A 69,670-nucleotide genomic window follows, 5' to 3' on the forward strand; every position below is an offset into this window, starting at 1 on the left:
TCTAAAAATGCCCACACTCCCCCAGTGCTGTCCCAAATACACAGAATCTGCCCCCAGACTTACCGAAGCACACAGATATCCAGCCTGTGTCCCACCCATCCTCATGGGGACCCCAGGTTCCCTGTTCCCTCCAGCAAGCCTAGGCCATCTCTGAAAGTTTTGGAGATAGCTTTAACATCGCCACACACAGGCTGTGCACCTCCACCCTCTCCATAAGCCCCTCATCCACACACCTGCTTACCAGGCCCTCTCCAATAGGACCCTCCCTGGACCCAGCGATGACTTTCATAGGCCCAAGGCACTTTTGCCTGATGGGCCCCTTCCTCCATTAAGAATATTTTTTTTAAATTACACTTTATGACTGCATTGCTGTAAAGACAATAAATATATTAATATACATTCAACCATTTTCTTCAACCTAAAATGTTCTCCTTTCTTCTGATTTTAAAAGAAATTAGAACATTATCATGAGCCCTGGGTCCTTCTACTTTGGGCATGTTTGTCTGCCTGTCATTTCCACACACACACACACACACACACACACACACACCTTGGACCACCTCCCTCCACAAACACCCAATAGGCAAATTCCCCTCCTTCTCTGTCGCACCTGAGCCCACCTTCCACCCACAGCCAGAGAGACAGACAGACTGAAGGATCCTGGGGACTCTACAGATAGACACCCTCCTCCCACTCTTTCCTTCAGAGACACTGGGGGTTTATCTGGGCTGAGGGAGGGATCCACAGGAGGAGGAACAGAGGGGTCTGTGTGAGTGTGTGTGTGTGTGTGTGTATGTGTTGGGTAACAACAAAGAATGAGAGAGAGAGAGAGAGAGAGGGAGAGAGAGGGAGAGAGAGGAACGAAAGAGCTCAAGAGCATGTTTTGCCTGGAAGGCAAGACTTGCAGCCAATCAGAGCGCTGGGGCCTCCCTCTGCGACTCCACTATTGAGTCTATAACCCGCTGGCCGGGCGGAGCTGGCAGCATTTGACTGTGGCTTGGGACGCGACGAGAAACGCGCCGCGACCGCCGGAAGACCGGCGATGGTCTAAGCGCCCCTCGGCCGACCCTCCCCAGAGACGCTGCCGGGCCCTCCCCTCGCCCTCCGGACACGCACCCCCGCCTCGTCTACTCCGCCTCCCCCGCGCTCCTGCCCGTTCCGGCGCTCCGGCCGAGGCCAGCCCGGGGGGTGGCGCGGCGCCCGCCAGGATGAGTGGCTCCTTCGATCGCAAGCTCAGCAGCATCCTCACCGATATCTCCAGCTCGCTCAGCTGCCATGCGGGTTCCAAGGACTCGCCCACCCTGCCGGAGTCTTCCGTCACTGACCTGGGCTACTACAGCGCTCCCCAGCACGACTACTACTCGGGCCAGCCCTATGGCCAGACCGTGAACCCCTACACCTACCACCACCAGTTCAACCTCAACGGGCTTGCAGGCACGGGCGCGTATTCGCCCAAGTCCGAGTATACCTACGGAACCTCCTACCGGCAATACGGAGCCTACCGGGAACAGCCACTGCCCGCGCAGGACCCAGGTGAGGACCACGGGGTCGCGGGAGAGTGGGGGACACGCGGAGGTTCCCGAGCGAGCGAGAGAAAGGCGAGGAATTGGAGCCGAAATCTAGGGACGCGCCCCGGGTAAGAAATGTACTCTCCGAAGTTAGAGAAGGTGGGCTAGATGACCCCCAGAGGGGACAGACGACCTTCCAGTCCCGAGACTGCGCGCCTTCGGGGCGTGGTGCGTGCGGGGCGCCGTGGTCCTGGGTGAGGATCCGCGTGAGCGAGGCGAGGACGCAGGGGCTGTGGATGTCAGAGAACCTCCTGCTCCAGGTGCTTTCCGGGCACTTCAGCAGGCGGTCCTCCATCGGGCTGTAGAGGGCTGGCGGGTAGGCAGCGGGCGCTGGAAGCTCTGCGACCCCTCTTTGGATCTGGGCTGGGGGGTGGGGAGAGGAAGGTGAGGGGGACACGGAGAGAGACCCCTCAGAATTACCAGAACAGGGAAGGAAGCAGCAGCGGAGAGTGGAGAAACTGAAAAAGAGAAAAGTAGAGTCAGCGTAAAAGTGGAGAGACAAAGTGAGAGAAAGGACACAAGAAAGGAACAGAGGAAAGGGTGAAGGAAGGAAGGAAGAAGGGAGTCTGATGTGTCTGCAACTTTTCTGAAAATCTAAAACTATTCTAAAATAAAAAGTTTAAAGAACAATAAAGGAAGGGAGGACGGAAGGGAAAGAGGGAGAGAAGCGACCGACGGCGTGGTGCGGGTGACAGGGCGGCGGGCAGACGGTGGCGGGAGCTGCGGAGAGCGAGGCGGCGGCCGTGCGCGTCCGGTGGTAGCTTGGCGCCGGGACCGCGCTCTGGGGGCGCGGAGCTGGGAGCGGGGGAGCGCCGCGTCGCGGGCGGCCGCCGGCCCGGCGCTGTGGCCGCAGCTCCCAGCCGGGGCGCCGGCGGCGGAGCGAGCAACCGGGAAGTCCCGGGGTGAGTAGGTGGGCCGGAGGGTGGCGTGTCCCGCGGGGCCCATGAGGGCCCCGGGGTCGCAGGCCGAGGCTGAGCCGCCCACTGCCCCGTGCGTTGCCCGCAGTGTCCGTGAAGGAGGAACCGGAAGCCGAGGTGCGCATGGTGAACGGGAAGCCCAAGAAGGTCCGAAAGCCGCGCACGATCTACTCCAGCTACCAGCTGGCCGCCCTGCAGCGCCGCTTCCAGAAGGCCCAGTACCTGGCGCTGCCCGAGCGCGCCGAGCTGGCCGCGCAGCTGGGCCTCACGCAGACGCAGGTCAGTGGTGGGCGGTCGAGGGCCGCGAGGACTCGGTGGGGCCCCGCGGGACCCCGGGACTCCCCAGGCGCTGCTGAGCCTAGATGGCCTCTTAAGTTCCCCGCAGGGCCTTGAAACCCTTGCCTGTGGGTGGAGGGGCCCCCAGATCTCAACCTCTGTTGGAAGTTTGTGCATTAGCACGTGTACAGGCGTGCATATTTGTGAACCTGTGCGATGGAGTCTCTCACAAGGAGAGGTGTCCTCCCTGTACCCCAGAATCGCCAGCTCCCACAGGCCCCCAACAGTGTGGGTCACTCACAGGGTTGGTCACTGATAGGAGTCTACACCGTGTCTCCCCCCAGGCCAGGCATGTGTGTGTAAGAGGTGTACATATACGTGTATGCATGTATATTTGCACACAGGCTAATGGATCTGTGTACATGCGGGAAAGCACACTTAAGGAGTGAGACCTTTCAAGGGTCACTGTGCTTATAGATGGCAAGGCAGATGTACTTGACTGGGCACAGGGGTGAGTGCATGTACAAAAATGTGTGCTTGTATCAAAAGACTGCATTCCTGCTCAGCACCCAAATGCTCCACCCCTTTGTGTGTGCCGGGAGCCAGGAACAGAGATTCCCCACAAAGGGGGACAGGAACTCAGAGGTGGGACTCCCCCCACCCCCAGCCTGTCCCTAAAGCCCCCAGCAGCCTGTCACTGCTCAGGGGAGGAGTGGCGGACGCCTGGCTCCCTACAGGTGTTGACAGGCGGGCCTGGGTTGCGGCTGCGTGGGGCCTGGTCCGCCGGGAATCTGGGTCACCCGGTGAGGAGCTGATTCATTGTTTGTACCAGTCATGGGGTGGAGAGCAGCAGGGGGAGGGGGAGAAACCCCAAGGGAAATTTGGGGACTCATGGCTCACCTGCTCCTGAGTCCCCAGGTCACCCCCATTAGCCAGCCCTGGAGGGCTCCTGAGTGTGTGACCGTGGGTACTCATGTTTGCAGGGTGTTTATCTGGCTGTATCTGTGCATGTGTGTATCTTTATAGCCTGGTGTCTCGTGTGTGAAGCTGTGAGTGTGTACATTGCCGCGCATGGAGATGCTTATGTGGATGTGCATTTGTCTCTGTGTATCTGTGCACCTCTGCTTATGGGTTTCCAATGTGAACAAAATACCACAAACCGCCCATCTCCCGCCTGGGCTGCCTTTTATTCAGTGCTTACTATGTCAGTAGTATGGCTGGCTGTTCTGAGTTCTTTATTTGTCTTAACTTATTTGAGCATCATAATAACCCTATGAGGTAGGTAATAGTGCTGCCATCATCCCCATTTTGTAGATGAGGAAAGCAAGAACCAGAGAGGTTAAGTAACTTGCCCAAGGTCCCACGCTTAGTAAGTGGCAGAGCAAAATTTGGACCTAGGCAGTCAGAAGTTCCTGGCCGAAGTTCCGTCCCCGACAGAATAAAGATGCTGGCCTGGGGGTTCGGGTGCCTGGGTTTTGCCTGGGTCTTGTGTGACGGTGGGTGCTGGCCTTGCCCGCTCTAGGCTGGGTTCCCTGAGGGGTTTTCACTCAGCGTTCTGCGAGGCTAACTAGCTCCCCCTTTCTTCTCTGGGGCAGGTGAAAATCTGGTTCCAGAACCGCCGCTCCAAATTCAAGAAGCTGTACAAGAACGGGGAGGCGCCCCTGGAGCACAGCCCCAATAACAGTGACTCCATGGCCTGCAACTCACCACCGTCACCCGCCCTCTGGGACACGTCTTCCCACTCTACTCCAGCCCCTGCCCGCAGCCAGCTGCCCCCGCCGCTCCCGTACAGTGCTTCCCCCAGCTACCTGGACGACCCCACCAACTCCTGGTACCATGCACAGAACCTGAGTGGACCCCACTTACAGCAGCAGCCGCCTCAACCAGCCACCCTGCACCATGCCTCCCCCGGGCCCCCGCCCAACCCTGGGGCTGTGTACTGAGCAGCCCCCGGCCTGAACCTCTCACGAAGGAACCCCAGGACCAAGCAGAAGGCGCCTCCGTCCCAGCCGACACTCAGGAATCATCGGGGAGCACAGGGGAAAGGACACCCCTTTTCCCCCTTCCCTTGCCCCTTCCTCCAGGGACCCAAGAGCTTCCAGATGAAATTTGCATGGGCCAAGGATGCCCCCTGAATTTCCCTTCCCCTGCCTAGACACTGGGGTGCCCCTCCAGATGTCTGGGAACTTCACTCCGGCTGGGACAGCTGTTTCCCTTCTGCTCCAAGAGCCTGGATTGGCTTTAAATGGCTCATCACCTTCCAGATTCTAAAACTTAGTACCGAGTCCCTAGACTGGAGTCCTTGGGCACTGGGGACACCGTGGAGCGTCTTCAGGTCAGGCCTGGGCTGGGGCACCAGGCAGTGTGGATTCTGGGACCTGCCAGGCCTAAGCTCCTGCCACGGGGACCTGGGCTGCCCCTTAACTGAGCATTCCCTCTGCCAAAAAGACATTGAACCTTGAGACTGGGACTCAGGGTGGGGACCTCAACGAGCCCTGCCCTGAACTTTTAGCCCTCATTTAGGGTTTGAGGGTTAAACCAAAGAAAAGCCCCCAAGTAAGGGAAGTTTTTAATATTTGTGGCTTTAGAGAGAACTCAAGGAGCACCTCCCCTCCCCCGCTTTGGTCGGAGAGGAGGGGTGGATCCCAGGCATCCTTCCCGAGGACCCATTTCTTCTTCCATGTACAGGACTTTGCACAACTTTGGTTTCAAAAGCTGTTGAAAAATAGGAAGACAAAGGGCATTGTTAACAGATAGGACCAATCTCCCCTGCGTGGGTGCCTCTGCTCGCCCGCACCCCACCTATTCCTCTCCTCCAGTGAGTTGGCAGTTTTGGCGCCAAACCCCAAATCTCCAAGGCAAGACAAACCCCAAAACACCCCCTTTCCGGTGGCCTTGGAAACAGATAATTCCCGCCAAGACGGCGGAGAATGTCGGGTGACGTGCATGGGGCACAAGGGAAGGGTTATAACTCGGTGCCTTTAGGGGTGAGGGGGTGGCTGTCTGAAGGGTCAGTGGCACTGCCCCTTCCTGGCCCGGACGCCCCCCAGAGCTAACCGTCCTCCACCCCTGATGTGGTCGAACATGGAAGAAAAGGAGAGGTAGAAGACTGTAGCTATATATATAGTATGTATTTTTTTTAAAGCAACAGAGAGAAGCAGCCTCCTCCCTACTGTGGTTTCCTATTTATGTGGCCCTTTCCTCCTGGATGTACCTGCCTGTGCGTCGTGAGCTGAGAGAAACAGATGTGGGCTCCGGCTGGATTTGGGTTTGTGGGAGGCACAGGCGAGAGGAGAGACGTGGTGGATCTCGAAGAGTCCCACCCCAGGGGTAGAGGAATGAAGCCAAGTCCCACCCCCTCCCAGCCTTCTCATTTCTGCTTTCTTATTGGACCCATCTTTATATATAACATTAATAAAAAAGAAGAAAATAACCACTGAGCTCTTTGAACTGGAGGCTAGAGGCAGGCAGCTCTCGGCGGAGGGCCGGGAGTTGGGGAAGGTGTTTGGTGGGGAAGGCCCTCTGAGCCTCCAGGGTCTCCTGGGGGAGTCAGAGCCCTGGGGACCTACTGCTGGCGCTCTGGGCTCAAGGACTGGGCTGAGCCTGGCCCTGGGTAGTAGGTGCTCCTGACCCCATGGCTGCCCCCACGGTCTGGGGAGTGGAGGCTCCCAGCCCTTGGCCCCCCTGACTCCACTCTGCTTGGTGGCTTGGCATCCCCTGCCAGCCAGCAGCCATCCGCCACTGCCGCCGGGTCACCTCAGGACTGCTCTTTGATCTTGGGCTCACATGCAGACACGCTTGCACACGCGTGTAAACCCCCTGCCTCCACGCCCTGGCCCCTCACTCTCCTGTCTATCCCTTTCAGCTGGGGGTGAGGGTGAGGCCTCAGGCAGGGGGAACACCACTGCTTCCACAGCTGGCAGGGACCCCAGGCCACTGGGATCCAGGCTGGACCATGGAAACAGACAAGGGGTTTCCATGTTGACCTTCCCTGGGAGTGCTCGGGCCCTGACTCAGAGCCCTTTTGCTGCCACGGCTGCCGGCCTGGGCCAGCAGTGCTGCCACCCTCCTCTTCCAGCTGCCAGACTCCGAGACTCTGGGGACAGAGAGCTGGAGGTGGCAGTAGGAACGGAGTGGGGTGTGTGTGAACAAACATCTTGGCACAGATGGGAGACAGCGTGAATGCACGCACACGCTTGTGAAGCCACCTCTCTCGCTTATACACACACACACATACCAAGAAACGCATCTCTACCATCACACATACACGGACTCCCACCTCAGGCAAACGTGTTGCCCTCTGAGGCCAGTACACAGATCCAAACGCACACCTGAGACATGCTAGCATCACACAAATATACAAATCGTGCATTCCAAGGGGTACACAGATGCACACACGCATCGCTCAAGTCACCCGAGCATCACACACACACACACACACACACACACACAGGCATAGGCAGCTCCCTGTACTGGAAAAAGTCTAGGATGGGGAGTCAGCAACACCACCCAGCAGCCAAGGTGACCCAGCTTAGCCTGGAACCTCTCTGTCAGAATCTCAGTTTCCTCATCTGTCAAATGGGAACAACAATCCCCACCCTTTTGGCCTCTGTGGCTACGGTGAGGCACAAAGCAGAATAAGGATGAGAAGGCAGAAGACAGAAGGGCCTTGTGGAACAGCAGGGCTCCAGAACATGGGGGCCCTCCAACCCTCACCTCACCCTTCTGCCTCTCAGAAAATAGGCCTCCCCTCCCACCACGCCCGAGGGTGGTGGAAGGGAGGAGGGCCTCCAGCCCACGGACGCCAGCCAGGCTGGCAAGGGTTAAGTGGCAGCTGCCAGGCGGGGCTGAGCTGAGCAGTTTGGGTTGAGGGCTGCGTGCAGGCAGGAGCAGCGAGGCGGCAGCCGGGCAGACTTGCTGGAGACACTGCATTTTATTAGGACTGGGCTGCCAGCAAAGGGAGGGAGAGGGAAAAAAAGGACAGAAAGAGAGAGGAAGGAAGGAGGGAGGCTGGGCGGGCAGGCTGGCGGGCAGGCTGCTTCGGGATGAAAGGATGTTGTAAGCTCCCTAATTCCTCCCTGCTCATCCCTGCTCTGTCAGGCTGGATTAACTGCCCGGGTGACCTCCCTCAGGGTCAGCCCCGCCCCTCACCTCCCCTTCCTCCTCTCCTCACCTCCAGGCCAGGCAGGTGGCCCTCTTCACCAGCCCTGGTGGGTAGGAGAGCCACAAGGACAGGGACTTGGGTGGGGGACCTGGCAGAGTGCCTAGGTGGGGCAGCTGAGCCCATCTTCTGCCAGGTGCTTCTTGACTACACTCGTTGCCTCGTGACAACCTTCAGGGAAGAAGAGGGGGGCGAGGGAACCCCAGTCTTCCCTGAGGATCACTGTTCTCCAAACCTTAATAAGGGCTGGATTTGCTAAACTCCTACTCTGTGCCAGGCACTTTGCATGTTATCCTCGCAACAGCCAGGGAGGGGGGTGGTATAGTACTCAATTTTCAGATGGGGAAGCTGAGGCTCAGAGAGGTCCAGTCTCTCTCTGTCAAGTTCACATAACTAATACATGGCAATGCTGGGATTTGAACCCTGGTCTGTCTGGAGAATGGGTGCTCTTCATGGGCTTTTCTGCAGCTCAGGTTACTAAGATGCCAGGGCAGAGTGTCAGAGAGCTGGGCAGCTGTGCCCACCCCAACCCGCCAGCCCTCCTCCCTGAGTCCTTCCCTGGGAGAAGTGGAGGCGGGCAGGGCTGGGCTTCTTCCCCAGGGCTGATCCTTGGAAAAGCTTAATGCTGTAGTCAGGAATGTGCACGCTGGTGTCAGCTGACCTGGAGTGAATCCTGCCTCCACTACTTTACTGACTGTGTGATCTTGGGCAAGTCACTTAACCTTTCTAAGCCTCAGTTTTCTCATCTGTAACATAGGAATAATGCTACCTGCCTGGCAGGTAGTTGTTGCAAGGACTAAATGGATAATATGTGTAAAACGCTTCACAAGGCATCCAGCACATGGTACGTACTGCTCGGTGTATCAAAGTTGCTGTTGACGATGGTGACAGGGGAGATGGGGCTTACTGCCCACCTAGCCTCCTGCCCCATCCCACCCTCAATGTGCCTCATTCAGACCCAGGCCCCTGGCTGCACTTACCACATTGGTTGATCCACCGATCTCTAGGTGCACTCCAAAAAGGATTCAACCAATATTTACTGAGCACCTGCTCTATTCCACGCACTGTTCTAGGAGCTGGTACCACAGATGACTGAAGCCTGGGGAAGGGAGGCACAGACCTGGGCTACGAGCTCCATGGCCAGAAGCAGGGCCCACCCCGGACAGGCCCCCAGCTGGACAAACCTGACGCAGTCAGAGAGACTGGATGGGTTGTCAGAGGAAAGGGCAGGGCCAGTTGCTGGTGGGTGGGAAGGACACGTAGAAAGGCTTCATGGGGGAGGTGGGATTTGAATTATGCCTTGAAAGAAGGATGGCAGCATGACAGGCAGAGATGGGGGTCTGGGAACATACTCCCTGGAGACCCCACCTGCAGAATAACTCCTCTCCTAGGACTCATGGGGTGCAGAGGAAGGAGGCTTGTGGGGGAGCCTGAGAGCAGGAGCCTCGAGGGCCCTCGCGCGTTGGCTAGAGCTGATGCTGAAGGGAGGGGAGGCACGGACCCAGTGGGTCCTTAAAACCTTCCCCGGATGCAAGGCTCAGGGTCTGGCACTTCCCAGCCCCTCAGATGCGCTGGGAGCCACCCTGACTCTGAGAGCCTGGAGAAAGGAAACTCCTGCCCCTCGACTGGAAGGAGACGGCCCCTGCCCTTCTCACTTGCGGAAGTGGACGAGAAGGATGGTTTCTACCCCTGTCCTTGAGGCCCCTCCCTTTAAGGGGTCCCAGGCACTAGTGGATCTTAGAGACCTCACCCCAAATCAGCCTCTGCACACCACCGCCTCAGCAGCACACCATCACTACCACTTACTCCCCAGGCCAGCAGGGCCCCCAACCTCCGCAGGGAAGGGATTCTGGGCAGCTGAGACCAACTGGACACTCGATGTGCAGCCTCCCAGCCTAGGGGAGGGCTCTGGTTCGCCAAGTCAGGCTGAGTTGCGTCAACCAAGCCCGGAGGGGATGGAAGAGGAGGGCAGGGGGAGAACAGAGAGGGGGAGGAGAAGGGAGAGCCTTCAGCCAGCACCCTGGCCTCGGTTTTTCCAGCTTTAATTGCAGCGTTAATCACCTTAACAAGCTGTTTACCAGCCACCCAGCAGCCTGAGGCTGGGAGGCTCAGAAGCCAAAAAGTGCTTGGAGATGAGTTTCCTTGGCCCCAGGGAAGGGGGGGCGGGAGGACAGTGTTTATGGGGGCCCTGGTGGGGCTTGGGCCAGAGGGAGCAGGTTGGGGGGATGGCAGAGAAGGCTGGAGCCAGGGAGTCAGGAAGGCCATCCTCCAGCTCTTTTCAGGGGCCCAGTCCCCCTCCCCCAGAAGCCAGTTCCTCAGGGTAACCTTCTTGGACCTCCAGTCCCTGTCTTTCTCCTTTGTCACTCAGCCATGCTGGTCACTGCTAGCTGAGTGATTCCTTCCAGGCCCCCAGTCCTAGCTCTGTGGAGGCAGAGCCTCTGCCTCACCTTTACTGTCTCGCCTCCCGCTTATAGCACTGGGCATGGACCACGTGGAGTATTTTTGTTCACCCTGGGGAGGGTTGCTGGACTGCAAAGCAAGGGGCCTGGGGAAGTCTTTTATACCAAGGTCCCGGGGTGGGGGCAGAGCTGGGCAGGGTTTGAACTGGGACATCAAGCATGAGGGCGGGGGCTTTGGTGTGTCCACCCCATGCGCGTAGCGCTGACTGGAGGGCAGGATGCTCAGTGGACATCAACTGCCCAGATGAGTCAGTGAAAAGAGCTCTTGGGACCTCTCACACGATCCCTCCCACTCCCATCAGATGAGGGAGTGTGGGGCTGAGGGGGGAGTGATAACTGCCCCCCTCTCTCGGCTGTTGGGGGTGAACCAAGACAATGCGCGGAGCACCCAGCACCCAATCACCAATCGCTGCTTCTGAGCAGCTGCAGGAACTAACAGTGACCGCACCCTCACTAGGCATCATCTCTTCGGGAAGTGGCCCCAGAGCGACTGTGTTACTTGCCCAAGGTCACACAGCAAAGGAGGGGCAGTGAATTTAGGAGACCTCCTGGCAGAGGAGAGAGTGTGGAATTGGCCTGTTGAGCCCCGAGGCGGGCTGTCTGAGAGAATGAGTGACTTAGGGACCCAGGGCAGCTGGGATAGACACCCTGGTAGGAGGCAAAGCTGGGGAGGGGACTGAGAGGGGGCGGGGCCTCAAGGCCCAAATTCCTGGATTGTCTCCTGGCGCAAATGGGAGCAGGACTGGCAATGTCTGCTGAGTAGGCAGGGACCAGAGACTCCACACCTTGGAGGATTAGGTGGGGCGGCGGAGGGGGTATCCCCCGACTCTGGGCCGTTCATCTCGCACCTGGCAATTGGCAGTGGCAGAAGCAGCAGCAGCAGCGTGCCCTTCCCTGCGCACTGAGGGCGTCTGGCCACATCATGCAACGCGTGTGGCATTGTCCCATGCCCACCCCTGGGGCCAGTCAGGCCTGCCCTGAGCTCAGGAATCACCAGTGGGGGAGGGGGGGTGACATGCCCTCAGCTAAGGGAGGGTAAGGGGGAAAGCTGAGGAAAGCAGGAGGCCAGAGGAAGCACGAGGCTGGCTGGTAAGGAAGGGAAGTCTCCCAAGTGCAGACTCAGATCCTCCCAAGATCTGAGCAGTGAAGATGCTAATGGAGCACCTACTGTGCACCAAGCCCTGTGCCAGGTGCTTTCACAGGCACCGTCTCAACTGCCTGGCAAGGGCAGTGCCATTATTATCCCACTTCCCAGGTGAGATAACTGCGGTTCAAGAGGTTAATAGTTTCTCCTAAAGTCCTCCAGTCTAGCCTTCTGAATCCCTGGCCTGTGGGCCTCTCACCACCCCATGGCCTCTAAGACTGAAATGGAGAGAAAGCAGAGAGGGGGCCAGGCTCAGCTTTCCCTCCTGTTCCCAGATCTGCCCTGTGCCCTTAGAGACACCAGGGTGTCATAAAGTAGGACACACATGTGCAAACACCCAGGCACACGTATGGATACTTCTGAGCTCTAACCCTGACTTTGACGCTTATTCACTGTGTATCCTCAGGTAAGTCATTTGCCCTCTCTGAGGCTCACTTTCCTCATCTATAAAATGGAGCTAATCATATGTATCTTTCAGGATTTCTGAGGAAATTAAATAACACATATAAAGGGCTTAACACAAAGCTTGGGCCAGTGATGGAGCTCAATAAACTATACTGTCAGTTCTAGATGAAACCAGCTTGTATGCAGTTAAGACACTCCTCAGTTGACCTTGGGAGTTCTAGGTTCCCTCAGTGGGCCCAAAGTTGACCCTTCCTCCTAAGGAGGGGAAGTCTCATATAGAATTCCTCTCTCTACTGGGAAAGTCCTTTCTTGATTCCAACCTAAGTCTGCCACGTGCTTCAGATGTAATGGAAGGACAGTCACCCAGGACAGACCCATGTGCCGGGCCTTAGCACCAGCAGAAGGGAAGAGGGCAGGGTTTAATACAGGCACACCTTGTTTTGTTGTGCTTCGTTTTATTGCACTTCACAGATATTGCAATTTTTTTTTCTAACAAATTGAAGTTTGTGGCAACCCCGAGTTGAGCAAGTTTATCAGCACCATTTTTCCAAAAGCATTATTTTTAAATGAAGGTACTTTTTTTTTTAGACATAATGCTATTGCACACTTAATAGACTACAGTATAGTGTGAGCAACTATAGTGCAGTGTAAACCTAACTTTTCTATGCACAGGGAAACCAAAAAATTTGTGGGACTCACTTTATTGCAATATTCATTTTTATTGTGGCGGACTAGAGCTGAACCCACAATATCTCCGAGGTACGCCTGTATCTCTCAGTTACTAATCAGCTAAAGAGCTGCTTCTCCACATCTATATACTTGCAGTGGTTCGTTCATTTGTGTTTCCATTGTAACAGGAATATTTTCCCTCATTTATCGTAAGACTAGTGAACAGCGTCCTATATCTATCTTGTATCCAGCCACTGTACCAAAATTTTCTTACTTCTGGAAGATTTTTCCCCCCTAAGATGTCTTGAGTTTTCTAGGTATACAATCAAATATCAGTAAAAAGAAATCCTTTGTTTTTTCTCTGATTTTTTTTTTTTTTGTCTAGCAGGAGGGATTCTGGGGTTATAGTAGAGGTAATCTTTCATGAATGAAGAAGTCAGGAACTTCATTTGCCTGTGCATTAACTCTGATCCAGGCAGGGACGGGATGATCTCACCTCTTCAGGCACCTTCTCACCTGGGCTGCTCAGAGGGCTGTCCTGGAAGCACAGTCAGAAGTCCTCACCCTTTAGCCAGTGTCCTGCACAACTTCCTCCCCTCTTCACAAAGCAGCTTCTGTCCAGCCCACCCCTCTCGCTGTGGGGTGTTTGGGGAAGACCGTCAGACTAGGGTTCTGCTCACAGGTGGAGACCAACAGAGGAACAGGGAAATCTGGACAAGACATCTCAGGGACAGAGAAGGTTTTTCTTGCTTGGCAGTCAGAGATAATACTAACAACTAATCCTTGCTGAATCCTGACTGTGTTATAGTGCCTTTTGTTGTTTTAGCTCATTTAGTTCTCACCACCCTAAGAAGCACATGCTATTAATTATTATCTTCATTTCCCACATGAGGAAGGTGAGGTACAGAGAGGTTAGGAAGCGTCCCCAACTTATATAATGTTATAAACCAATGTTACCTCAATTAAAACAAAGAAAAAGGGGGGGAAAAGAACTTGCCCATGGTCATAGAGTTGGACTTGAACTAAGGCCTCTGGCTTTCATTTTTTTCTTGTGTGCATGTTCCTGGAGATGACTATACTCTTCACCCTTATGTGGTAAGTTGGTGGGACGGAGGAGGATTTAGGCGGATGGGGGAACTGGGGCAAAGGAATAGGTCACCATATCCCCTGGCATACCTGGTGTATCCCCTGGCATAACTGGTGAATCCCCTGGCATACCTAGTGTATTTCACAATGCACCAAGAGTGCACTCTCCCTGTCTCCATGACCTTCTTCCTTTTTTTTAATAAATTTATTTATTTTTGTCTGCGTTGGGTCTTCGTCGCTGCACGCGGGCTTTCGCTAGTTGCCGTGAGCGGGGGCTATCTTCATTGCAGTGTGCTGGCTTCTCATTGCGGTGTCTTGTCTGTGTTGCGGAGCACGGGCTCTAGGCGCGTGGGCTTCAGTAGTAGTGGCGCATGGGCTTAGTTGCTCTGCGGCATGTGGGATCTTCCCGGACCAGGGCTCGAACCTGTGTCCCTTGCATTGGCAGGCAGATTCTTAACCACTGTGCCACCAGGGAAGCCCCTCCATGACCTTCTGAGATATCATTCTGATCATTATCCACACTGCACAGTGAGGAAATAAAGATCCGGAAAGGTAAAGTGACTTGCCCAAGGCCTCTCAGCTGTGTGTCTGCATTCCAGAGACTCCATGAAGTTTCTCTGGATGAGGAGACACATTTTACTTTCCAAGGGGCTGGGGGAATAATTCTTATTGTTTGGATGGGGCTGCCAAGGGGCTGGGAGTGGGAGGGAGTTGAAGCCAGGGATGGTCCCAGGGCAGATTCAGGCTTTGGAGAAGGAGGTAGGAGGACCTGAGGACGTCACCAGGGGTGGAAGAAGCCTGCATTGGTGGATCCAGCTGATCCCCCTGGGCCTGGGGAATGTGACAGGAGCCCAGCAGAGGCATGTCAGCAGCCTCCCACAGTCTGGCTTCCCCCAGGATCTGTTGGAGCAAAGAATTCCCGGTGGCTCCAGGGCTGGGAGGAGGAGTTTGCAGCAGGCCCCAGCTTGCAGGGGCAGAAAAAGCAGCTCCTGGGGCCAGCCTGAGAGGAGTGGTCTGGTGGTTCTGTGGCAGGCATGGTGGGAAGTGGGAGGGGTGGGACCTGGGCAAGTATCCCATGTCCCCATTCACACTTATTCCTCTGCCCAGCCCCACGCACTGAGGCCCTCCACCCCAAAGAGGGTGGGAGCACCAGGCTTGGGGAAGGGGTGGTCAGACAGAGAAAGGAACCACTGAGGGGAGAGCCCCCCAGTCGGAGAGGGGAGGCCAATGCCCTGCTCTCTGGCAACCTCCAGGCTGAGGAAGAAGCACAAGTCCTGATGGGTCAGGCAAAACAGGACAGAAAAGATGATCGCGGGGATAGGCTTCTGGGCCAAGGGGATTCCTGAGCAGAGAGGGGAAGGAATGATGCCCTCCAGGGAGCCTCATGACTGGAGTGGGATAATCTAGATGCCATGCTCCTGGCCTCATGATTTGGCCTGTATGTTATTCATCAGCTTGAAGTGGGGAGGGGGAGAGAATGGGGGCTACAAGCCAGAGTGGAAGTCCGCAGGCTGGCCAAAGGATCTGACCCCAAATTCAACTGAACTCTGAAAGGGCATGGTTCAGATGAAGCTCAGAGGAATATATTCCACAGACAGTAGAACCCTCCCCTGCAAATGAAGTAATCTCTCCATTTTGGGGCCAGAGAGACTGAAGGCCTGGCACTGCGCAGAGCTGAATCAGAAACCTTGGTGTTTGGAGGAAGCTTGAAGCCAACTCCTTTCCCTTCCTGGGCTGGCAGACACGTCCCCCAGGATGCCACTGGGGCTGAGTACCTTAGAGACATCAAACTATGGGGACTGAAAAGAGCTGCAGAAGGCATCCATTCTGGGGGGAGAAGCAAAGCCCTGTACCCCGGGAGCCTCCAGTCTGATGGAGAGACAGGCTGTGCTTTACAATGCCCCAGACTGGAGTGGAAAGTGGTGGTGGATACACATCAACCCCTTATACACACACACACACACACACACACACACACACACACACACACAGGATTTAGGAAGAGAAATTATCTAAGCTTCAGAGGGGGTGTGTAACTTGCCCAAGGTTACACAGTAAGTAGTAACCAAAGCAGTGCTTCCCTCACCACCCTGTGACCCCTGAGATCCCTCCTCCTTGAGTTGCTGTCAGGGCAGGGGCGCAGAGGGTTCAGTGGAGCCCTCCGAGAGGACAGCCTTTGGGTTTCTGTGCCAGGGCTGGAATCTATGGCTACATCTGGGAGCCACAGGATGTGCCAGGAAGGGCTGGGACGGGAGCTCTTGCTGGAGCTCAGGAAAGGAAGCAGGCAAGGCTTCAGGGAACAAAGAAAATAAAGTTATAATCAAATTATCAGGTTCTTGGCCATTCAGTCTCTCTCCCCAACTGCTTACCAGGGAAATATTCTCAGAAAATAGGAGATGGACAGCCAGGAAAAGGGGGTGGGAATGAGAAGGGAGCGGGAGAAGCTCACACATAGGGAAGCTAGTCTGTGCATTTCTGGGGATGTTTCAGTCGATTTTCGCATGTGTTTAAGTCCCTGGGCATTTCCTTCTTGGTTCATCCCTCTGTGTTGTGCTTCACTCTGTGAATACATAATCTGGGAGTGTACTTCTCTGTATATGTCCATGTACAACCATGGAAGGCTTCCTGTACACATGCTCACGTGTGTCTCGCATGCAGCTCTGCCCACTCCATGTATGCTGTTGTGTGTGTGCATGCACTTTGTTCTATGGCAATGTGTGTGCCCTTATGATGTCCCTGTGCCTGGGTCCTTGCATCTGCCTGTCTCTGTGCATTTGTCTGGGGCCTTTGTACTTTGAGGTTTGGGGTAAAAGAAACTTTAATTTCCCCCTTTTAACCAATCCGGGCTGGTCAGGAAAGGCGGAAGGGGAGGCATGAGGAGGCAGCCACTTTTCTCTCTAACTTTTTTCATCTTGGAAGGGGAGAGACAGTAGTTGCCCAGGGGCTCGCTGATAGGATTTCTCCCTGGCTGTCCCAGGTCCAACAGCAATGCTACTCAGAGAAGGGGTGGGAGAAAGGGCTGGAGAGGAGAGACTAGAGCTGAAGGGCCCCTCCTCTTCACTCCTCCTTGGCATGGGAGAAGCCAGGAGACAGATGGGAGAGAAGGGAAGATATGAAAGAGAAATACTTTAGGGTCAGTGAATTTTTCTTTTCCACCCTTATTGTTAAAACATTACTCATCTCTTGGAACAGGGGCTCCCAGGTGAAGGGGGACACTCGACCCTTGAAAACCAGGTACTTTGGGAACAGGGTTCAGAGGAGTTTTTGCAGAGGCCTGAAGCCCATCCCCACACACTGGTCCCAGCCTCCTGCCTTCCACCCCAGTCCCCTCTAGGCACCACACCCACCTCCACCTCCTCCCAGGCCAAATGAGCCCTGGCAAGGAAAGAGTTATCCCAGGTGAATTAGGGGTGGGAAACACCTGCAAGATGCTTCTCTGAAGGAAGAGGTTTCAATGGTCCCAAGGACAGAAAGCTGGGAGGAGATTTGCCACCACTACAATGCAAGAGTTGAGGTTAGATGCCAGGCAGAACTAGAAAGCTGATTATCAGATCAGGGGAGGAGAGAGAGTGGGTGTATCATCACCTCCTTGGAAGCAAGAAGTCAGTGTATGTCTTCTCTGGCCTTTCCCTGCTCTGCCCACATCCTTTATAAGTTCTGGGGAAGTCCTTGATCTCTAAGGCCTCATCTACACAGGCCTCAGCTACCCCGATAACATTCCATTGACTCTGGATACAGTCCCAGAGGCAAGTTCAGGCATCCAAACTCAAGTGAGGTTTGGAGCTGAGTAATCAGCTGCTAGGGCTATGCAGACATTTTGTCGGGGGAACAGCCAGCTCCGCACCCCACCTTGCAGGGCAGATGTGGGGTGGGGGAGGGGCGGTCTGTCACTCGGTCTTCCCAGCCCCCTCCCACCACCGCAAGCTCCCTCTTCCCACCTGCAAGTAATTTGGCCAATGGGAGGGCAGTTCAGATGGCAGTGTGGAATCCCTCTAGATCTGTGTGTGCTTGCTGGGGAGGGGGCTAACTCCTTCCCCCCAGACCCAGTGTGCCCTTTTCCTCTTCGCAGCGGCAAATTACTTGTAATTATCTCGCATTGAAAGCCTTCAGGAGCTGCTCCCAAAATTGCTTTAATTGAATTAATTGAATCTCATTTTGTTGGGGGAGAGATGGGGGACATGTCTTAAAATAGCACGTGGGGAGAGGGAAGGACAGCTCCAAGTCAGCTTTCCTGTGGCTAAGACCCGTGCAGGTGAGAGAGTGGGCTCCAGGCTCAGCTGCTTCTAGATCCCAGCGCTTTTGCATTTAGGACCTTGCCTGTGTCCTTCTCTCAAAGGTGATGACCCAGGATGTGTGGAGTTCTCTAGTCTCCAGCCCCTTTTCTCCTCCTTGCCCTGAGGAGGCAGGTGGGCTGGAGGCAGGAGGTGAATGGATGGCCGTGGCAGTAAGAATTCAGCATCGCTGTGACCTCTCCTCTTCGATAATCATACAGCAGCTGTAAACGCCATTTATTACGTGCTTACTATGTTCCAGGTACCATGTCAAGCATGTTACAAGCACCATCTCATTTCATCATCACAACCGCACTGGGAAGCAGGTCCTATTAGTGTTCCCATCGTAGGGGGGAGAAAAAGGAGGCTGAGAGAGAGGTTAAGCAACTTTCCAAAAGTCACACAGCAGAGCAGGACTCTTTGGAGGCCAAAACCCCAGTTCTAAACCATTCAGTAGTGTCCCCCCTGCCTTATTGACCCAATTTTCCCAGAGAGGTGTCCTCACAGGAAGAAACCACAGCCTCCCTTTCTGCAGCTCCAGCGGTTTGTGGGAAGGGAATGAGGTACCTCTCCCATTGGAGTTCATTCCCATCAGCAGTCAGGAGCCCAGGGAAACTGGACCAGCTCCCAAGTGGACAAGGATTCCTGTTTCCACTGGAAAGGGAGGATGGATGGGTGTAGAGAAGAGGGGGCACTGTCAGCTCAGCTGGCCGCTGGCTGGAAGAGTAATTATACTCCTTCTGCTACTTAAGTTTACAATCTGGGCTGTTGTTTTAACGATGTGACTCTTGTTGGGCTGTCCAATTAATCTCGCCTTTGGAGGCTTTCCGAGATGGAGCGGTAGATCTTATCTCAGGTCTGTGGAAAGAAGAGTGTGCAACCTGCTGTGGGAGGGAACAGCCACCTTGAGGACCTGTGGCCTCAGAGAAGACCCAGAGGAGGAATCTGGGGCTGGGGCTACCGAGAGAGCCGGTGGAGATGGGGTGGGTGGCGAGGGGCAGGAGAAGGCATCGGTGGGGAGGAAGAGGAAGGCGTTTCTCTTCCTGGCATCCTCATTCCTCACTGCTCCTAGAGCTTGGCTTTGACCCACCCTGTGCCATTTGCCACCCCCAGGAGACCCCTCCATGTATATTTTGGGGAATGGGGGTGGCTGCTGACACATAACAGGGCCTAGGAGGGGCTGATTGCAGGTCTTTTGAGGTGGGGGGCTCCCACTGACTCTCATAACCCCTCTCCCCTACATAAGACTCCAATTTGGGCTTCTCTGTGGCCAGCCTGGGTTGGCGTGAAGTGCCTGGGTGGGCTTTCCAGTTTGCTTGGGAACAGGTTTAGGTAGTAAGAGGGAAGCTTGACTTGGGAGCTTCTAGTCTGGAACTGGAGGCCCCTCCCCCAAGGCCTCAGGCCAGGCTGGGCTGGATTCCCTGAATTATTTGCAGCCACTGTCCTCAATCCCCCTGCTGCTTGAGTGCCAGGTGCGCGCATGCGTGCATGGGTGTGTGTGTGTGTGTGTGTGTGTGTGTGTGTTGACTATGCCCTCACTGCCCTCTGTACTTCCCTTAGCCTGGCACTTACCACACAAGTGGCTGGTCATTGTCTGGCCTCTGTTAGCCCACAGGGTCTGCCTAGGTCACCTTGATATCCCCAGGATCTAACACAGAGCAGGGGCTCTACAAATGTTCGTTGGATGGAGAAGTCCAGTTCCTTCTGGGGTTTTCCTTCTCCTCTCCCTCCTGCTCCCCCTTCCACTAGGTAAGTTGAGGCCTTTCCACCCCAAGGAGCTCACTTCTCCCAGGGGAGGACTGGACTGGGTCGGTAGGTGTGGCCTCTCCCAAGGTGAGCAGGGGCTCTCCCTGGGCTGAAGGTGGGCAAGGGGGGCTGTGAAGTGCCTGGCTCCCTCCAGAACTGGGCCAGGAGAGAATTTGCTGTGAGGATCACTCAGACTTTGATCATTCCCTGTATTAGCATCTTCTGGTTTCACACTGGAGTGTCTGAAAATATGGATATTACTAGAACATTCCAGAGCTAGAACCCGATAGCCAGTTAGTGGTAGAGGAGGATGCAGTGCCTCTAGTTCAGTGCTGGAAGAGTCAGATGGGAGAGAAGAGAAAGCTGAGCAATCACCCCCTCGGCTCCAGAAGTCATGACATGAACATACCTCACAGCCAAGGCCCAGGTTTCTGTACCGACTTTAATCTCTGGATGCTCATGATATGGGGGATGGTAAGAGCTTGGGGGGCTGCTAGTCAGATTGGTTATAAATATGAGCAGTTCTATTCGACAGAGACAGCTGTGAGGAGCTAAACTGCTGGGCTCACCCCACCTATTTGGGGGCATCTCTACCTACACTTGTCCCCATTCTCCCCAAAGTGTTACCCTGCTGGGTTCCAGAGAGTGTGTGCATGTGGATTTGTTTAGGTATTAGGGATAGGAATCAGACTCTTAATAAATACTCATTGAACTAGATGGGTAATTGGATCCATTATCTACTCATAGTGGGTAGACATGGGGAAAAGAGGGATTTTTTTAGGAAGAGAGTAAAAATTACCCATAGGTGCACAAAACTACTCCATCCCATCTACCTCATAGGATGGTGAGTAGGTGTATCAGTTATGGGGGTAAAAATCAGGAAAAATCAGTGGGTGGGTCTCGATGGTGGTCAACTTGAAGACTCTGGATGTCCACCTCACTTCTGCTTTTACTCACCAGTGGGTTGGGCAGGGCCCAAGGCACACAAAGAGAAAAAACACTCAGTGTTTGTTGCTGGTTGAACCCCAGGCTGTGGTGGGACTGCAGTCCTTTCAAGGAGTGGCAAGACTAGGGGTCCTGGGAAGTCTGAACTCCAGCCAGTGAGTCTCTCTCCAGAGCCTCTGACCAGCTGGAGGGAAGGTGTCCAGTCCTTGGTGGTGGTGGGGGGCAATGGCCAAGGCTGTTTGGGTTATGAGGCAAGGAGGAAAGGACTCCACCCCATCCGTTTTCTCCTCTAGCTCCTCATCCTCCTGAGAAAACCCATCTGGATCTGGCTTCCTCCTGGCCCAGAAGGGGTGCAGGTGGGCTGGGTCCTGCCTGGGCGCTATAGGAGGGCTGGGAGCCTGACCTGCTCTTCCCCAGATTCACATCATCTGAGGTGGAGCCAGGACATCAGGGGAGTGATGCTGATACCAGGCTCCGAAGTTGTTGCCATAGCCACTGGTGGGCAGGGCCCCTGCCTTGGGTAGATCCCAGAGGGATGGAAGGGGTGGGGAACAGGGAGACAGGGAGGGGGACCTCCCAGGGAAGTCCCCTTCCTGTCCCCCAGAGTTCTGCTTCAGGAGCTTCTTGTACTTGGAACGTTTGTTCTGAAACCAGATCTTTACCTATGGGGAGAAAAGGGGAAAGAATGGAAGGTCAGGAGGAGTGTGCCTGTGGAAGGGAGTGACCAAGGGAAAGGGACCCAGCGGGAAGGAGCCGTCCTGGGAGAAGAGCAGAAGTTGGGAACATTTGCTCCAGGCCTCCCTAAGCCCCCGAAGGCCCTGAGTGCCTGCATCTGAGTTAGAATCCAGTTCTCCCAGTCTGGGTACCCTCCTCTACCCCCTGAATCACCCCCCTACCTCCCCCGCACCACCCCCCCCACACCTTTTAACACATTCCTCCAATTTACTGGGCGCCAGCTAGAACTGTGAAAACAGGGCTTGGGGACTCATCAGTCATTCACACCTGAGGGTGAGTTCCCAGAGAACACACTTGGGGAGGGTTAGCATGCAGGAAGGATGGGACTGGCCGCACCTGTGTCTGGGTGAGGCCAAGCTGCGCGGCCAGCTGGGCCCTCTCGGGCAGAGCCAGGTACTGCGTGTGCTGGAAACGCTGGTTCAGGTGCTGCAGCTGCAGACTCGAATAGATGGTCCTCGGCTTCCGGAGCTTCTTGGTCGAGGCCTGCGGGCGCCGCTCTGAGGGCTCCGGGGACAGCGGCGGCTTCTCCGAGTCTGGGGGGGCGGCCCGAGACGGTGTGTGCACGCACAGAGGGGCTGACGCGCCGTCTCACGGCTCATCTGCATCTCGTTTGCATTCCGGCCACGGATTAGCAAAAACTCGGGCTTGGGGCTCGGCCCTTCTCTACCTTCCGCTCCACCCTCCTTTCAAACCCCACACGTCCACTGTGTGCCACGTGGGACTAGCCGCAGTTCTTGCCCTCAGGGAGCTCCCACTCTTAACGGTCCTGTGACCCTAAGGGGGACAGCGCCACTGGCCGGAGCGAGGGTCGGGACGGCGCCCAGCGGCGGGATGACAGAGTTCAGCCGCGTGCGGTGGCGCCAGCTTGGGGCGGGGCGGGGAAGAAGGGCTGGGTCGAGGGCTGGGCTGAGGCCAGGAGAGCACGGGGGAAGGGCGTTCCGGGCGGGGGGCGGGGAACTCAAAAGCGTTGTTCGGAGACCCGAGACAGTGTCTGCGTGGCAGCCTCGCCGCTGCCGGAAGAGGGGTGGTCAGAGGGGCCCGGCAGAGTGGGCCTTGAACGCCAGGATGAGCACCCCTCCCAGCCTCAGAGTGGGCAGTGCCCCGGGGTTTGTCATCGCCTCCCCTACTGTAAGGGCCTGCCTCTCCTGCGGCACATCCTCCAGAAAAGTGACCATCTCTTCCCTCCCCCAAGGCTGGCTGGCTAGAGTAGTCGGCTTTCAGGGGCCCTAGAAGCCCGGTGGTGCAAGGCAGCCCCCTCCTCCGCCCGGCCGCACCCACGGAGGGGTTCCCGGCTAGCACGGAAGGTGACCGGGGTTCGGAGAGCGCGCAGCGCCGGCAGCGCAGGCCCTCTGGGTCGCTGCTGGATCGCGCTCGCGGTGCCGCCGCGGGAGATCTGGCCACCTCCTGCCTCCCGGCCCAGCCTCTCGAGGAATCTCGGTCCGGGAAGAGCTCGGCCCCGGGATGGGGGTGGGCGAGGGGTTCCCCTCTTCCGATCCGGGCGGCCCCAACTACGCCACTCTACGGGGACATCGGGACCATTCGTGTAGAGAGCAGTGTTGGGGAGGACGGAGCGGCCGAAATGCCCGCGGGCTTAGGGTTCGTTGCACTCCTCGCGGGGCTGCCGGCCGACCTCAGCCGACAGAGCGCTGCGCCCGGGTGCCCAGACGCAGCGGGGATCCGACCGCGTCCCCCACCCCCGCCCCCGTCCCCTTCCTCCGGTCGGGCTCACCCCACACTTCAGGTTCCACGCCCTCGACCGGCCGCGGTGACCCTGTGCCTTCACCTCCCCCGCATCCCTCACCCGTGGCCTCAGGCGCTGCGGGCTTCTCAGATCCGCCCCCCGCGACCCCCGCCTCAGCCAATTCCCAGAAAAACCGTTGGGTTTCCGCTCCCGCCCGCGCCTGTCGGGCCTCCCCTGCTTAGACCCGGCTGCTCGCCGCCCCGGCGACCACTCGCGCCTCTCTGGCTGCGTGAAACAATTCGGACCGTGAGGCAGAGCTAGCAGGGAGCCTGCCCCAGCTGCTAAACTCTCAAAGCCCTCCGCGCCCTAACTCTACCAGCAGACCACCCGCTCCCCCCCCTTCCCAGTTCCTTTCCCGACAGCTGCTTTCTCCACACCAGTTGCAGAAGTCACGACTGGATCTGCCCAGGTCTTGATTCAGGAGCCCAAGGGCCTCCCTTGAACCATAGCGGCACCTGCCTGCTCATCAGGGTGGTGGCACGCAGCTCACTTGGAGCCAAACCTCTCCCTGAGGCTGGGGTGGACAAGAGTGGCAGCAAAAGGAAGACCCCCAAGCCCTCTCTCACGTCCCAATCATTTAATCTAGAGTGAGCCCAATCCCCCAGTTTCAGTAGGTAAAGGCTATAATCTAATCTAAGGACATGTGTGGTTTTCGTTGGATCCGGGGAAGCTTTGTAAAGAAAAGGAACCCTCCACTCTCTTGTCCTTAAACCAGGAAAAGGGAAGGCAAGAGTGTAGAAGACAGGATTGAAAATACCAACCCCAATTCCAAGAATTCTCTTAAGGACAAAGTTATCTTATTCCCACATTCCCACCCCACTAAACAGACACACACGCACACACAAATGTACCACATTAGCATATACTGAAGAGAAGAGGCCAAGGGATTCGTTTTTTAGAAACTAGATCATTTGTAGAAACACCCCCCCCCCCAACTGCTCCTCTTCCAACCACAGACCCAGAAGCGGGAAAGAGGCAGCCCCAGTTCTAGCACAGAAGGCAGTTAACTTTTGGGGGCTTTGAGGAAGTTCCCTAAAATCCTCTTTTCTGGCTTCATGCAGTGAAAGCCAATTCGCAAAGGCCAAGCCTGGAAAACAGGCTGTGTCCTTGACCCATGCACACCCTTTCTTTGGACCTCAGTTTGCCCATCTGTACATTAAGAAGCTCCTAAATCTCTAGGGTCACTTCTGGCTCTGATGTTTATGAGCTCATGTGTCTCAGCAGAGTAACAAGGGAACGGAGGGAGACATCTTGGTCCTGGCTGACTCCAGCTAAGTCACCCAGTGGATGTGCATCCTTAGAGGAAACTGTGCCAAGGACAATTGTGGGGGTAATTAGGTGGGGACAGGGAGTGCAGGGGAACTGAGCTCTAAACCCAAGCCACTACAGATGGATGTATGTACTGTGTTGCATGGGTACAGCCTGTGCAAGGCCCAGGAACAGGAAGACAGGCCAGCTCCCTGGCTTCTTTGAGGCCTTCCAGTGAGCACTTTCTTAGGAGCTCAAAGTTGCTCCAGGCAATGTAACTGGGGCCTGAGCTACCCCAAAGGCAAGGGGTGGAGATAACAGGAATGGCCAGTTCCTTTGGCTGGAAGGCTGAGATCTACTATGAGAGACTGCCTGACCCACCTGTGGCTACATTCTTAGAACGATGGGTAGTAGGATTTAGCCCCAGATTCTACCAGGTCAGCTTTTGGTCTCGGTCTGGCACATTCGGGCGCCAACTGGGGAGAGGGGGAGGGGCCCCGAATAAACCCCCACTTCTACTGCCCTCCAGCTGGGACCTGATTTCTACTTATCAGGCTGTGGCTTGAGCACTGATTTCTGAGACAAGAACGTGGAGAGGGGCGACATGGAGGAGAGAAGGAGTGCATGATGGAGAGACTCCTAGGGAAGGGGCTAGGCACCTACACGCACATCTGGATTGTTTCAGTTTTCCGTTATAAGTAGGTACACAAGCCCGCTGCTCCAAGGGGGTGGGGTAGGGAGCCCTGCCACCCGCCTTCACACAACTGCAAATCGAAACCAGGTCGGTCTTGAAAGGAGACCTAGATCAACTCGCCCCCGCCCCTCCCCCCTGTCTCCCGCCCCATCCCTTCGCCCTCCCCCCAACCCCAGATCCCGTGGAATCTGAGTAAGGTCTGAATCCTGCCAGCTGCTCCCAACCAGGCGAGGGCGAAGTTCAGGGGCTCACTGGAGCAGGACCCCGGAGGTGGGAAGAGCCGCTGCGGCCGGACTTACCTGGCTCCCGCTCTTGATGAGACTGCTGAGACGGCGCCGTGGGTAGCTGGCAGGGCAGGTAGGAGTCTCCGGGGGTCGCCGGCCCAGTGTAGGGATAGGGCAGGACATGGCCATACGGCCCAGAATAGGGCAAATCGGAGGCGGCTGCGGTTGCAGGGGACAGGCCAAGCTGGTAGGCAGCCACTACCGATGGGACGGGGGCGATGTCCGGGAAGACGGCTTTGGAGGCGTCCGGGCCAGGGAGGGGGCAGGGCAAAGAGGTCATTGCGGCCGGGGCCGGGGCCGAAGGGCCTAGGCCATGGCCCCGCACGGGGTCCGCTCCCTCCGCCAACTCTCTCTTTTCGGAGCCTCGGGCGTTGGAGCCGGATGAGCCCCCCAATCAGCCTCCCCCACACTTATCCCGAGGAAAGTGTCTCTCTGCGCCTCATCCAGCGGAGAGCGCGCGCCTGGGAAAGGGGTTCCGGGGGGTGCCCCCCATGGCTTCCCCCCCCTAAATCCATGGCCCCCCCCCTCGGCTCGCTCTTGGCTACGGTTCCCGGTACCCGACGGGGTCCCCGCCCACTTAAACGCCGCGGATTGGCTACCACAAGCGGTGACCTCATGGAGGACTGCAGCCGGGGCCCGCCCCTCCAGGGCAGCCCTGGGTAGGGAAATTCAGAACCGGGAGATGGGAGGAGAGCAGTGCGCACGGCCCAGGCCCAGCCATCTCGGGATCCGCTCCGAGAGGGATGCCGGGGTTGCAGGGCGTTTGGGGCAGTCCGATCATAACCGCAGAAACGCAAGGAAGTTGACAGGGCCGCGATGCCTTGGCGGAGGCGCTGCGGCTGCGGGGGCGCAAGGAACCTGCGGTCGCGCTCTCCGACTCTGGGGGATCTGCGCGGCGGTTGTGATCCCGCCGCCACGGACGTGCAGAGGAGTTGAGACCAGCCAGCCAGCCCCGCAGCTTATTCAGCGCGTCGGAATGCGTCGCTGCCGAGCGCTGGCAGTTTGTTGGTAAACAGACGCCGGGTCGGAGGCGGTACCGCCCGGCGCCCAGCCGGCCTGCACGCGCGCGGCGCGCACACCCCCGCGGGGCGCCCTTGGCCTGGCACGCCGCGACCGCCGCGACTGCGCCTCACCGCCCCCGTCCTCGCTTCCGCTTCCGGCAGGGGCCAGGGTTTGGTTGCGACACCGCAGCTCCGCAGGCCCCCGAGGCCGAAGGAGGGGTCCGCCGTCTGGGCTTCTGCCAGTGCGGCGCCCCGCCTTTCCTGGCGCCGCGTGAGGCTGAAGCCTTGCACGAAGCCGGACAAAATCCGAAAGTGGGAGGCAAGTCCAGTTTGATGGCTCCTCGGAGGCCGTAGGAAATACGGCAAGCCGGGCTCCGTGGCCGAATCTTCCAGTCTGTGTGCCGGGCTTTCCTCTAAGATCTTGGTGGGTGGGTGTCTCTGTGGCCACAGATACACAAGTACACGGAGACTCCATTCAAATACAACAGATACACTAGCGTTTACCAGCACACAGGTGTCTACAACGATGTTCACATTAGCATCCCTCCATGAACAGAGGTTCATTTATGGATCTGCAAATGCAGAGCATAGACTGTGATGTGTACACACCTACACACCCAAAGATGAATAGCAACACCCCTGAATAAAAGCACTATGGTTGTCTTACACAGACCCACAACAGACCCAAACTGTCGGTGCACACTCTAAAATACAGAAAACCCAACCATATAAACATTTATGTACTTGTATGCATCTTATGAGACACCAGTCCACACACATTTAGGCTGCTCCATGTTAGCGGAGAGACAGTTACCCCGCCCAGAAACCTGTCAGTCCTCACAGATTCCCCAGCATACTCATATACAAACCCTCTGTCACTTGAATGTGCAGACAATTTATGTTTGTACACACATGTGCTCTCGTTATCAGGGTGCAGAGTGAAGGCAGCAGTCTTAGAATTGGGGAGTAGGAGAGGACAACAATCAGAGAAAGAGGGAAGCTTAGAAGAGTAAGAGAAGGCACCGGGGGGTGGGGGTAGCCAGGAGAGACAGAAAGATTTGAAGGGGTGTGCAGTCAAGTGTCCTGAGGGAAGGAAGAGCAAGTCGGCATCAAATCAGATGCCCTGCTGGCATGTATAGAGATGAATTTTTCCAAGAAAACACTCCTCTGGCACCTGGCTCTGAGTTCTCTCACCTGAAGTCTTGGAGCTTCAGGAGAAGGAACTCTGTGAGGGAGCCCCCTCCCTGGATAGCTGGAACCCACTTCCCTCTCATCCAACAGCGTGTTCAGGGTTTGCATGGTTGAGAAATGCTATTTCCACGTGGGGTCACCTTTCCCCTTTTGTTACCCAACTCTAGCCGTGCCACCACCACCTCCTTAGAGCCGGGGCTAAGAACTTACAGGGATATCACCTTCCAAATCTTCCTTCCTGCCACCACCATTTTCCTCTGGAGAGAGGTAGCCACACAACAGTACCGTGATGGGTTTCAAGGACTGCATTTCAGCATGCACCAAAGAAAGAATGCTCTTTGAGGTGGGGTGGGCTGTCAGGGAAGCTTTCACAACAGAGGAGCTTTTGAGGTGGAACTTAAAGTTTGGGTTGCAGGACTCTTCCTCCCAGGCCGATGTACACAGAGTCCTTTCCGTGCTAGACCTAGCGAGAAAGGGCAGGGTCGGCTTTTCCAGAGGCCCCTAAAGCAGTGACTTTGGGCATCCTCCAAAGCCAGGCAACCCATAGTGAGAGCATCTCCTAAGCTCAGGGGGCTTAGCTGAACTCATGCAGGATCTTCACCTCCATGCACCAGTAGGAAACATCCTGCAGCCTTCTAGAATTTATGAAGCACTCACAACATACAAGCCTTGTGTATCTTCACCAAAAACCTGTGGAGTACTGTTATTATCCCCAGTTTACAGATGAGGAAATCTCTGCTTCCATCACCACCTCCCTCTTCAGGGCTCCCTCTTCCCACATGCTGGAGGGTGTGGGGCTGCGATACCTCTTTGGGAAACTTCGTGGTCTCCTCAGATGCAGAATCCCCAGGGAGGGGTCCCCTCCAACAGGTGCCACATCTCACCAAATTTGGAGCCTGGAGGGACAGTGGGGAAAGGTGGAAGGGATAGGCACGGGGGCTAGGAAGGGCTGTAAATCTGCGTTTGATCAGAAGGAAGGGAGGGCTAGACTGAGAGGCCTGAGGCCTGGGTTCCCATCCCAGCTCAGCCGCGAGCTGGCTGGCTGTGATAGCCTGGGTCAGCCATTTACAGTCTCTCAGATTTATTTTATCCAATAAAATGAGGGAGCTGCGCTTAAGACCTCCAAGCCATTGTCATTTGCTTTAGAATGAATTGCAAAAACCAAAATCCCAAAACGTAATAAAACCAAGATGAAGGAGTTGGAGGAGGGGAGGAAGGAAGGCAGGCAAAACACAGGAACTAACTCTCTCCTGTAACTACCAATACCTCAGCCCACTGCTTGTCACAAAAGCCAGAGGTGGCTCTCCCAGCTCTTTCTCATGCTGGTCATCTCCCTTAGCGAAAGGGGCCAGCTTGGAGAACCCCAGCACCGAAGTGAGGGACTGGGAGCCGACAGCGGGGTCCCGAGTGGGGGACACGGCGCCACCGAGGTCTGGGGAGTGAGCCGAGGCTCGTGAGTGGATGTGAAAGATCCGTGTGGTGCTCGGTGGTTTGCAGGCTCTTCGCAGCCGCCCGGCAAACGCAATCCCACCCGATCCGGTATTGATTCTTGGCTCAGAATAAGCGCCCAAGGCGGTGGGACATATGCCTCACTTGCAGTCCCCCCGAATTCGGACTCTGCCCTGAAAACGGGAACTCCATCTGAACGAGTGCCCCTTCCCGACACCCCAAACACCTGGTGGGTGCAGGGCTCACAGCACAGTCCCTGGACTCGGTACCGGACGGACCGCGCGCTTCTGAGCAAAGTGGGGGGCGTTTGCGACGGGAGCCGGGCGTCGGGTGGGTCTGCAACCTGGTGCAGGCTCTCCACGCAGCACCTGTGTGGATCTGCCCTGGGGAGTAGTTTCCATCGCGACCCCGGTCCAAGGCCCTCGGCGGCCATTGCAGGATTATCAGTTCATCCCACCCACTGACCCCCAAAGGAAAGTTTAGTTTAGTTTCGTCTGTTCTCCGTGGAATTTAAGTACGATTTGTCGGGGCTTTCGTAGTAACTCGGTTTGGGGAAACTTTGCGAATAATTCGGTTTGGCGGGGATGGGGGGGATGAGGAATCCTCCCTCCGCTGGGCGGGGAGCGAGGCGGTTAAAGACCCACCCTCTGTGAGGCTCGCGAGTCCCGCCACACACACACTCGGATTTGACTCTTCCTGAAATGTGGATGAATTATTGTCTCTTTTCTTCTTCGTGATGGAGCAGTGAATGAGCGCTGGCGCGGGCGGGGCGGCATGCTGGCTCCTAAGGTCACTGCCCGCCCCGCCGCGCTCCGGGTGCGCTCACCTCCACGCTCCCGAGAGCTGTCTCTGCGAGTGTCGTCCCCGCCTCATTTTCCAGATCACCTGGGAGAAGCTCCCAGGAAGGGGGAGGGGGAGACCTTGGGGTCAGCGCCACCTCGAGATCCGGGCATCGCTGGGCAGGCGGGCTCCACACGAGGGTCTCCGGCTGGCTCGGTCTTCAGCCACTCTCCCCACGTCTTTGCTTTATTTCCAAATTTCACACCTGCTCCGGGAAACGTCTTCAACTGGGGTTTGACTGAGACGTTTAAAGTACACACATATATGAAGTCACTAAACTCATAAAAAACAAAACAAAACCATGAACCACTCTTGGACCAAATAACTCCCCCCCCCCCCAAAAAAAGAAAACGGTTAACAAAAAAAAAAAAAAAAAAAAAATGGGGAGGTTTTGAAGATGCGTTAGAGGCGCTGCCCTCAGCGATGAAGGAGCCACGCTCCTGGCTTTGGCCCCGGCCCCGCGCGGGAGCGGGAAACGGCCGGCTGGAGAGAGCGGGAGTTCTGGGCGGATATCCCAGCCCCGGGCTCGTCCGGCGGACAGACGGCGGGACGGCGCGCCGGATGCCCGCGGGGAGCGCGGAGAGCTGGCGGGAGACCCCAAGGCCAACCCGGCTGCAACGAATTCGCGCGCCCGGAAAGAAGGCAGCTCGGCCGGTTTCTCCAGACCTTTCCAGACCCCTGTACAGAAACTAGGGCGTTCCGCCAGTCTCCGTCACCCGGCCCCGGAGGGAAGCCGCTGGTAGGACGTGGCTGGAGGGGGAACGAGCCTCTAGAGAGCACCGACGAAGAGGGTGCGTGCGGGGGCTCACACGGACACACACTCCCTTAACCCAACAGCCGCAGCGCTCACCCCGCGGGCCACCACGCCACACCCGCAACACACGCCACATCACGCCCACCACACAGGCACACGCATGTTACTCAGTCCCATCCCTCTGGACCCCCTGGATCTGGCGGAAGGCCTAAGCGGTGGGGTTATTGGTTTCACTTTCTGACTCCGGGACTAGATCCTTTTCAGGTCCGGAGTGTTTTTCTTTCATAAGAAAAGGGTAGGTCCTGTCCCCGCGTCTCATCTGGGCTGCCGAGTCAGGGAGAAGGGGGACAGCCTTACCTCGGCTGGGCCCGGCCTGGGAGAATGAGGGGGATATTGCCTTGGGGGGTGGAGCGGGACCGCCACGCGGTCGCGGCAGTCGCACCCGCACCCCCAAAGTGAGAGAAATAATCACAAGTACCAAAAATACCACCCCCAAACCAAACTCCGCAGCCTGGGTACCACCGCACTAGGCTCCGGGTGTCAGGCCTGGTGTGGGGGGAGGGTGGACGAGGTGGGAGGGTGAGAAGCAGCTCAGTCCCTCCCCCACTCTTCCTGGCTCTTCCAAACCCTGCCCCACCCGCCACAGCTAAGGGGAGCAGGGGCGCGACGCCGAGAGGAGGAGCCCGGCCCACTCCCATCTGTTCAAGGACGGGGAGGGGGCTCGCGCAGCTACTTCCGCCCACATCTACGCTCGTCGTCAATCACCCTCATTAATTCCCGTTGGAAAAGGATCACACACTAGAGACTCATCAACTGCTGCCTGGAAAAGGCCGGAGGACACAGAAGTGGGCAGAGAGGGGGAAGGGTTTGTTCTTGAGGGATGGGGTGGGGGCTGCGCTGGTCGTGGCCTCCAAGGGGAGCTGAACTGAGCTGACTTATCCTTTCCATCTTCTGGGACCAGTTTGCCCCTCCTCTCCCCTCCCTTCCCCTGAAGACTCCTCTCAGCTTGTGATCTGACCAGCACCTGTCCTGGCCCCACCTTGGCTGAAGGGTGGCTCTGAAACTCTGTGGGAGACAAGCCCTCCCCAGCCCAAGTTCTGGTTGGAAAGTGCCCCAGAACTAGTGGGGAGGAGGAAGCTCAGCCCACTCCCCAACTACCCGCCAACCCAATAGGGCACCACTGCCTTAGTTGCTTTCCACTGGAAAGGGGTGGGGGAGGGCCAAGTAGTGGTTTTCTGGCTGTGGGAGACACAGGGGGATCCAGATGGAGGCACTGTTCCTGAAAATGCATCTAAGGAACCTTCCAGAGCCTTTGGGGGATAAGGCGAGCTTGGGTTATCTGAGGCCCTTTATCTTCGGTAACACAATAATGATGATAATAACAGTGAACACTTACGTGTTTTCTTATTCCAGGCACTATGCTAAGCCCTTACATGCATCATTTTATTTATCACACAGATTCTGTGAGGTAAGTATCCATATTATCCCCACTTTACAGAGGAGGAAATTGAGGCACAAAATGGTTGAGTAACTTGTCCAAGCTAGAATTGTAACCCAGGTCAGCTTGTTCTCTTAACTACCATGGAGTTGTCTTACCTGAAGAAGCACCATTCAGCAAGGGCAAGAAGAAGGGCCGAGGAGGGAGAGGGGAATCCCGGAGATGAATGCCCTCTGTGGAATGGTGGTAGGAGAAGTAATAATGTCAATAATGGCTGAGAGTTATTGCGGGCTTGTACACTATGCTTTAACATGCCTCTCCTCATTGAAATCTTCAAACAACCCTGCAAGGGAGTCCTATTACTATCCCTCATTTTACAGAAGAGGAGACTGAGGCACAGAAAAGATATGTGTAGGGTCTACACCACTTGGTTGGAAGGCAAGGAAGAGATTCCACACTGTGGAGAGCCTCCAACGCCACCAACCAAGAGCTTACGATGGGCCTGTGGACAGAGGGGAGGACCGAGATGGGAGCCGAGGGGCTTCCCAGGAGCAGCTTGGGTATGAAGTAGGCTGGGAAGGGAAGAGTCAGGTGGCAGAGAGCCCATTTAGGAGGCTGTTGCAAATAGGTTGTGTGTGAAGTGAGGAGGGTGGACCCAGAGGCTTGGTGGCAGAGGCGATGGAAAGGAGGGGACGTGTGAGAAGGGTTGCTCTAAGACAAACTTTGCTGGGCCTGGTGACTGTACCGGAAGAGAGTAGAAGCAAGTATGACTGTGAATTTCCAGGCCTGGGCAACCAGAGGAGCCTGGGGAAGAAGCCATGTGTTTAGTTCAGAGATTCAGACATTTGATGGGTTGATGGACCGTGGACCGACATTCTAGGTTTGGGTGCTCCAGTGGGCAGCCAGCCATTCTGGTTTCCCTCCGTGCCCCTGCACAGGTGTATTTCCCCAGGGCCCTGCCAGGGTGCACGGGTGAAACTTGCATATATGCAGATGTATGCAAATGAGAGTAACCCAGCCTGGACCCAGAACCAAGAGCCAGGGGAGGAGGAGGGCTGCCCTAGCCCTGACTCACCCTCTGACATGCTGCCTGGAATGCCACCTCCCCAGCTGGGCTTCCTCCAACTTGGGGAACTTGCTCCTGGAATCATCCTAAGCTCAGGCCCAGAAGATCACAAGCCCAGAAGACTGGGGGTGCTGAGGTTGGGGACTGTCTAAATCAGAGTAAGGCTTTATTCTGAGGCCTCTTTGCCAAATGGCGGCAGGAGGGGAGAAGACAGGAAAAATACCTGGATAATATGACCTTTATAAGCATAAACGCACATGGCAGTCCCTAAAGCATTTTCACATATATAACTTCCTTGGGGCCTCATAGTAACTTGTGAGGTAGGTCGTTTATTAGGCCCATTTTACAGATGAAGACACTGAGGCCCATGTCGTGAAGTGCCTTGCCAGGGAAAACCTGGCTAATGTGTACAGAGCTGGATTTCCAATCCAGGCCTCTGACTCAGTGCTCTTTGTACTGCTCAAGGTTTGGTGCTGTGCTGAGGGAAGGGGAAGCTAATTCTGGAGTCTGAGGCTTCTTTGGGGACCTGCTGACCCTCAAGTATCCAGATAGCCTCTAAATCCTCTCAGTCCTCAAGAAGTTCTCATTGAAGAACTAACTCCTTGTTAGTAAGCTTTCGTCTTTAGACCTGAGGTCACACCCCTCCTGTCTGGCTGGACCACGTACCCCACTTCCAGCTCCTGCAATTCAGTACACTCTTTTTAAGCACTTACTAGGTACAGCTCTGGGAAGGGCGTTGTGGGAGGTCAGCCTAGACTCCATCCAATAGTGAATTTGGCAACTTCTGTGTATTAAAATGGTGATTAGAAATACAAAGAAGAGTGAATTAAAATACACATATGCACACAGAGTTAAGGAATACTTACAAACTAGGTACCCAGGTCCAGAAATAGGACTCTGCTAGCTCCCCAGGAACCCCAGTGAGTGACCCTTCTGAATTATAATCCTCTCCTCCACCTGGGTATTCCAGGTTTCTTGTTATTCACTTCCCTGCTTTTCCTTAGTTTCATCACCCATATCTGCTTACTTTCACCTGTTTATGAACTTGACATGAATGGAATCACACTGTATATACGAGTCTTGCTTCTCTCAGTTGACAGTTCGTAGATTCTGAGACATCCTCCCGACTTCCCCATACTGTAACCACTCCTCTGGCAGCATTGCACCTCTCAGATGCTCTCGGGTGGGTTTGCTGCATGAGGGCGGGGATGGGGACTTTTGCCTCCGGGAACACAGTATCCAGCACAGGCCCAGGCACATAATTAATGCTCGGTATGCAGGCACTGAATGAATAAGTGAAGATGAGTGAAATGGTGTACCTCTGTTTACATTAATGAGAAATCCCAGGGGCAGGGATGATATAGGAGGCCATAGGGCAACATTCAGGACATAGGCTCCTGCCAAAAGGCCCCTTGTCCCTCCCTACCCTCCCACTGCTCCTCAGAGATGAGAGGCTGTAAATGGAAGCATCTCCCTAGATCCTGGCCCTTTCTATGGCGCAGCCAGGAAAGCACAGCAGCTTGGGAGCCAGGCAAATCTGAATTCTAATCCTGCCTCCACACCTTATTTACTTGGGCAAATAAAACTTCCCTGTGGGGACTTCCCTGGCGGCGCAGTGGTTAAGAATCTGCCTGCCAATACAGGGGACACGGGTTCGAGCCCTGGTCTGGGAAGATCCCACGTGCCGCGGAGCAACTAAGCCCGTGCGCTACGACTACTGAGCCTGCGCTCTAGAGCCCCTGAGCCACAACTACTGAGCCCGCGTGCTGCAACTACAGAAGCCCGCGTGCCTAGAGCCCGTGCGCCGCAACAAGAGAAGCCACCGCAATGAGAAGCCCGCGCACCACAATGAAGAGTAGCCCCCACTCGCCACAACTAGAGAAAGCCTGCACGTAGCAACGAAGACCCAACACAGCCAAAAATAAATAAATAAATAAAAATTAAAAAAATAAGAGTACTTGTAAAAAAAAAAAAAAACTTCCCTGTGCCTCAATAAGCCCACCCTCACAGTGTTTTGAAGATTCAGTAAATTACTCAGACCCATAGTAGGTGTTTCTCATATGTTAGCTCCCCTTCCTCTTTCTGTTGCTTCCTTTAGCTCACCCACTGGGATGCGCCTGTCCCCGTCACTTAATCTACCTGGAAGATACCAGAGCCAACCTGATTATAAAGCTTTTGTTCCCAGAGGACCCGGTGATGGCTGGAGGTGTCAATCCTAGGATAGAAAGCTCCTGCAGGGCAGAGACCCTGCCTTCCTCAGCTCCTCGTCCTCATGGCATCTGGCACTGTGCCCTGCATACAAAAGGTGTTCAGGACAGCTTTCATTCTCCAGCTAATCCCGGAGCCACTCTCAGCTCCTCCTAAGTACAGGGACACGTGTGAGGGTCTGCCCCTCAGCGGCACATGGAATACTTTCCCACTGAGGATCTCAGCTAATCCTCCTCACCTGGTCGGGGGGGGCAAGTATTGCCATCCCCATTTCACAGACGAAGAAACGAATGCTCAGAGCAGCCCACAGCCATGCCCAACATTGCACAACCAGTACGTGGAAGGGCTGGGATTGGAACCCCCGCCCTCTGACATTGAGGTTCTCTGGGTTTTTCCAAAGCAGAGATGACGGCAATCAAGACTTAGAGAGAATTAAGGCAACCAGCCCCATGGAAAACAGGCAGTGGGACGTAAGAATTGTCTGCAGAAGTGTGAAAGGCTTCAGACTGATTTTTGAGGCCAGAATACCGAGAACCAAATGGAAGTTGGAGGAATGAATATTTAGGTTCAATAGAAGGAAGACATTTTAGGTAATTAGAGCATTCCGAAGGTGGCACATTCTCCCCCTTTGTCTTAGGCACCGACTCCTTCTGCCTTGTATGGAGCGATTCTTTCAGATCTCATTTCCTCTGTTGGAATAAGGCATTCTGGAGGACAGGCTCACCTCCCTTTGAGTTTTGCCTCCTCCAACCTGTGTGTGTACAGTCCATCCTCAATAAGTATTTGAGAGTCCCCATGGTTGGAGGCCACCAGTCAGAAGCTGCGGGATGCTCTAAGATGTGGTTGAGAGCCTGGGCTCTGGAGCAGATGGCAGTAGGTTTGAATCCCAGTTCTGCTGCTTGGGGAGCTGGCTTAGAATTTCTGATACTCGTTTTTCTCAACTGTAAAATGGAATTAGTAATACCAACCATTAAAATTGTAAGGATCAAATGACGTCCTGTATATGACTAGCAGAGTGCAGAGCACATGAAAAGCTAATAATGCAGCTTTTTGATGATGTGTATACTTGAGGGGCTGCATCACAGGCTAGAGAAATGGGGCAGGTTCCCACCAATGTCCCTGCAATTTGACAGCATATAATTCTATTCTATAAGCATCAGGAATGGAGCTGAGTAGAAACCCGGAAGCAGATTGACTCAACGGAGGAAACTGGGTTCAAAATAAACAGAACCCCCATTCAGAGTCTCCAGGTACTTGAACTAGGGCTTTTCCTACCTTGCCCTGCCTGTTCCCCTCTTAGGCAAGCCCCCAGGCCTGGGGTTGGGACCTGGTCCTAGAGAACCTGGGCATGATTATCCCTGGAAAAGGTACCAAGAGTCCCCAAACAGCACAGACCACACTGGAAGCCCAGCCTCAGCCAGGAACAGGGTCCCAAAGTTCTGATTTGGCTGTCACCTGCCCTAACCTTGAGCCCTTCACTGGCCCAAGCCTCTAAACCAGTTAGATGTGGCCACCTCCGGAGGGTGTCTGTGGCTTCTGAATGCTGGGCACCCCGGGCTAGGAGAGGCCCTTGGCAGCCTCTGGAGTAGTTCTTGGCCTCCAGCACTGCTGCTCCTCAAAGTTTCAAAGTCCTTAGAGCTGGAAGGCACCTTAGAAGTCCCCAGAGCCAGTGGGTCTGGATTTCTGGGATCAAGAAGGTCTGGACTGGACCTGGAAATCTGCATATCAATAAAACAACCCCTCCCCCACTGCCCACCATGAGAAGCTGATTTGGCCCAGCTCCCTTGCCCTTGTGTTACACATGGAGAGGCTGAGCCCAAGGAGGGACTTGACTGGTCCAAGATGACATGCTGGAACTAGAAGAAAGCCTGGTTCTCTGGACCCTAGTACAGGGTGTTTCTCACCCCAGCTGCCTGTCAAGGCTCACTCCCCCTGAGGCGGAGAGGGGATGCTGACACAGAAGTCTTTCCTGAGTCTGTCCCCCATGCCACCCTCAGAGGTTGTGTCAATTACACGAGAGCCATTCACCCTCCTGGAAACGGCCACTGAGAAGAATGAGATTGAAGAGTCCTGGACTTGCTGGGGGCCTCCCCAAGGCCAAGGCATGGGAGCAAGTTGGTATCCGGGGCTAGATCCATATAGAGGGTCACACAGGCACACGTTTGGAAACGGCCATCACACTGGTGGGAAATTTTGGTCTGATTTACAATAACCTTTCTCTTCACCAGCACCCAGCACAGCACCTGGGCCGAATGATTCTACCTGGGTGTGTGGAATTAATGGGTGAGGTTTAATGCTGATTGGACTCAATCATCTCCAAGGCTACATGCCCATCCCCTCGGTGGCAATGGGTATGGAGACTCAGCAAAGCCTGGAGAATGAAAACAGTGGGTGCTCATAAAAGAGCATGGCCAGGGAGGTACAGCCAAGAGGACGGAGCGGGTTAAGCTGGCAGCCGTGAATCAGACACTCCCATTCCTACTGCAGGGGCCAGCTCCCACCAGGTCTCAGCCCCAGAGGGTCCGTGAACACAGTGGGTCTCCGTGACGGAGTTGGCAATGTGGGGATGTGAGCATGTGACTAGTATGTAACTGAGACTGCATGTGTGGGACTCTTTGTGGCTTGGGTGTGGCTCTGCGCTTTGTGCGGGGGCTGTGTGGTTGTGCGCTGCAAGTGACCGTAGTGTGGCTGTGTGTTTGTGTGACTATCTGTGTAGAAATGGACATTGCCTGCGCTATGCTGTGTGTGCCTCTCGGAGGCTGGCTCCAGAGCTCTGGGTGTTGGGTGTGTGCACCTCTGGGAGGAGACAGCTGTCGTGGGTGTATGCGACCATGTGGGACTCTGTGATGTTGTCTCGAGTGTGCCTTCCAGTCTGGCTCTGTGATGGTGCGCGTCTATGCCGGGTGGGTTACGTGCCTTCAACTGTGTGTCATTGTGTGTCCCTCAGGGACTCAGCTGTGTCACTGTGTGTGACTGTGACTGTGTGTGAGACAGCATGCACCTCAAACCACATTTCTTGGGCGGCTTTGATGTGCTTGAGTTTCTAGGGGCCGTAAGGACGCCGGCCTCACTCTTGAGGACTTCAAAAGATGGCTGTCCTTTCTGCCCAGCTGGGGAAAAACCCATTTCCCCCTCACCCTTACCCTCTCCTCCGCCTGGAGGAGGGCCCTGTTTGTTTTCCTATTTTTACTGCCTAGGATGAGTTCATGGCCACAACTGACTCACCACTCTTTCCAAGAGACTTGGGGAAGGAAATAGGGGTTGCTTGGTTGGGGCCTCTGCCCACTAGCCCGAGGACTTTCAGAGCAGGGCCAAGGGGGACATCTGGGTCCACTGTGGCTGTGTGGGCACCTCAAGCCATTCACCATCCCCAAACCTGGAAGGTCAAGGAATCTTCTTTCGAGGTCATTGTCTAGAACCCAGTCTCCTACCCCAAATGAGAGGCCTCTCTCCTTACCTAAAAGTTCTCCCCTCCTTTTGACAAGGTTAATTGAAAAGTAAGCTGGAGCTTTGGAGGGGCCTTTGACATCTCCCCCGGATCCGTGTCACTGCAGGTAATCCACGCCTGGTCCAGTTCAAGCAGCAGCAAGGATGCCTTGGCTCAGCAACACTGTTTGGGCGCCCCCTATGGGCAGAGGCTGCCCAGGCTGAAGGAGGCCGAGCTAGAGGCCTGCACAGTTTGATGGGAGAGACACAGTTGCTGTCCGGAAGCCCTCAGTCTCATGGGGGAGTCAGAACCCTCCAATACACAGGCTCTAAGACAAAGGACAAGGAGGATTCAAATTCTCACTCCCGGGGCTGGGAGGAGAGTGATGTTCTGAGTCTGAGGTAGAATCCGAGAAGGCCTCTGGGAGGGGCTACGGGGACTTGGTGCAGGCTGGGAGGGAGAGTGAGTCCTGGAGGCTGGACAGCTGGGAGGACTGGGGTGGAACAAATGCAGGAGGTGAGGCGAGGTGAGGTGGCATAATCCTCATGTGAGATGATGGGGGGGGGGACTTGGGCTGGAACCTGTCCACGTGGCGGAGGAACTCTGTGGATAGGAAGTCCCCTCTGGTGTCTACCTGGTGTCCCTCCTGCTGCAGCCTGCATATAGCACCCGAGTCTGGTTGCCCAGGAAGGAGCTCAGAGGCTGGACCTCACCCCCTTCCCCTGCTCTAGCCTAGGGAGCCAACACTCCAACCATACTCCCGGCCAGCTTGCCCAGCCTTCAGGCTGTCCTGCCCCCACATGCCCCTGCCAGGCTCTTACCAGCCATGGCTGAAGCCGTGAAAGCTTCCCTCCATTCCTGCCCTCCTGGCCCACTGCCTTGGAGGCTCCTTCTAGCTCCTGTGAATGGCTCACTCAACAGAACCTATCCCTCCACTCTCCTGACCCTGGCCTGAAACTGCCCCCTTTAGGGGTGTTTGGGCCACCCTCCTAGAGGAATTGAGAAGAGCTTCAGACTAAGGAGTCAGGGAGCTGGACTTTAGGGGACTCACTGGGCAAGGCATTTAGCCTCAGTTTCTCCATCTGCAAAATGGGGCTAATGGTGCCTGCCCTGCTGGGTTCCCAGGGTGGGTGGGGAAGGCACCAGTGAGCTCATGGGTGTGAAGGCCCTGGTGAGCTGTAAATAGTCCAGTGCTTGTGGGAGGAAGGGAGGGAGGGAAGCTGTGTTATTCCAGCTGGACCTGGCTGCCTGCATGGAGGGTTTGGCCAGTGGGGGCCTGGGGACTGTGAGGGTCTCTTGCCAAGTACTGGAAACCAGGGAATTCAAGTCCAGCACCCCAATGAGAGTTGGGGTAAGTAAGGCTCCGCAGAGGCCACATCTGGGACAAGTGCTGGGGTGACAGCAGCAGGGACTGTGATATGAGAGCTTTGGGCAAGTCACTTGGACCAGTGACTCTGGAGAAACTGCTTTTGGGAAGATGGGTGAGAAACCTGAGGTCACCGGTGACATCACTCTCAGCCTCCCTGACATCCCTGCCTCTGCGGGGAGGGGACGGAGATGCCGTCTTCTCTGCCCCTCTGTCCTTAAGCTCTGGGGACAGGAGGCTGAGTATGTTAGCTAGCAGGGATGCAGGAGATTAGCTGTGGCTTTTTCTGATAAGGAAAATTCTCGAGCTGCGGCCAGCTTTTCAGGAGGGTCTTGCTGTACCTTTCTCTAGTCTATCAGAGAGACGTTTCAGACCCTCCTCTTCCAAAGGCAAACCAGGGCCTTCCCCCAGGTACCTTTGTCCCCTCCAACCCATCTGCCTACTCTGTCCCTCTCCAGACTCACCTGGGCCTTCCCCCTCTGAACCTTTGAGCAGGCTACCCACCCCCTCGGGAATGTCCTCCTCCAGAAAACACCTTTCTCAGCCTCAGATCAAGTCCTGCCCCTGTCAATTTCTAGCCAGGTGACCCTGGTCAAGTCACCAAACCAATTTGAACCTCAGTCTTGCCACCTGTAAAATGGGGCTAATACTATCTCCCAGGGTGGTGAGAATGAAAAGGTAACACATAAAGCACTGAGCCAAGTTCCTGTCCCTGGTGAGAAGCTCAGCACTTCCACCTTTCCCAGAATCCCTCCCAGCGCCTCAGTTTGCTTTATACTGATTTGCCTTATTTATTGCTTTGTAGCAAATCAAAAGACAGACATTTGCTGAGCACTTACTATATGTTTAGCACCATAGTGCGCTCGGTTGGGGAGGGATCCAGGAAGGGTTCTCTGCCCACCAGGAAACAGTTGCCAGCCTGGATGGGCAGCTGACATCCGCAGACGTGGAGTGTCCAACCACTCCGACAGTGCAGCTATCACGAGGCCAAGGGAGTAGCAGGCATGTGCAGGAGACAGAGAATGGTCAGGGCAGGAGTGGTTCTGGGGACTTCCTGGAGAAGGAGGTCCTGCGGGACAAGTACAGTAGACAGAGGACGCAGCAGAAAGGTGATCATGGTGTAGTCACCGGGGACACAGGAGTAAAGAGGAGTGTGGGAAATCTTGGGAGTGAAGGCTGAATTAAGAAGGTCATGCCAGAAGCTAGAGACCCTTAAGAGCCAACCCTTAAGGTAGAGGAACTTAGATCAGACATAGTAGGAAACAGGGAGCAACAGCAGGGGAGTTCTTGAGCAGGGGAGGAAGGTTAGAAGGGAAGGAGTGGGTCTCCCATTTATTAAGCATCAGCTGTCTTCCAGATTGTTGCTAGGTACTTACTGTCTGTTTTCCTACTTAATCCCCAAGCAACCTGGTGAGATATACATTGTTATCCCCATTTTATAGACGGGGAAACTGAGACCTGGAGAAGTTAAGTAACTTCCTCAAGGTCATAGAATTAAGGAGAAAGTGAGACAACTGAAGTCTGCCTAACTCTAGAGTCCATGTGCTTCCTAGCCAAACCCAGTTTCCCCCAAAGAGGATGGGGCTCAGAATTGGGCAGGGTCCTTCTTCCTCTCCCTGCCCCCACCAAGCCCCTGGTGGAGTTTGTCTCAGAGACTGGGAGTGTTTGGGGCCAGTGTAGGTGAAGCTGCCTTGGCAGATTGATTTTCCAGCTGCTTATAGGGTGCAGAGGACATGGGACCACAGGTCTCTGGTCACCACATAAGGAGGAGGAGTCTGGAGGGCCAGGGGTGAGTGAGAGGGAGCAGTCAGAGGTGACTCTGGGTATTTGGGCCTGCTTCCCTGGGAGAAGCGGAAGGTTGTTGACAGAACTGGGGAAGCCAGAGCAAGTTGCAGGAAGGATGAGCAGTCAGGTTTGGAACATGCTGAGCCTGATGCATTGGGTGAAGCAGAAACAGCCCCAGCTTTGGAGACCCAGGCTCAGAGCTCAGTGCAGAGGCCTGACCTTGAGGATTTTACAAGCACTGTTTTCTGTCCCCTCCAGACTGGGGATGCCCAGGGAGTAGGGACTGTTGTACGCCTTTCCTTGGTCTCCCCACTGGCCCTCAGAGTGGGGTCTGGGAGTCATTCTAGGAAGGCACTAAGTGGCAGCTCCACTTACCTTGTCCCCTCCTCCCTCAGCCCTTGATGTGCCCTTTGAGGCCTGGGAGCCAAAGGACCAGCTCCCTCTGCTACACTCCTACACGGCCCACTACCCTGGTCCTTGCTTGTGCTGCCCCGCCAGCACTTGGGTTATCTCTATGTGTGTCTCTCTCTCCCCAGGTCACTCATTTCATTCAATAGATATCTCCTGAGTACCCACTCTGCCAGGCCTTGTGCTGGACACAGCCATCCTCAGAAAGGACACAGCCATCCTCAGAAAGCTTACATTCTAGTGGGGGAGACAGACAATAACCAAGATATTAAAGAGAAACTCACTTCAGGTAGTAATCGTGCTGTGAAGAAGAATAAAGCTGAGCTGTGGAGATAGAGGGAACAGGGCTGCCAGGAGACACAGGGGCACTATCTTAAATTAGATCATCTAGGAAGGCCTCTAGGAAGAGGTTTTTTGTTTTTTTTTTAATACTTTTCTTTTAGTTTTCTTTTATTTATTTATTTATTCTTTGGCCGTGTTGGGTCTTTGTTGCTGCGCGCAGGCTTTCTCTAGTTGCAGCAAGCAGGGGCTACTCTTCATTGTGGTGCGCGGGTTTCTCATCGCGGTGGCTTCTCTTGTTGTGGAACATGGGCTCTAGGCACACGGGCATCAGTAGTTGTGGCACACGGGCTCAGTAGTTGTGGCTCAAGAGCTTAGTTGCTCCACGGCATGTGGGATCTTCCTGGAGCAGGGCTTGAACCCGTGTCCCCTGCATTGGCAGGAGGATTCTTAACCACTGCGCCACCAGGGAAGTCCCTAGGAAGAGGTCTTTTGAGCTCTGAATGACAAAAAAAAAGAAAGGTGTAGGGAAGAGCATTCTAGTTGGAAGGAATGGCTAATGCAAAGGCTCTGAGGCACAGGTGGGAAGTACACCTGAGGCAGGTGTTTCTGTGTGAGAAACAGCAAGAAGGCTGGTAAGCCTGGAGTGGAATTAATGAGGGGAAAGGGGAAGATGAAGCTCAAGAGGTGAGAAGGGTCCAGGTGGTGTAGGCCTTGTAGAATTTCCATATTATTTTGAACGAGATGAGAGGTCCTTGGAGGGTTTGAAGTGGGGAAAGGAGGTGCTCTGATTTGCATTGATAAAGATTCCTTTGGCTGAGCGGGTGAGTGCTGAGATCAGTCAGGGCCATTTCTCAGCCTTCCCCTCTAGGATCTTGATGTCCCATAGCCCCCAGACACCTCTGCGTATCTGGACACAGGTCCCAGGGAACATTCCAGAGGCGCTGCTTTCACGTTTTGCCTCATAATGAAAAAAGTTCTAGGAAAGATTTTGGGAGACCCCAAGGGAGTGACTATCATAGAAGAACTGCCACGTTTGCCCTTTGGGGGTCCTTTTGTCCACAGCCTGTATGGGGGTGCCTCTGGGTCAGGGGCTCCATGAGGAGGGGGGCTCCTGACCAGGGTCCACACTGACGCCCAGACAGAAATCTCAGGTCTGGACAAATTGAGTGAGGAGGGAAGGGAGGCGGGTGGTGGAGCAAGTGGCCCAGCAAGTGACCTTTGTCCTCTGCTCTCCCCGCAGATCCTGCTGGAGCCCCTGGCTGCCCAACCAGGGGGGGATGGCCTCTGTCTGGGTGGGGCCTGTGGCATCTGGTGGCCTCCTGGGGGTTGGCCCTGGGAATGGACGCCCAGCAGAATTGGGAAGGGACTGAGTCAGATCCGGAGAGCAGCACGGGGTTGCCCGGCTGAGTTCACAGTCTGGTGGCTGGAGGTGGCTTCCGACCCAAGTCCTCCACCCCCAGCTGGTGCTTGTCCAGAGGGCCCTCCGACATGCGCCAGGCGCCTTCCTGGCCTCAATATAGCACTCCTGGGATGCAAAAAGCTCAGAGCCAAGACCAGGCCGTGGCTGGGCTCCAATCTCTGCCCCACTGTGGGTCCAAATTGACACAGGCATGACCCTGCCCTCAAGGAGCCCCCAGACACAGGAGAGCAGCATAACCCTGCCCTCACAGAGCCCCCAGACTCAGGGGAGAGGCACGGCCTTGCCCTCAAGAGCCCCCGGTATGAGAGAAGACCGAAACCCACTTAAAGAACACAAAGATGGAGATCCAAAGGAAACTCCCCAACTGGATCAAGATGAGTGGAGGCAAGAAGACATACAGATGGCCAAGAAGCACATGAAAAGCTGCTCAACATCACTAATTATTAGAGAAATACAAATCAAAACTACAATGAGGTATCACCTCACACTGGTTAGAATGGGCATCATCAGAAAATCTACAAACAACAAATGCTGGAGAGGGTGTGGAGAAAAGAGAACCCTCTTGCCCTGTTGGTGGGAATGTAAATTGATACAGCCACTATGGAGAACAGTATGGAGGTTCCTTAAAAAAAAATAAAAATAGAATTACCATATTACCCAGCAATCCCACTACTGGGCATATACCCAGAGAAAACCATAATTCAAAAAGACACATGCACCCCAGTGTTCACTGCAGCACTATTTACAATAGCCAGGTCATGGAAGCAACCTAAATGCCCATCGACAGATGAACGGATAAAGATGTGGTTAAAAAAAAAAAAAAAAAAAGAAGATGTGGTACATATATACAATGGAATATTACTCAGCCATAAAAAGGAATGAAATTGGTTCATTTGTAGAGACGTGGATGGACCTAGAGACTGTCATACAGAGTGAAGTAAGTCAGAAAGAGAAAAACAAACATTGTATATTAATGAATATATGTGGAACCTAAAAAAATGGTACAGCTGAACCAGCAGAAATAGAGACACAGATGTAGAGAACAAACATATGGACACCAAGGAGGGAAAGCGGGGGGAAGAGGGGGATGAACTGGGAGACTGAGATTGACATATATACACTAATATGTATAAAATAGATAACTAATAAGAAACTGCTGTGTAACAAAATAAATTAATTAAATTAAATTTTTAAAAAATTACTCAGCTAAAAAAGAAAAAAAAAAAAAGATGAGGTGAGTGAGGGTCGGGGAGAGAAGAAGCACTGCGCACTCACAGCCTAGGCAGTTGTTGTCCTGACTTGAGGGCGCGGGTCAGCTCACTCCTGGCTCCTTCACCCGAAGCTCAGCCCCTGATCCCCTCGTACCCACAGTGCACTGGGCAGGGAGTTGGGCAAGGGTCAGGAGGCAGGGCAACAGCCTGGCTGGGAAGGGGAGATTCCTGCCTCCCTCGGACTCCCTGAGGCCTTCCCTCCTGCAGCCTGGCCCGTGTGCAGCAAACACCCTCCTCCGTGGTTGCTGTCCTCGGCTGTCTGCTCCCTGGCCTGAGGGTCCCCCACAGCCCCCCGTGCCTCCTCCCCCTCACCTTCCTGCTCAAGAACAGCAGCCAGAGGCCTGAGACAGGAGGAAAGCCAGGGGCTAGAGCTGGGCTGGGGCATGGCTGAGTCCCCGAGCCCAAGAGGAGAATCAAGTGTCCCCTGGACAAAGCCTCACATTGGGAGGTTTCCTGCCTGAGACGGGCACCAGTGAGCCCCCAGCAGGTAAGACAGGACTTAGCCCCAGACTCAGAGACACAGAAGGTGGACTCTAGATTTAAGACCATGAAAATCAGAGGGTCCTCGGGAGAGATGTGGGTGAACAGTTTTATAACAGGCCCAGCCATCTCCAAGTGTAACTGGCTGTGTTGGAAGGGAGTGAGCTACCCATTAGGGAGGCATTCAAGTAGAGACTGCAGAAGTTAATCATCCTCTCACTGAATACTCATTGACTACCTTCTGTAGATGGCTCAATCCAGGCAGTAAATGGGGAGGTGGGTGTTGAATCACATGGTAAAGTCCCTTCCAGCCCGGAGAGCCAAGGCAGTGTCAATCTGGGCAGGGTTCTCAGAGGACGTGGCAGACAAAAAAGAAGGGGCTTCTAAGAGCGGCTGGGGAGTGGCCAGGCCTGAGGCCCTGGAGCCTGCTGAAGCCTGAGGGGAGCTGCTGCTAGACACCAGTCCCCGTCCCAGGAGGTACACCGGCTTAGGTCCTGGGGGTACAGTGTGGGGAAGGGGAGCCAGACAGCTCCTTAGAAAGTGGCGGGCAGGTGAGCGGGGCTCCCCAGTGATAATTAAGGAACAAAGGTGCCGAGGAGCAGGGAGCCTGAGCAGGCCTCTGGAGCAGGCAGGCTAATGGGAGCCTGGAGGAGAGGTAATAACAAGCGGAGAACTGAGCAGACAGCCCGGCGTCACTACACCCACAAGCCACCCCCTCGCCCTCCTGCGCCAGAACAATAACTGAGCACCCAGCTGGGGGTGAAAACATATGGATAATACACAGGCAAGCTGTTCTGGGCAGGCGCTGCAATGAGGTGGCGGCCGAGGATGTGCATCTCGGGGCGAGAGGGCCTGGGGGAAGCAGATGAGCCTGCGGGGGGCCAGAGAGGTCAGGATGAGGGCAGGGATGGGGGCAGAGAACTTAGGCAGGTGGACATTGGCCTGGGGTGGGTGCCTGGGAAGAGATGCTTAAACGGAGCACTGTCTCCCGCAGCGATGTTCTGGTGACTCATCTCTTCAGATGCTGGAGGTGCCCAAGAGAGCTGGACTCAGAGACAAGAAGGCTGGGCCCTGGTTCTGCTTTGGATAGTATTGTAACCCTGAGCAAGGTTCTTAGATCCTGGGCTTCCGCACCTGTTGACATGGAAACAAGAATATGTACCCTGCAGGGCGGTAGGACAGTTCAGTGGGCTGGTGTGCAGAAAAGCCCCTGGCTCATGGCGACCCTCAATACAGGTATCCCCAGACTAGATGGAAATCAGACTCTCACCTGGAGCCACACACCTGGTTAGTCCTCTACCTGAGCCTGCACGCAAGCAAATGAACAAAATTCACTCACACAACATTGGGACTTCCCCAGTCCTTCTGCCTGCATACGTGTACCCCTCCCCACCCCAGACACCCGTGTGTTATACCTGTGACAGCAGAATCCCTGAACTCCCCTTTTCACACACTCTGACAGGGGCATGCAGCTCCCCAGCTGCACCCCCAAACAGAGGCCTGCAAAGCCACCCCAACCCCAAGCCATGCTGCAGTGCACGTTGCTGCTCACTGTACACAGCCGCGTCAATGGAGAGAGTGCTCAGCTGGTACAGACTCATGGTTGCCCAAGCGTGCACCCATACAGACTCCTGCACGTGCCTAAAGCTTTGGAAACGAGGCTGAGATATTGTTGAGGTCAGCCCCTGATTCAAGAATAGAGACCATTCAACGCTCTCACAACAGATGATTGTCTAGTCATTGGAGATTATTGCCCGCACACACATTATATACATGTGCTCACATGCACACACATCTGTTGGTGCATTTGGCTAGTACAGTAGTTGGTCTCCTCCCCTCCACATCCCTCCTTATTCCAATCTGGTCCAGCATAGCGCTGTCTGATTCATCTTCCCAAGACTCAGCTTTCGCTGTGTCTCTCCATTGCTCCAGATACACTACATGGCTCCCCATTGCCCTCTAAGATGAAGTCCAAGTGCTTCATCTTTCCTCTTGTTTTTTAGTGGCTTCCTCGACTTCATTGGACACCTTAGAAGACATCAGTACTAGAATTCTTCAAAGAATTCAGTCTGTGAATCCCCTTTACAAGTTGTTGTCAAGCCTTCCTTTGTGGTTCCAGTGAGGAAAAACTCACTACCTTCTGAGCTAGCCCATTTCATTTCATTACAGACAAGCTGTAGTTATTTGAGCTTAATCTAGTGAAGGCAACCCAGCCCAGTTCAGCTTCTGCTGCCTCCTGGAAGTTTTCTGTAACCTCTTGCTCCGTGATTTTCCCTTGCGCATCCCCTGCCTTCATGCTGGCTGTTGTTTCATGCCTTCTTTTCTTTGCCTCTTGGGCACAGGGTACTTGAAATCGCATAGGTGCTCAGTAATTGGGCATCCGTTCGATGGCACATGCACACCCATGTTCAGCTGAACATGTGCCTACGTGTGTGCAGGCCTGTCCCCGTGCATTCTGGGTACGCACAGCACAGAGACTGCAAGTTCTGACACAGGTGGGCATCAGAGATCATTTCAGGAGGCTCCACTGGCCTGAGATTCAGATGCTCCAAATTCTCCAGTTCTGCTCCCATCTCCCTCCAGGGGAGTGAGCATAGCTGAAGGAGGGATCAGAGGTCCCTTATCTACTCTCCTGGAGCCCCCAAACCGTCACAGCATCAATTAGTTTTGTGACATAATTGCAGCCACGCTCCTACTCTCTGACTCCCTCCCTGCGTTATTTTTCTCCACAGCACACATCCCCTTCTACAGGCTACATCACTTGCTTATTTCTTTTAACTACTTTCTGTCTCCCTTTTCTAGAATGTGAGCTCCTTAAGGGCAGGGATTTGGGACTGTTCTGTTCATTTCTGTCTCCCCAGCCTAGAACAGACCCTGGCACATGGGGATCATCATCTGTTGAATGAATGAAGGTAACACATTTCTTCTCCATCACCACCCCTGCACAGCGAGCTCCAGGGGGGCAGAGTCCGTGCCTGGATCTGTCTGCTCAGTGTCAGGTGCACAAGAGGAGCTCAAGTCCATGTCTGTTGGCCGAATGAACAGGGGTCATCAACAGAGTTCCTGCCCATTCACGGCACATCCAGAGCCACCTGCCAGCACAGCCATGGTGGGATGGGCGAAAGGACCAAGGCTGAGAGGAGGAAACCGGTTCCTTCTCCGGTGGGTCTGCGTACACCCAGCTCCCGACAGCCTCGCTGGCTGACCAGCCTGCAGTCTTGGGATGTGGACATATGGGGAGGGGTCATGGCAGGGTTCTCAGGGGTTCCAGGAGAAGCAGGAGGAGCCGATGGCCATGGCTAGAGGGACTGGAGATAGGGTGGAACTGCTCTGCTTTGTGTCCTTCTCACGGACTGTGGAGTCAACCCCTTTGTCACTTTCTAATAGGGTGCCGTTGGGCCTCACTCAGCCTCTCTGACCTCAGTTTTTCCAGCTGGAAAATCATAATAGTACTTGCTTGTAAGCTGAGCCACTGGTACAGAGCAAGCACTGAAATGTTATCTGTTATTGTTGTGAGGATGCTGATGACAAGGATCATGATGATGAAAAAAATAAATAGGTAAAACAAGGGGGGCTTCCCTGGTGGCGCAGTGGTTGAGAGTCTGCCTGCCAATGCAGGGGACACGGGTTCGAGCCCTGGTCTGGGAAGATCCCACATGCCGCGGAGCAACTAGGCCCGTGAGCCACAACTACTGAGCCTGCGCGTCTGGAGCCTGTACTCCGCAACAAGGCCGCGATAATGAGAGGCCCGCGCACCGCGATGAAGAGTGGCCCCCACTTGCCACAACTGGAGAAAGCCCTCGCACAGAAACGAAGACCCAACACAGCCATAAATAAATAAATAAACCCAAAGTTTAAAAAAAAAAAATAAACAAGGGACCCAGCCTCTCACTTCCTAGTCCTGGGGGTCATCTCAGACTCCTCTTCTGGCTGTTGGGTTAAAGGAATCAGGATCCCAGGGGTCTGAGCCTTAGGGGAGCTGAAGGCTAGATAGGGACTCAGGGACCCAGAGAAGAGATGGCTGGGCCCCGGGAGGCAAGGCCCAGGGAGGCCAGGCTCTCCAGTCCATGGGAGAAAGGGGAACTGAGGCGGAACTGAGCCCTTACTGCTCTGCATTACACACCAGCAGGGGTGGGGCGGGGCACAGAAGATGGCAGCGTCAGGAAATCCTCCCACGGGGCCTGCTACCATGCTGGGGACATGGAACATGGGCTCCATCGGCTCTGGGCAGAGAACATCCTTGTCCTGGAGCTCCCAGGGATAGTGAGAGAGCCTCCTGGGCGAGGAATCGGGAAACCCAATCTTCAGCCCAGACTCTGCCTCTCATTCACCTTGGGACAAGTCACTCCCCCTCTCTGAGCCTCAGTTTCCTCCTCTGTCAAATGGGAGGATTGACTGGATGGTCTCTAATGCCTCCCTGATGGAGAGGCTGTGGTTCTCTAGGGAAAGTGAGGTCAAGCACATCAGCACGGTGCCTGGTACATAGTAGGTTCTCAATAAATATCGGGGCTCCAACACGTTTGAAGCCGTCCTCTGAGGAGATTGAAGGCAGGGCTCCCCTCATACTCCACTTGCCCCCCTCCACCAACTTCTGCCAACAAGACAATCCTCCCCCAGGGAGCCAGAGACGATGATGAAGCTATCAGTCAGCCTCCTTGGCTGGCCCTGCCTCTTTCCAGCCTCCATCCTACCCCCCATTCTGGCTACCTCCCAGCTTCCTGCCTCCCCTTTCCCTCGCTCACCCCATAGCTACAGGGCAGCTGGCAGGGGTCAGGGGGCGGCAGTGGGGCTTCCTGCCAACCTCCTCACAGGCCTTGACTCTCTGGGTCCTACTCAGGCAGTTGAGACCTGGGCAAAGACCAAGGTCTCAGCTAGTTGTCCCTAGAACTTCTCGTTTTTTCAGGGTCCAAGTCCTATAGACTTCAGAGGTATCAAAGCCTCCATGGTTCCAGCACTGAATCAGAACTGAGCTCTGATCTCCCTTCCACCGAGGCCACTGCCTACTGCCGGAGCTCCGCCCCTCCCTGCCTGTGAGAAGGTCCTGATCCATGGGGGAGGCAGCCTACAAGCCTCACCTCACGGTGGAAGAAGTGCCTTAACAGATGCTTCCCTTGGGGCACCCGCAAGGGCACCCATCTGCCTGCTGGGGTCAGGGGCGGGCACGTGTGGGCTAAGACTAAAAGTATGGGTGGGCAAGGGGAGGAGAGGTCATCTCAGGCACGGTGCAGGCACAGCGGGTTCTGGGAACGCCCCCGACCAGGGCTGCGGGAAGACATCCAGCAGATGGGACTGGAAAAGCAGGCAGAGGCCAAGTTGCGGAGGCCTCTGTGGGCCAGGCCAAGGAGCCCAGCAGGAAGCGGGCAGCGACGAAGCTGGCCACCCCAAAATGTGCAGGGCCCAGGACAAGAGTCCAAATGGAGGCCCGCAAATCGAGATAGCAAACTGCTAAATAAAATGTGTTCTCCTGGGCTTCCCTGGTGGCGCAGTGGTTAAGAATCCGCCTGCCAATGCAGGGGATACAGGTTCGAGCCCTGGTCTGGGAAGATTCCACATGCCATGGAGCAACTAAGCCCGTGCTCCACAACTACTGAGCCTGCACTCTAGAGCCCATGAGCCACAACTACTGAGCCTGTGTGCCACAACTACTGAGCCCACATGCCACAACTACTGAAGCCCACGTTCCTAGAGCCGGTGCTCTGCAACAAGAGAAGCCGCCGCAATGAGAAGCCCACGTACCACAATGAAGAGTAGCCCCGGCTCGCCGCAACTAGAGAAAGCCCGCGCGGCAACGAAGACCCAACGCAGCCAAAAATAAATAAATAAAATAAATAAATTTATTAAAAAATATATATATATGTTCTCCTTGCCTTCCTTGACAATAAGCCTTCATAACAATAAAAATTTTAAATGTGTATAAAGCCATGGATTTTACATGGATGAATATTAATTGACTAAAATATTCTAATATAACAATTAAAATTAAAAGGTGAAATACAAATTATAGCTAATGAACATCAAGACAGTAAATCAGAATTATTGATGTAAATCTAAATGTTTAATTTAAAATTTTGTAAACATAACTATGTATGAGGAGATATTTTTATAAAATATAATGCTTTGCAATTCCAGCATTCAATGCCCATCGAATTGCCAATACAAAGATTTGTTGTCAAATTTCATGTACGGTGCATCTAGACTTACATTTATACAAATTGTTATATGAATGATTTAGTAGAGTAAAATGTTTCTCACCTGCAATGTGCATCTATCTTGAATACTATGCTAATTTGTGTGTAATTCCAAAACTTGAGGAGAAGCAGGAACATGGATCCTTGATACTACCAGGAAATTTTATTATATAAGAATCCATTGAAAAAAAAAAAAAAGAATCCATTGCATTATTCTTGAATTTTTCTAAATAACCTATTACATGTATGCCAGCTGGGAGGAAGGATTTAACAAGTATATCCATTTATTTTTTATTTCACCCAAAAGTACTTGTACAGTGTTCATTGATGTCACTGGCAGAGGCACACTGGGACGGCAAACAGACACAGTTGCTTTTTGTTTCACGAACTTAGAGCAAGTCCATCCCGGCATGATCAGTGTTAACCACAAGAGCAGATGTTGAAAGTTCTGGGTTATGCCATGCAGCACTCAGTACCAGATCCTGCATGACCCAGGCATCCAAGGGTGCTTCAACAAATGTAGCACCAGTGCTGTATTCATGTTTTGAGGGGCCTGGAGAAGGGGCCCCTCTTGATGGTTGTAAGGGCAACATTGCATTGAAGGGTGTTGAGCAGAGACATGACAGGGTTAGATCCTCACATTAGCAAGACCACCATGGAAGCTCTGGGGAATGGACTGGAGGGAAAGGAGGAGTCTGGGGGACTTTTAGGGGGGACAGTTGAAATAATTTCTGGGTGAGAAAAGATGGAATCCTGTACAGAGACGTGGGTGAGGGTATAGGATGGTGAAGAAAGGTTAAGAGAGATATTTAGGAAGCAAGAAGGTTTTTTCTTCTTTTCTCCATGATCTCTAGAACCTTCTTACCAAGGTGGAGTAGGGGTACACCGGACGAATAATCATACAGCTAAAGTAAGAGAAATTCAGAATCAAGGGCAAAAGGTGACCAAGATCGACCCAGTCCTGAGCTGTTTGATGTTCTCCAGCAGTTAGTTAGTGATGAACCAGAGGCCGAGGCTAGCCGACGGTCCCCATGGAGTGCAGTACCTGTAAACATGCGAAGAGATGGATCGGAGTTAGATTTCAGGAAGCACTGCTCAGGATAGGCGCAAGGTGGAAGAAAGGCTGGGGCCAGGGAGGAGCATCGCCAGGCAGGGCCTGCGTGGTTTGGGGCCGAGGGCGGGGAGGCATCAGGCTGGACAACATAACCTCATAGGGAAGCCTTCAAACTCCAGGCTCTCTGCCCTGATCCCAAGGGCTAAAACTCCGCCTGCATCCTCCGCACTCCCCCATGTCTACACCTGGCAGCCTTCGCAGATGGTTATCTCCCCTCCCCCCACCCCACACCTCCACCCGCCTGTCCCTCTGCCAATAGCCCCACTCCTGGCCTTTCATCTCATGCCACGGCAGCTGGCCACGATGCTGCAATTCCCCCCCCCCGCCCCCCAGGCTGTCCAGCTCCACAGCTTCTCCCGGGCTTGGGGTCCACAGGGCCGGAGACCCAGGTGCCCCAGGGCTGTAGCCTCTTGCTGCAGACCCTGCCCAGTGTGGCCTAGGGGGCCTGCCCCTCCTCACCCTGTAAGCAGGAGCACATACCCGAGGCACATCCTGACTGCCCTCTCCTCCCCCGGCAACCTCCCCTCCATCAGTCCTCTCCCCAAGAAACTTCCTGTCTCCAGGGCCCTTGTCCTGCCCCATCTTCTCTGACTTGAAGGACCAGGAAGCCAGGAGGAGGCCGTGAGACTGCGGGGAAAAGGCTCGATGATGGGAAGAACAGACGTTGGAAGGATGGCTGCCATTTTCTTCACCCAAATCTTCTTTTTTTCCTGAGATTGGCGGAGGCAGGCACAGAGCTGAGGCAGGGAGATGGGTGAACTGACCGGTGGCAGGTCAGGACGGTCAGCTCCTCAGGTGATTGGTTGCCACTGCAGGCATCGGCCCCCTTCCAGCCCCAGCCCCATCCGTTCCCAGGACCCTGGGGGAAAGTATGGGGTGAGGACAACCGACATAGGTGGGATAGGATAAGTCCTCTGTGGTACTGGTGGGGGGCAGCAGCCTGCCAGGAGGCTGGGAGGGAAGCAGGAGATGCTTTGATGGGGGCAGGTAGGCTGACATAATAGGTCCAAGTTGACCTCTAGGCCTTGCTGTATCCCAAGCTTTTCAATCTGGATGAGACTGAAAAGCTTGGGATACGGCCTCCTCCTCTGGTTGGGGTGAGTCGAGGCCAAGGCACATCTTGGCCATCAGAAAAGAACAGAAGCCACATCTGGCAGAGGGAGAGCAGAGACTTTGTCCAGAATCCCCCCTCCCCCAGCCTTGAGCACCCTCTGGGCAGTCAGGTGGGCCTGGCCTGAGCTCTATGGGCCACGGTCATCCAGGAGCCAGGCCAGGATGTGTGGGTGCCTCCTGCACAGGCTGGGGGGGCCCTGAGGTCAAACACTGGGTCTTCTGTACCTTCCTACCTGCTCCCCCACAGTACTGGGGGCCACTGCCCACTGCCAATTACATCCAGGTGACTTTCCTGAAGCCTGCTTCGCCTCTTCCTTAACAGCCTCATTACCTGCTGTTTCCTGATCTCCAGGAGCTGGGCAGGGAGCAGCAGGGTGTCATCCCCCCGACAGTTTGCCAGTCAAGTTGATTGGACAGTGAGAGGAAGGCCCACGCCTGTGGGCTAGGAGCTCCTCAAAGTCGCCCAGAAGCAGCATGGCTTGAGCAGAGCTTCCAGGGACCAGCAGGAATTGGAGAGAAGAGCATTCACTGCAGCGGGGCAGAGGGGTAGGCAAGAACCACTGTCTGTTGAGAAGGGGCAGGAAGAAAGTGCCTGTGCACAGAGCGGGCAGAAGAATTACCCTTGGAGGGAGGGGGTGAAGGGACATCATTATTTTACTGTTTATTTTCTAACACTGTTGAAACTCATGCAAGAATGCACTCATCTATTACTCGTGAAATTTAAAAAATATAATAAATCGTGAAGTCTGAAAAAAGTGTTGGGTTTAGTTAACAGAAATGTACCAGTGTTTAATTCTTCACTGGGACAAAGTTACCCGAGCGATATAGATTGTTAACAACAAGAGGAACGGGGTGTATGGGAACTTTCTGTTTTATCTTTGCAACTTTTCTATACATCTAAAATTATTCTCAAACAAACAAAAAAGTAGGTATTAAAAATATAATAAAGACCAAAAAGAAAAAAAAAGCCTCACTCAGACAAAGTGCTGCCACTAAGAAAGTCCATTTGTCACCCTGCCACACTGGTGGTCGACATTGGCCTGACTGGGAGGCGGTGGGGCGGGGCCGGTGGCGGGGAGGGGGCCGACTGCAGGAGAGGTCTGGGGTCATTTCACAGAGCACAGCTGGTTGGGGAGGCTCTGAATGCTTGACCAGTGGGCGTCAGGAAGGTTTGTCTTGATGGGTCAAGGAACTTCTAGATTAATGGCAAGCCAGACAGATGGCTTATGGTGGCAAAATACAGGAGCTGTGGGAGCATGAAAACAAACTCTTGGAAGGAGGTAACATCTCATGCCTAAAGGGTAAGTGGGAGATAGGGGGAGCGGGGAGGAGAGCTTTCTAAACAGAGCGTGTGGCTCCTCTGGCTGGGGTGTGCGGGGGAGGGGAATGGCAGCTCAGGGCCACAGCTAGAATGTGGAGTCCAGTCTGGAGTCCAGACTCCTTACTCACTGTGTCCCTGAGCAAGTCACTTAAACTCTTGGGGCCTCAGTTTCCTCATCCATAATATGGAAATTATCACTCTATCTGCCCCGCCTGCCTCCCGGAGTCATCGTGTCGTAAGCATCGCATGAGACACTCCCGTGGAGAGGCCTGCAGTGGAGCACAGTCACTGCGGAAAAATGAGCACTGAGTCCATAGTGAGTGGAAGGGTGGCCGGCACCCCCTCTGCCAGCACTAAAGTCAGTCTAGCCACACTCAGCCCTGGATGCAGGCCTTGGAGGAGCTCCCCCCACCCCCACAGGACCCTCCCCAAGAGCAGGTGTCCTCCCCATGCTTGCTGGGGGCAGATGCCAGCCCTCCGGGGGGCCCTGAGGGCCAGAGTCCCCCACAGTGGGCGGGGGCGGGCGGCGGGGGCCTGGGCAAGCGGGCCGCGGGGGCTAGGAGGACGCTGAGGTGGAGATGGAGGTATCTGTGAGGGCCCAAGCCCAGGGGGGAAAAAATTCTTGCTGGAGCTGTATAATTAAAATCCTATTAAGCGGCGCCTGGCAGTCTCCCATCAACCCCCACGGAGGCTCCACGCTGAACCCTCACGGCAGCTGCGGCACCCTGCTCTCTGGGCACCGGCTGCGGCTGGCTCCGCTTGGGGAGAGCTGAGGGCCAGGATACGGCTGGCCTTGGGCAGAGCCAGGGTGGGCCAGGATGGGCACAGGGTAGGGGGAGTGCGGTCAGGGCTCTGGGCCAGGCCTGCCTCTGGGCCCCTGCACCTCCGCCATCCTTCACTCTGCCCTGTGAGGACTCAGCGCCCTCCGTCCACCCCCTCAGCCCCTCTGCCTGGGACCAAGGGAACATCTTCCTGGCTCCCCATCCTCCCTCCTCCTCTTCATTCCTAGGCTCTCTGCGTTTCTCCGGGTAACTCCATGGAGCGGTCCTCCCTCAGCTCCACCCTTCTCAGCTCAGGGCTCTCATCCCCCGGCGCTCTCCCCTCCTAAGCTGATCGCCTGTCTGAGGCAACATCCCTTTCTCCTATCCTCCTGTTCCAGGCTCCTTTTTTCCATGCAGTCTGCCGGGATTCCCGACCCAAGTTCTATTTACCCTTTTCTCTGTGCCCCAGCCCTTCAATATTCATTTCATCTACACTCTGCTATCTTTCCCTGCCTCTACATCCTGAGTACATTGGTGTCTTACCTCCCCCATCAGACTGATTACTGTCTCTCCCATCACTCGGGAGGGCTCCCTGCAAGCAGAATGCAAACCCTGTGAGTTTGATATGCTCAGGGATTGGTTGTTCTCCCTTCAGGAGGGGCTCCATCCAGAGAGCCGTGGTGTCCAGTCAAAGCAACAGAGTCCTGAGCAAGAGGAGAGGGGCTCGGACCTCGGGGCTCTCCACCATCCCTTCTGAGTGGCCTAGAGAAGAGGTCCATAAGCAGGGCCAATGAAATGGGGGTGGGGGTATGGGACAGAGAACCTGGCTGGGCCCGGCCTCCTCCCCTGAAGAATGCATCCCAGCACCTTTCCAGACCCACACCTCTAGTTGCAGAGCCTGCCCGTAGCTATCCCCCTTGGGCCAGCAGTGGGAGTGAATGCTCTAAGCCCCTCAGAGGGAGTGGGGGCCTGAAGTAACCCGATCTCCCAGCCCTCCCCCAGGTGCCAGCCCTGGATGACCTTGAGAAGAGGCAGGCAGCCTGGAATGCCAGCTGTTGGAGGTGGGCCCTGTGTGCCCTGTGTTTCCTGGACTCCCTCCTGGATCACAGGTCTGGAGACGTTCTGAGTGGTCCCCTGCCACCACACTAGGCTGCTCTCACCAGGCTTCCCCTGATTCTCCAAGACCCCTAGGGCAGAGGATTTCACTCCTTTCAGAACCCCCTTTGGATCCCAAAGGAATGGCAGGACCAGAGCATGCGGCCCTTTGACCTTTCCAACTGAATTCTGAGTCTTTCACAGGCAGGTCTCTGGCTCCTTGTGAACTCAGCTCCTCTTCCAGTCTGAGAGGAGGTAACACAGGAAAGGGAGAGCCCCCCACCCAGCCCCCTCCCTCCAAGTCCTACCTCTAAACTTCTCAGCATCAGCCTAGGAGTCAAGGGTTCAAGTCCGAGCTCTGCCACCAACCAGCTGTACGACCTTGGGCAGTCGTCACTCCCCCTGCCACCGACCCCAACCCCATTTCAGCCTCTTGATGAATCTAGGGATGTAGACATTGCCTCACGTCCTTCCCTGATGCTGCCTATCACTCCCCCACCTCAGTCAGCCCCTCCCCATACGGTCCCCTCCTGCCTCCCCCTTCCCACAAGGTACCCACCCAGCTCCTCTTCTCAGCCCTTTCACTTCAACAAGCATTTATAGGGCACATACTATGTCACAGGCCCTGTGCCAGGTGATGCGGTCACAGAGACAAGACATGGTCTCTGTCCATTGTACCCACCCCTTGTTCATGTCATTTAGGAGAAAGATGAAACCAGAGACTGAAGCAAAGGCAGGTCAACAGAAAAACATAGACACTGTTAGATGCTCCATGCAGCTTTATGCAAACAAGCATGCAAATGAATGAAAGAAGGATGGGGTAGTTGGTGGGACCAAATGAGTGTCTGAGCATAGATTTTGATGCAATGTTCTAACTGGACAGGACATTGGAGATGATATGGTGAAAGGGAGGCCCAGGGAGGGGAAATGCCTCAGTTGAAGGCCTGTGGCACATAGGTTGGCATCGGGACCAGGGCCAGAGCTCTGTGCACCAGCCCAAATGGAAGAAGCTGGGCCTTCAGGGGGGAAGTCTCTGAATTCCCCCGTGGTGGGGACAGCTAAGAGAGTTGTGGCAGCTCAGGCTGCATGAGACTCAGCCTCTGACACATCTACACCTGAGCCAGCCAATCAGTGCCAGAGAAGCTGGTCCCTGCCTTAAAGGCCTTATATTCTAGGAAGGGAGGTGGGCAGTAGCCCACTGACAGTAATCTAAGGCACATAAGCTCTGTCCCAGGGAAAGCTTGAGCTTCTGCTGATGAGGGCCGAGGAGGGAGAGGCTTTCCCCAGGGGAGGGGACACAGAGGCTGGAAGCAGGCCCACTGTGGACCCCACCCTTGATTCACTTGCAGCTAGTCTGTTTATCTCTGTCTCCCGAGTTGTCCTTCTATGCAGGTTTGGACAAGGTGGAATCCCTTACCCCTGTCAAAGCCACTGTCCAGGTCCAAGCCCTTCATTTGAAAACAGAGGAGACTGAGCTCAGTAAAGGGCTGTGACACGCCCACTGAGGCTCACAGAGCCAGATGCCCTGATCTCTCTCCTCTCCAAGTCACATTCTCTGGCCCTCGCCACTGACAAGGAGTCACCAGGCCAAAAGGACCCTGAGGAGACACATCTTGTGCTGGGAAGGCCTGTTAGGAAGACAGGGTGGGGACAGACGGGAGGAGTGGGGAGCCAGGCTCTTCGATTCTGGCTCCTTCTGCTTTCTGACTCTGCCTCTCCCCACAGCTCCCCCCACGAGACCTCAGCTGAGACCCTCACAGCTGCAGGGGTGAAGGCTCAGCCAGGGCCAGCCACACACCTGGTCCAAAGCTGTGGTGACATCACCTCTAGTTTTGCTGGACGTGGGACTTTCCATGATGACAGACAAAGTCCACAGGCCTTTCATTCCGTGGTGAGGACAGTGTGGAGGGGGGCGCCTAGGGAGTAGATACCGAAGGCAGCCCCCCACCCCACCCCACAGAGGGATCCAGGGTACCAGACAGGGCCGAATGCCAGCTCCTGTGTTAGTTAGGCACTTATCTCAGAGGCCCTCATCCACAAAAGCACAAAGTTCTTCCTGAAGTCTGCCCTCCGTCTCTCTTGCTGCAGTGTAAACCCCTGTGCATTCCTGCATGAGTCATCAGCACTGAAAAACTCAGCTAGTGAGCAGGTAACTATTTATCTTGTGCCATAGGCCCAGCATGCCGTCTGTCCATAGGAGCCATGCAAGGAATTTACCATAAATCCCAGCGCTTGAGAAGCTTACAGCTTCGTGAGCAACACGCTCCCCCCATACAGCCTCCACGCTCCTCACCCGCTCCCCACTCCCGGCCTTCGCTTTTCCCTCAGGAGCCCTGATTTCCTGAACGGCATTCTCCGCAGTCTCTGCTCTTCCCTCTGTGCTGTGTGATCCCAGTTGGACAAATCACTCCGCTCTCTGGACCTCAGTCTCCCTGTCCATAAAAAGGAGGGCCTTTTCCCCCTTTTGTTGGGGGTGTCTCAAAGATCTCACAGCCCACTCAGCCCCGGTTGGCTGAGTCAAATGGGGTCCAGGAGCTGGCTGTGCTCCCAGACCGCGGAGGGAGCCTCTGCCTTCCCCAGGAGGGCTGAGATGCAGGCTTTCTCTCTCATCCCTGAGGGCAGCGCCATCCTCGCTGACAGCATCAGCTCGGTGCCCTCTGAAGTCCTGCCAGTGTCAGCACTCTCCCCCTGCCCACCCCACCTCATCCCACCCAGCCCCACCCAGCCAGCTCCACTCAGGCTGACAGCATCACCAGCCTCTTCCCATAGCGGGGGCTTCTGGCAAGCTGATGAGCAGGAGGGGGGCGGGTCCCTCCGCTCCCTAAGTCCTATTACCTAAAGTACCCCCGCCCTGGCTCTATACTAATTGGGGGGCTCATTTGCATTTTGCCTTTGTGAGATTTCAAAGAGGCTTCCTGCCCACCCCATCCCAGGGGCTCCACAGCTGTCTGCTCAAACCCACAGCTGGCTTCAGGGGAAGGAGAGCAGGGCTGGGGGAAAGGCAGGAAGTGGGAGCTAGAATGGGCACTGGGCCACCGGCTTCTCCAAGGAAGGGGAGTCTTGGCAAGGTCCCCAGACCTTGTGCCAGTCCTGACACAAGGGCCAGGGTGGGGATGGAGGGGGTGACGTCCTCCACCTCCCCAGTCTCGGTTTCCTCATCTGTAAACTGGGGCTAATGACACTTAACAAGCGAGGGGGGTGGGGGGCATGTAATTGGCCCCTGCTGGCTCTGGGCTTTGAAGTGGGGTGGAGGAGGGAGCCTGTTGGCCTGGTGCAGGCAGGACAGAGTTGGAGGCCTGAGTGCACTGGCCTGCAGAGGGGGAAGGTACAAATCCCAGGGACCCTCTCCCATCTGAAGGAACTCAAAAAGCTGAGATCATACACCTAAGGGAGGCCCTGGAGGGCATGGGGTAGACAAGCAGATCCAAGGCCTGGGGGCACAGAGAGGCCCCAGTGTGAAAAAGAATGCCGCAGTCACCTAAGAAAGGTGCCTCATCACCCCCTAATAGGTAGGAGAGGGGGCCTGGGATCCAGACCAGGAGCTCTCAAGCTGTGCTTCTTTTATTTCATGAGCCACAGTGGCCCAGCACATACCCAGACACACAAGGCATGTGTCCACAGGGAAAGGCAACAGCCCTGGGCACATGGGCTCTTGAGAAACTCACGAGGAGGTGAGAGAGGGTAGGGATGGTGGGAGGGAAGGCGGCTATGCGGACTGAGCCCAGGGAGGTGAGGACAGGAGGGAGGGAGCCGCCACCTCCCACGCCCTCGGCCTTTCCGCTCACCCCATGACGTCAGGGCTGAGTCACTGGGAGAGGCCGCTGTCCAGCAGGGGTGGGAGGACCCTGGGGACCAAGTCTGGACACTATCCCAGGCCAGGCAATGCGTGGGGCACCTTTGAGCCGGTTGGCGCACACCAAGGATGCAGGCTAGAGCCAACCATCTACAGTCCTGCCACCCACGCCTAGTGGGCAGAGCCTTGGCTGGGCCTGGGAGGCCCCAAAGGACCATCTGGGAGGATCAAGAAGTCATCTCTGCAATCCCCCTGCCTCCGGACAGGTCAACAACAGAAACATCCAAGATTCACCAAAATATATTGAGAAGGCCTTCTTGATATCAAACCATGAGTCTTCTTGCTACAAGCTACACCCATTGGGCCTTCAGCAGGGGTAAAGCCCAGGTGGTCACTGCTCTTCCTGGGACTCCTCTCTGCCCCACCATGCTTTCTCCCTCTAGCTCCTTTTATGTTTCCAATAGGGGGTGCCTGGAGACAGTTGGACTTAGCCAATGGATGGAGCATATGTGCAAAACCTCAGACCCCAGGATTAACCACCCAATGATTTGTTTGGTGGAGCCTCAGAGCCATAAAATTCAAGGGTTAATTTGGTCTCCTGAATAGAAAGAAGACTAGTTCATTCCTTCCACAAATATTTATTGATACTTACTAGGTACCGAGCACTGTTCTAGGCATGGGGATACAGCAGGGATTCGGGGGCTGCTTCTAGAAGAGGCCTCAGAGGGAGAGGAGGATTTAGGCTGTCCAGGGAAACTCTGGGTAGAGACTCCACCCACCATAAATCCTGGAGACCCATAAATCCCAGAGGCTCCCTCAGCCGGGGCCACCACCTTCCCACTGGCCTTCTGTGGTCCTGTCTGAGCCTGGGACTCGCCGGCTGGAACATCTGGAAGAACTGATGTAGTGTTTCACCCACTCATCTCCACCCACCGAGTGCGTGTTGGGGAGGGTGGCAGGTGAGATTTATGGGATGCTGGCTGTGCAGCTTGGTAAACCTCCTTGAAATGCAGGGTTTTTCTGTTTCCTGGGTTGACAGTCCCCAGATGTCCACGGCGAGAGGAAGCTTCCTCAGGTACTCAGGAGCCCATCCAGAAGCTGAGACCTGGGGACCACCCCCCACCACTCCTGCCAATGCTCACCTCCATCCCACTCAGGAGCTTGCCCTCTTGGCCTGCTGTCACTCAGCTCTGTCACTGTTTGTCTCCTCTGTATGTAGCTCAGTGACCTCCTGGGTTCCTGTGGCCTGTAGGGGGAAAAAATCCTGGAAAGGATGTTATTAGCTCAACTGAATTCAGTCTAATCAAAATTGGAACATGGATATATGGATGGTAGATTAGATAAAATATTGAATTGATGCAAAATTATAAAATTGATAACTGTACTGTGGTTAAGGAAGAGAATATCCCTATTCTTAGGAAATACATGCTGAACTATTTAGGGGTAAAGGGCCATGATATGTGTAACTTACCCTCAAATTGTTCAGGGAAAAACATATACATAGAGAGAGAGAGAGAGAAAGAGAGATTAAATGGGATTAAATATTAAATATTAACAATAGGTTAATCTGAGTGAAATGTGTAAGGGTGTGCTCTTTGTACTTTTTTTTTTTTTTCTTTTTTGGCCGCACCGCATGGCTTGAGGGACCTTAGTTCCCTGACCAGGGATCGAACCTGGGCCCACAACAGTGAAAGTGCCAAGTCTAAACCACTGGACCACCGGGGAATTCTCTGTACTATTTTTATCTGTGAAATTTTTTCTAAGTTTGAAATTATTTCCAGGGACTTCCCTGGTGGTGCAGTGGTTGAGAATCCGCCTTCCAAGGCAAGGGACACAGGTTCCATCCCTGGTCAGGGAACTAAGATCCCACATGCCTCAGGGCAACTAAGCCCGTGCGCTGCAACTAGAGAGCCTGCGTGCCACAACAACTGAGCCCACACACTCTGGAGCCTGCGCACCACAACTACAGAGAAGCCCACGGGCCACAACGAAGATCCCACGTGCCGCAACTAAGACCTGACGCAGCCAAAGAAATAAATAATAAATTTTTTTTGAAAAAAGAAAAAAATTGTTTCCAGCGACAGAGCTAAAAAGAACAGCTCTAGCTCTCCCTTATCCCTGCACTCCTCCCATATAGACCTGGGATGGGGGCTCCCCACGTCTCATTCACTCATTCCTAGAACAGGACCCGGCGCATAGAGACACTCAGAAGTAAATATGGCTGATACGCTAGATGCGCTCCTGTCTTTCTGTCTTTGCATTTGTCCCAACGTCTCCGTTCATTTATTCACTTACGAGTAAACACTCTGCGTCACTCAGCACACAGCCTCTTGCTTTCCCTAGACAAATGTGGGAGACAGGAGGACCCACTTACAGAGCCCACCTTGGTGGGTCTTTGTGGTTCTGAGTGAGTCTCGGGCCTGTATCTCGATGCCCCCACCGGACGTTGACCTCCTTGGGGTGTCACCATCCTCGGGCCTCTCTGTGGGATGGGGGATGGGAGGTACTGGGTGGAGGTTTTAGAGGCTGGGCCCTGCCCACAGGGCTTTGGCGACTCCTTCCTCCCTGCCTCCGTCCACCTGCTGCCCTTCTCCTCTCCTCCCTTGGAGGGTATATGTGCTCCCAAACCCAAGGCAATGGCTGTGGCCCTGAGGGTCCAGCCTCCTCTTTCCCACTTTCCGACCCCTTCTAGTCATGCCTGGGCCTGGCCAGTGCACCCGCCACCCTTGGGCTCCTGAGGTGACATCACCAGGGCTCCCCCCTGCGCACACACCCCACAGCAGCAGCGACTCCCAGCACCATCTCGCCATCTCGCCATCTCTCCTCTGGAACATCAAAGGCCCAGGCAGCAGCGTCCCCGTCCTCCCGGCCCCGGGGGGGTAATAAGAGCCCGCGTATGTAAATGCTGCACCTTTCAAATAAATAAATAAATACTGGAACACGCTGGGCCTCCTGTACTGCTGCCCGGTGCCCTGGGCTGGGACCTAGGCACAAGGCCAGCCCCTGACGAGGTCTTGGGGACCACCTGGAGCCCGAGGTGTATCTGAAGAGTCTCACGTGGGCTGAGGCCCGGCTTATCCTCAGTAGCATCAAAAAGACTGCATGGGCTTCCCTGGTGGCGCAGTGGTTGAGAATCTGCCTGCCAATGCAGGGGACATGGGTTCGAGCCCTGGTCTGGGAAGATCCCACATGCCGCGGAGTAACTAAGCCCATGAGCCACAACTACTGAGCCTGCGCGCCTGGAGCCTGTGCTCCACAACAAGAGAGGCCGCGATAGTGAGAGGTCCACGCACCGCGATGAAGAGTGGCCCCCGCTTGCCACAACTAGAGAAAGCCCTCGCACAGAAACAAAGACCCAACACAGCCATAAATAAATAAATAAATAAATAAATAAATAAATAAATAAATAAATAAAGCATGACACAAATTAAGCAATGTGAATACCATCAAGCTTTCATCATCATAAAAAAAATATTTAAAAAAAAAAGACTGCATATTCGGGGGGCCAGGGAAGTTGTGTAGGGAGGGACGGTCCCTCAGCAGGTGCCCTCCATCTCTCACAACCCAACCTGTTCTACGTCATGCACAAGCCACTCTTCCTTCAACATCTTTGACTCCAAAGCCAGCCTGCCTCTTCCAACAAGTCCAGATTGCATCCTTCAACGGGGGAAAGAAGAAAACACAGGTGGTGATAAGCGCCATTGGAAGGGAACACTTGACAGGCCAGGACCCTGCCGATTCCTATAGCAGAGGGCCGTGGGTGGGCTGCATCGAGCATCTGAGGTCAGGAAGAGGAGGAGAGGGAGAATGAAGTAGCCTATATCGTGCTAAAGGCTAAAAGGAGAGGGAGCCCCTGCACCTCAGGCCAGGGAAGCAGCTGTCCATCCCCAGTGGCCAGGGGACATGCCGGGAGGAAGGCATGCATGTCAGCTGTGTGACTTTGGGTCGGTCACTTAGCATCTCTGAGTCTCAGTTTTATCACCTGTAAAACAGCCTCTCCCACAGAGGAGCAGAAAGGATCATTGAAGATGACCCAAAGGAGGCCCTCTATAAACTCTAAAGTGCAGTGCCCCCATTCGGCTTGCTTCCACTGCTAAAAAGGGGACACCTTGATGAGGGTGGGGGAGTCCCTGTGTGTCTTCAACTCCCCCACAGGGCCTGGCACAGAATAGGCACCAAAAACAGGTCTGAATAATTGAATTTTTACAAAATGAATGAACACATTCCAGACTTGATTTCTTCAACTACTTAAAGTTTTTGGCCATGTTCTCATCTTTTTGGCTCAGGACCCCTTGGGGAACCTGGTGAAAGCAATGAACCTTCACCCCAGACAAAAGTATATGCACATTTGAATATAATTTCCAGGATTCACACCCCAGGCTCTGGCTTCAGTGGGGGGGTGTGCATCCTGACTCCTTCACTGTTAACAGTGACTTGCGAAGCATGTTCTTCATGTAGGAGCTTTATGCGAGTGTTATTGTTCCCTTTTACAGATAAAGAAACTGAGGCCCAGAGACATAAAGAGACTTGCAGGGATCAACAGCGAGGGTGTGCTGGAGCCAGGATTTGTTCAGCATCTCTGACTCCAAAGGGCTTCAAGGTCTGGGCTTTCTCCAGGTTTTGCTCCCTGGAAATTAAGTTTCTGTCTCTGGCTTTTGAATCCCAACACAAGACAGCACAACACCTTTCTGGAAGGGGTGGCGAGTGGGTGGCCCACGGGCTGGGGCAGACAGAGGCCGGCTGAGAAGTAAAGGGGGCAAATTAGAACATGAGGCTCAGAGAGAACATTCTATTGAGCTCTGACACCACACATGGGAGAGGTGGCAGAGGGCAGAGGGTGGGCCGCAGGGGTGGGGCAGTTTGGGAAGGGAGAGGAGCACAGGGAAACTCTGAGAACAGAGCAGGATGTCCTCTCTGGGAGAGCTCCCCAGGGTAAGGTGGACACAGGTTAGATACCCTGGAGCGGGTCGGAGAAGGCTGGTGGAGGGAGGTTGTAAATACTAGTGCCTAGTCACATAGCGCCCATGTGCCTGTGAGGTGCTCACTACGTGCCCAACACTGTGCTAAGCAATTTAAGCACTTTGTCTTGCTTAGTCCTCCCAAGTCTCTGAAATAGGAAAGAATTATCACTGGCCCCACTTTACAGATAAATAAGCCACTTGCCCAAAGTAAGTGGTAGTACAGAGTAGGTGTGCAATAAATATTTGTCAAATCAATGGATGAATGGTGGGTTGGATGGATGGACAGATGGATAAATGGGTGGGTGGTTGGATGGATAGATGGATGGATGGGTGGGTGGGTGGTTGGGTGGGTAGATGGATGGATGGACGGATGAATGAATGGATGGATGGACAGATGAATAGATGATTAGGTGGGTGGATGGATGGATGAGTAAACCTAGGTCTGTCTGATCCCCAAATTTATCTCTTAACTTCTCCCTAATCCTGGGAGGCAGTAAGGAAGAGGGGATTGCTAGAGCCTTTCCGGGGCCCCAAAGGAGATGCACCCTGGCTGTTTTCCTTACCCTATCTCACTCTGAATAAAATCCAGAGTCATTGCCACAAGGCCCTGGGTGATCCAATTCCAGCCTCATCTCTTACCATCCTCCCCTCCCCTCACTCCGCTCCAGCCTCAGTGGGCTCCTTGCTATTCTCTCAACATGCCAAGCTCTCCCCACCTCAGGGCTTTTGCACTTAATGTTCGCCCTGCCTGAGATATCTTCCCCAGCTGTCCACTTGGCTCTCTGCTCAGGTGTCACCTCCTCAGAGAGGCCTGCTGAGCTCCAAATCTAAACTGTCACCTGGTCACTCCCTATTCCCTTATCCATTTTAATTTTTCTCCTAAACAGGAGAGTTCTCCTAACCAACTACCATCTTATCTATATGTTTGTGTCTGTCTCCCTCACCCACAGTCAGGAGTATGAACTCTGTGAAAACGGGGACTTTGTTTTGTTTACACCTGTATCCGCAACACCTAAAATGGTACCTCGTACAGTCAACATCAAGAAATATTTGCTAAATAAATAAATGACTGGCTCTGATCAGTCCTGACAAGAAGGGCAGGACTTGCTCATGGTCACTGCTGGGCTTAAACATGTGCTAAATCCATGTGAGAAATTGTCCCTCCACCAAAAACCCTCCTGAATTTATACCTTTTTCAGCAAAAAAACAAAACCCCCAGTGTTGAGCTCTCCTTGCTGCATCCGATGGGACATAGTGCCTCCCTCCTGCTCTCTGGCTTCCCACCCTGCTCGCCCCTCCCTGTGATCATTCCAGGTGAGAGGAAGGGGGAAGAGGGCCGGGCTCTGGGGTGCCCGCCCAGCCAGCCTACAGCACTCGAGCCCCAGCCAGGCGGCAGGAGGAGGTGCCCTGGGCTTAAGGCATGAATGGAGCGGGAGGCGGATGAAAGACAGCCAGCGCTCCTGGCCTAACGTACAAAGGGGACCAGAGCAGGTGTGAGGGAGGCCTGGGGCCGGCTAAGAGGAGAAACTGGATCTGGATCTGGAGATCAGTTTCACTCACAGCACTGCAGGTTTCCATTAGCTTTCTGTGACTGTCACTCATGCTTTGGGGACAAAGCTACGGCTGGAGGTTAAGGAGAGGAAAAAGTCTGGGGGCGGGGGCTCCTTTCTCCCCGGGGCAGTTGCTTCTCCACTTCCCAGGAGGCAGCTGCATGAGGCCAGTGGGAGCTTAGGGAAGATGGGCCGAAACATTGTCATTTTATAGATGGGACCAGTGAAGGCTCCAGGTGCAGTGACTCACCGCGGTCACACAGCTACTTGCAGAGCTGGGACCTGAATCCAGGAGTCCCCACGGTGGGGTCAGCTCTTAGGAACTGATTCTTATATACAACCTGTTCTGTCTCCTGGGGGTCTATTGTGTGATTGGGGCCGGGAAGTCTCCACAGGGCAGCTAAGTTTGGGCTGGGTCTGAGGGGAAAGGCCTAGGGCAAGGACCAGACAGCGTGGCTCCCCAGACGGGAGTGCCACAGGCAGACGAGTTGGGCAGGCAGGGCTGGGCTTCCCTGAGCAGAGGCCCAGCTCCAAAGAGCACCATCAGGTAGAGGGACACCTTGCTCCTGTAGAACTGCCCAAAGCCATCCTGACCTCACCCCTGCAACAGCTGCACTGCCTCAGGATATGGAGGGGCCTCTGAAGGGGGCAGGGAAAGGTCTGTGGTCTGGGTGGGGGCAGGGTGGGAGGGGGAGGAGGAGGAGGACAAAGCCAGCCTGTGTGGCACCTGGGACATTCCCAGTCTCTGTCCTGTCCCTCCCTGATTCTGCTAGGACCAGGTGGGAACAATGCCCCCATTGACGTCCATACCCCCAGGGATAACATCTCTGTGTCCCCTGGGACAGGAGCCAAGCAGGTGAGCTTGGTGGGGGCTGGGAGCCTGCTCTACAGCAAGAGAGGCAGGACCTGAGGGATGGAGCGAGGGGTCCAGAGGGCAGAGGTCTCCTTTGGAGACCACAGCACAGAGATGGTGGTGGCCACAGCAGGAGGGACTGGGGTCAGACTTCTGGGTGGGGCAGGGGACTCACTTCCCAGTCTGGATGGAGCCCTTCTCTGCTCTGAGAGGGAGCACAGGAGTACCAAAGACCCAGCCCCTGATCACAGGAGCTGATGGTGTGGGAAAAAAGACCCAAGAGATGAGGACTAACCCTCTCCTTTAGGAGACAAGCAACAGAGGAAGTGGGTGGAGGACAAGAGTGACCCTGACCTTGGTTTCATCCAGAAAGTAACAAGTCAACCTTGAAATGTCTTTCCATGTCAGAAACAGAAATGGCTCATTACCTAGTTGGGGCATCTACAGGATTTCCAATCAATAAGACCTCAAATAAAATAAGAAGCTGCATTTGCTATCATTTTAAGAAGAAATTCAGCTGGAGAGGGTGTGGAGAAAAGGGAGCCTTCCTACACTGTTGGTGGGAATGTAAATTGGTTCAGCCACTATGGAAAACAGGATGGAGGTTCCTTAAAAAACTAAAAATAGAGTTACCATATGATCCATCAATCCCACTCCTGGGCATATACCTGGAAAAGAGGAAAACTCTAATTTGAAAAGATACATGCATCCCACGGGCTTCCCTGGTGGCGCAGTGGTTGGGAGTCCGCCTGCCAGTGCAGGGGACACGGGTTCGAGCCCTGGTCTGGGAAGATCCCACGTGCCGTGGAGGAACTAAGCCCGTGCACCACAACTACTGAGCCTGCGCTCTAGAGTCTGTGAGCCACAACTACTGAGCCCGAGTGCCACAACTATTGAAGCCCGTGCGCCTAGAGCCCGTGTTCTGCAACAAGAGAAGCCACCCAATGAGAAGCCCGTGCACTGCAACGAAGAGTAGCCCCCGCTCGCCGCAACTATAGAAAAGCCCGCATGTAGCAACAAAGACCCAACGCAGCCAAAAATAAAAATAAATAAAATAAATAAATTTATTAAAAAAAAGATACATGCATCCCAATATTCATAGAAGCACTACTTACAATAGCCAAGACATGAAAGCAACCTAAGTGTCCATCAACAGATGAATGGATAAGGAAGATGTCACACACAC

General features: G+C 54.7%; 2 protein-coding genes across 3 annotated transcripts; one reads left to right on the forward strand and one right to left on the reverse strand.

Moving 5' to 3' along the window:
• Nucleotides 1-963: 963 nt before the first annotated feature.
• Nucleotides 964-6,194, forward strand: DLX3 (distal-less homeobox 3). The gene is made up of 3 exons (XM_082441745.1): nt 964-1,533; nt 2,574-2,764; nt 4,357-6,194. The coding sequence occupies exons 1-3, from the start codon at nt 1,209-1,211 to the stop codon at nt 4,702-4,704; spliced, it is 864 nt and encodes a 287-aa protein (XP_082297871.1). The 5' UTR covers nt 964-1,208; the 3' UTR covers nt 4,705-6,194.
• Nucleotides 6,195-11,106: 4,912 nt separating this feature from the next.
• Nucleotides 11,107-28,928, reverse strand: DLX4 (distal-less homeobox 4). 2 transcript variants are annotated; one of them, XM_082441746.1, is made up of 3 exons: nt 25,365-26,532; nt 21,719-21,915; nt 11,107-21,309 (listed from the first exon to the last, which is right to left on the reverse strand). In XM_082441746.1, the coding sequence occupies exons 1-3, from the start codon at nt 25,627-25,629 to the stop codon at nt 21,067-21,069; spliced, it is 705 nt and encodes a 234-aa protein (XP_082297872.1). In that variant the 5' UTR covers nt 25,630-26,532; the 3' UTR covers nt 11,107-21,066. The 2 variants fall into 2 exon arrangements, with proteins under 2 accessions (XP_082297872.1, XP_082297873.1); XM_082441747.1 differs by lacking the exon at nt 11,107-21,309 and having other exon boundaries at nt 21,830-22,900; nt 25,365-28,928.
• Nucleotides 28,929-69,670: the final 40,742 nt, after the last annotated feature.

This window comes from Balaenoptera physalus (assembly GCF_965194825.1).
Source record: "Balaenoptera physalus genome assembly, chromosome: 20".
NCBI classification, from domain to species: domain Eukaryota; kingdom Metazoa; phylum Chordata; class Mammalia; order Artiodactyla; family Balaenopteridae; genus Balaenoptera; species Balaenoptera physalus.

Bases quoted from the DNA above. Each gene is read 5' to 3' on its own strand.
- DLX4 (XM_082441746.1), bottom strand. From the start codon at position 25,629: ATGACCTCTTTGCCCTGCCCCCTCCCTGGCCCGGACGCCTCCAAAGCC. The intron at 21,916-25,364 runs GTAAGTCCGGCC...CCGCCCCCCCAG, and splicing joins TCATCAAGAGCGGGAGCCAG to ACTCGGAGAAGCCGCCGCTG. The intron at 21,310-21,718 runs GTGCGGCCAGTC...TTCTCCCCATAG, and splicing joins TTGGCCTCACCCAGACACAG to GTAAAGATCTGGTTTCAGAA.
- DLX3 (XM_082441745.1), top strand. From the start codon at position 1,209: ATGAGTGGCTCCTTCGATCGCAAGCTCAGCAGCATCCTCACCGATATC. The intron at 1,534-2,573 runs GTGAGGACCACG...CGTTGCCCGCAG, and splicing joins ACTGCCCGCGCAGGACCCAG to TGTCCGTGAAGGAGGAACCG. The intron at 2,765-4,356 runs GTCAGTGGTGGG...TCTCTGGGGCAG, and splicing joins TGGGCCTCACGCAGACGCAG to GTGAAAATCTGGTTCCAGAA.